Below are 70,690 nucleotides of genomic sequence, written 5' to 3'. Positions count from 1 at the left end.
CCCAAACCAAGTGAGCTGTAATTCAGCTTTGGGTAGTCATTTGGGGAGTCAGTGTTTAATACCTTGACCTGGACCTTAGCTCCTTTGTGCAGAAACACAAGCCAGCTCCAGTCCAAAAAGCTGTAGAGATAAGTTAGTGCCATGCTATGCCCAAGCCAATATATTGTAGTATTTATTTCCACTATATTTATTACCTTGGCTGTGATATTTCCCCAAAGCAGAAAGCAGCTGTGTCGAACTTCCACACCAGAATTTTCAACTAGCCAGGACTGAAGGCAGAAAGATCTTGCATCTGTTTTCATCCATCCTGATAGACACATGCAAAATAATTTTGCTTTTGAAAATGTTGTCATAAAGCTGCTAATTCATTGTAGCTGTGAGATATTCAGCCCATCCAAAAGCTGAATGTGAAGATCCTGTATCTCACCCAGCTCATCCTGAGCAGGGCCCACTCCTCCTCAAAGGACAATAGCACTGTTATAGAAACCCCAATATCTCATTGTCCTAATATTGATAGTTCTCCAATACAAAAAAAAAAAAAAATTAAAAAAAAAAATTCACTTCCTTATTCTTTCTCCACTCTCCTTATGTCTGCAATGTTACAGTGGGTATAAAACCCTATTGGAATGGATCACAGATAGAGTGCGCATTAATTTAAAACAGTGATGGAATAATGGCTATGACACAGGGGAAAAACACAAGGCTGTTATTTAAGAGCAAAATTTTATTTAACAGCAAAATTCCCATTGTTTTGTGGTTTTGGCCTGTGGAACATGTCCCAGGACTGGCACATTTTCTCCTTTGATATCCTCAGCTGCACCACGTTAGTGTCTCATGAGCCAAGCTGTTGTAGACTGTTAGTATTTCTTTATCTTTCATTTATGCCATCTTGTCTGCTCTCCTGGGCTGCTCCAAGGCAGGCTGACATTGCCAGGGAGATTTACTGCGTGTACTTTGTATACAATTTAATTAGGTCTCTATTCATGCCTCTCACCTGACACTTACATAAGAAATCACTCATAAAGTGCTCGCACAGGACGCAGATCAATACATGTCTTAACTGCACGGTGACTTTCAGGCTGAAATTAAGTGCCTGCACTTCCTCAGGCTGTGTCCACCCCTGCTTTATGGGCTTGGAGACACATGGGTTTGTTCATGGGGGTTTTTGCAGCCAGGCTCAGCATCCTTTGGTCACACAGAGGCACCAGCTGCCCCAAGCACAGGGGTCTCAGCACATCTGGGATGGGACATTCCCTGTCTCCTCTCACTTTTTGGCACACATCAGCTGCAGCCAAGCAGGTGTGCAGGAATTAAGGCTTTAAACAAGGAATTGTTTCTTTTTGTCACTTCAATTTCATTTTATTAGAGTTCCTGGCAGCTTTAAGCTTCAAACATAGCTGGTAAGAGTAGCTAAAACATAGTACTATTATAATATTGTCACTTCCATTTTTGCCTGTGTTTCTAATAGAAATGTAAATGATTAGGTGTTTAACTTTCATGTTCCACCAACGTGAGGCAGGAAAAAATACAGCTGCCTATATTAAGGTCTAGCACTGTGGAAAGGGCCCTTTTGGAGAGGGGATTGTCTCTCAGCTGTTGGGTTAAATGACTTTTCCTCACCCTGGCTGAGATGGGCCTCCAATTCCCTGGGCAGATCTCCTCCAGAGCAGGAAGGATGGATTATTATTCTGTTTCAGGGTGAATGTTCAGTTTGTGCCAGCACTGTGCCCTTGTGCAGCCCAGCCCAGCTCACTGCTGTCAGCAAGGCTGAGCTGTGAGTTTGCCTCTGAGTGAGTTTACACCCTGATTCCTGCTCTGTTTCTCTTCCTGCAGCCTTGTGAGTACAGAATCTGTGAGGAGAGGCTCTTCCTAAACTTAACCTCCCAAGTTACATGGAGGAGAGCCCAGTGCAGACTTTATTTCCAGGCAGAGGGAGGTGAGAACGTGCAGGAATAGGGTACCACCAAGTGTGCAACACATACAGGAATCTGCAGAGACAAACAGGATCTGGGGTGTAATTCCCTCCAGAAAAAAATAATGTCTTCCATATAAAGTTTACATGAAAAAAAAATTAATAAAACCTGAAAAGATACATGGCCTGTCTAAACATAGACTTGCAAAAATACAGAAATACACTTGACAGCTGCAGGGTTTCTTCATTTTTCAATTAACAAATGCACAGTAGAGCTCATTTTTCTAATTTTTGTTTGTTTGTTGAAATGCAGATATCTGGGTGCATGCATTCAAACATGCTCAGGAGACATCATCAGTCATTTCCTGAGCTTTCCTTCATACTCTTAATTGCATTTTCATGTGTCCTTTTCCTCTCAGCTGTGACATTCAACTCCAGAGCTCTTTCTCCTGCTTCCTGGCCCCTTGAGAGCCGCTTGCACTTCAAGAGTCTTCTTTTGAGAAGGGGGGAACTTCATCAAAGTAACAAATTTTGACAAATGTGGACTGCACTGAGAGAGGTGACTAAATGGAGGTGGGAAGCCTAAATTTCACTCCCATTTGAACTCCCTTTTCTTGGACTAAAAATGAAAACTCTTTTTTTGCTTCAATGAATGGTCCCCACAGGCTGTTTTCCTCTTTTCAGAGATACCTGTCGATAAATCCTTTCCACCCGGCAGCATTATTAAAATTTAATCTGAAATCATCACACTGTAGTCTACAAGATTGCTTCCATGTGATACAAACAGCAGCACTATTTTAAAGAGCAGAAATGAAAGATTACATTTCCTGCATCTGGACACTTGAAATCTACAACTGAAGTCTCAGTATCAATTTTTTAAATCTTCAAATCCAGAGAACTTTGGGAGGATTCCCATTCTTACAGCTCAGAAGAACGACATCCCTCTGCACATGAGCACATCCAGTTGATAATCTCAAGATGGAAATTAATTTGTAAGCAGTATAATAGTTCCATTAATAAGATTAATGCCGGGTACAGCTCTATAGATTATTGAAAAGACAAAGTGGCCTGATCCATGCAGTTAGAATGAGATACCTATATTAATTAGGATACTCACCTGACAGTAATGGTTACATCAAACAGATCAAGGAGCTCAATCTCCTCTCATCTCATATTTCTTTCTGGTTTCTGCTGTCAATAGCTTTATCAGTTTACTTCTGTCATATATATTCAGGAAGAATAATATTGTTGCTCTGACATGCAGCATAAAATCCCTTTTTTCTCCATCTTGGTTCTGATCTAAGTGATAATCAGCATCAGGGTTTTTTGTGTGGACTTACTTGAATTAGGGAAAAGATCCAGAGGTCTGGTGGGTGTGAAATAGGGCAGCACTGGCTCCCCTTGTTTGAGCACTGGACTCTTTCCCCCTTAAGCAGCAGAATCCACCACCTCAGTTTTCATGGTGGTGTCTGCAGATTGCCCTCCATTAACTAAGTGGAACAACAACCCAGGCAGGAGATAACATATTTCCTTAGTCCAGAATCCTCCTAAATGTCTAAAACAAACCCAAATAACACTGCTCAAGCAGAGGACCCACCTCAGCCCCGTGGCGTGCTGATGCTTTGCCCTGCAGTGGGGGACCTCTCTGGCCTCCCCACACCCACGTGTGCCTGGTTTGGGGCCAGGGCTGTGCCAGCCCCTGGGTCCTGCTGATGCAGAGCCCAACACAAAAGCATGGACAAGGACACTGGCACCTGGACAGTGCCCCCTTGTTTGTGCATCCCCAAGACAATTCCCTGGTTTTAGCCACACATGAGCCTTCCCTGGCTCTGTTCTGCAGCATTGCTGGGAGGGTTTCTCTCATGCGGTGAGTCAAGCACCAGAGTGCCACATCACCCTAACAACCATCCTTGGGGAAGGAAATCACTCTGTTCTGCTCTGTTGTACTCATTCCCAATTACAAGCCAAGTATCTCAGTCATGAATGTCAAAACAGATAATATCTGGTTAAATGATACAAGATAGGAGCAGTTAAGCCATAAGCTGTCATGCACCCAGAAGTGATTGACAGGGAAACTGCCTCCTGATGGTACCTGGGAATTAGCAGAATGCTTAAGGTGAAGTTATGTCTGCTTAGTAGAGCCCCTGTTGTTCCACATTAGATGTAATTCTGGCAGTGTTGCTGTTACAACACACAATTTTCTTTTTTTTTTTTTTTTTTAACAAAGATTACCATGCTTTTGTATCTTTCTAAAAACGTGTTGGGCCCTCTAACCTGCTGTGCTTAATTTTCAAAACGCAAAGCTACAATTTAGACTAAAGAAATGCTCCATTTTTAATCTCTGCATCCCATGAACCACGTTGTGCTCAAAACCACTGCTCCCCTTTGAGGGATGGGTACCCTGGGTTCCCTTGAATGGTGAGACCTAGAAACGGTGCAGCTCTCCTTTGATTTCTGTCTGCACAGTTTTGGTCGTTGCTAGTGATGCCCAGCTGTGAGATTAATGTGTCATTCCTGTTATGTCAGAATTACTGGCGTGCTGTTCTGTCATTTTGCTGAGCTGCAGGAGCTGCTGGGCAGCTCTGGATTCTCTCCAGCAGGGATGGAAGGAAGTATCAGGCAAGCTACAACTGGAGAATCTGTACTTGAGATTTCGCTGCTCGAGCTCTCAGAGTCCCCTGCTTTGTTTTGAGAGGTGCTAAAATAATTTCTGCCTCCTCCACTGTTGTGAAGCTATTTGCTGAGAGCTTACAGATGGGAAGGGATGGCCAGGTCAGCCAAAACCAGTTTAGCTACACGGCCACCCCAAGCCCTGACCTGTCCTAACACACTGCTGGACCCATCTTCTTCCCTCCACCCACCAAACCACTGAGCAGGAGGTGGATGAGGGCTGGCACTGCTCTGTGCTCAAAGCAAGGGGCTCCACGCACACCCTGGGTGAGTGATAGATTCACAGAATACCCTGAGCTGGAAGGGACCCAGAAGGATCAAAGTCCAACTCCTGGCCCCGTGCAGGACACCCCAACAACGCCCCTGTGCCTGGGAGCAATGTCCAAATGCTCCTGGAGCTCTGTCAGGTTTCGTGCTGTGACCACAGCCCTGGAGAGCCTGTTCCACTGCTCAGCCATCCTCTGGGTGTAAAACATTTTGATGATATCCAGCCTAAACTCCTCATGATGCCATGAGCAGATGTCTCAGAAGCAGATGGGTGCAACAGCACAGGAGCGCAAGGATGGGATAGGGGAATGTGAATTTCCACTGTTCTAGAAGAAGAGGAGAAGAAATAACCAAAAATACCCCAAACCATGGTAGCTGCATGTTTAGTCCTTCTCTCAGCTCTGGAATCTCCACAATCAGCTATGCTGAGAAGTCTCCCACTTCCAGCCCACGTGCCTGCCAATTGTATTGCCCCGCAGAAATTCAGATTTTTTTTTTTCCAAGTGGAATGGAAGTTGTAAAGATCTTTAGATGTTTTTTTCTGCCTAATTATAAAGAAAAGAAATCTTACAAAACAATCAGGAGGGCTGTCAGTACAGTTTTACAAACCTGAACTGTAATTTTTTGTGGTTTTATGCCCAATCATTTGCAGTAGGTTGGAGACACTCCTGAACTTTCATATCCAATGCACAGTTGGCCAACGAGGCTGGGATATCAGCTCTGATCCCAGACACAATTTTGTAGAAGAGTTGCTCTAACCCAGCTTTATTTGACCTAAATCCCACTCTGGATATTTCCAGAGCAGCAGCCATTTGGGGTCAATTTGCACCTTCAGACTGAAAGCAAATTTTGACCTTTTTGTGGCGAGCTCCTTCTCTCGGGCCCATGGATACCCCAGAGAGTGCCCCAGCAAAGGTGGGGAGCTGGAAGGAGGCTGAGCTCTTTATCCTGCTCTCCAACCACATTTCCATGGTACCTGGACATGCTGGGCAGTTTCAGGAGCTTCCCACCAGTTTTGGGGGCTCCAGGGATGCCCTGTACAAGCTCCGGTGTCTGCTGCTCCCTCACACTTCTCTGTTTCTCCAAGATATATTTGAACCCTGCCCATGGCAATTGTCCAACAGCGAGGTATTTGGGTAGCATTTCAGTTTGCTGTGTTTGAAATGTTCTGACTCTGCATAAATTTGTCAGGACTGAAGATTATATTAACCAGGAACTCATAGAGGGAAATCTCCCAGCCGTACACACTCCAATGGACTTGCTAAGTGCTCAGGCCAGGAACCCTTTCAGTCCAAGTTCACGATTCAGTGAACCAGCCCTGAAACACAATTTCAACCCTGAAAGTGAGATATGCTCTCGTTTCATTCCCATATCTGCAGAGCTTTCTCTTTTTTTTTAATCCTTTTTTAATATTTTCTGCCCCGGTGTTTATGCCCTGACTGGGCTTGTTGTCCATTGCAAAGAGTTCTGTACTTGACGAAAGAACATCAGGGGCAACCTGGAAGATATATTAGGAGGTCTGGAACATTACCAGAAGGCCTGAGGAGGAACAATTTAGCTGGCAGATAAATCACTGTAACAAGTGACCTGACATTTCCTTCACGTTTGACCATGTTGCTCAGTGAAAACTGACAAAATCCTGTTCCAATTGAAAAATATTTTCTCCTGGTTGTGTAGCTGGTTAATCCCTAAAAACACTCAGATTTTCCATCCCATCACAGAGGAGCTCAGCTGTGGCTGTGTGCTCATTATTCCCAGCTGGCTGAAGTTATTATTCAGCTTTTCTCATTCCCAGCTATTGTTCTAGCTCACCTTAAGCCTGTTTCACTAAAAACATCTTTGAGAATGGCAGAGGCACCATTTTCTGGGCAGTTGAGGACTTGAAAGCATGAAAACCAAACAGGCAGCTGGAGTCAATCTGCAAAAGTCAGCTCAAAATCAATAAGATGATACATTTTAGGTGAGAGGATGCTGAATAGTTATTTTAAAATGCCTTGGGATTAGACAAAATGCACTTCCCACCCCATTCATCTATAATAAGTTGTTGGCAATTTCTGCATGATTGAATTTCATTTCATATCTAGGTTGTATAGTAAAGTTCACCTGCACCTGGTTTCTTTTCTTTTTAGTCCACAGATTATTTTGAAATGTTTGGGGTTTTGCTTTTTTTTAAAAAATAAAATAGTATCACCCTGAGGGCAGCTGGAGCAGATAGCTCTCTGGGATGTGCCTTCTGTTGAAGAGTTTTTCTTGTAAATAAAATTGTCCTTTTGAGGATGACAGATGAAATGCAGTTTTGAGAGGGAAGCCAGGGGACTTTGCTGTGGGATGTGAGAGTTTGCAGTCCTGAGGGTGCCCTGAGGGTGCAGGAACAAACCCCAGTTAGTGCTAGCACTGGGTACTCCAGAAATGTGTGAGCACCTGCCCAAAACAGCACTGTCTGGGGCTGTGGGAGGAATAATGAAAGCTCACTCCCACAGCAATTTAGTTAGCTCCATGATTAATGAGGAAAATGTTAGCAAGCTCAGAAAGAGGAAATGCAGGGGGGTCTTTATTTCATTTCCCTCCAGTTCGTTTGGGCAGTGTGTGCACACTGGAGGTGAGCTGAGTCAATTTAAAGGACTTTTTTCCTGTGTCTTTGCAAAGCTTTAACTGAGCCTGGTGCGTTCAGGATCTCCTCTAAGTGCTGCAGTATGAAGGGGAAGGGCTGCCACGGTGGTCCAGGCTCAGAGGGCTCAGTGTTGGAGCATCCCAAGGATGTGACAGGTTTCATCTCCTCCAGAAAGGGCATGGACCAGGCACGGGGTCCCTGCAGCTTCCATGCCTGGTCCTGCCCACCCTGCAGGGCAGGGCAGAGCTCGGGTCACAGCTCCTGCACAACTCCACCCTGGCAATCCAAACACCGTCACATTTTCCAAACTCTCTGGGATGCAAACCTGATTTCCTTGTTTACCATCAGCTTCCAAGTTTCCCACAACAAAAGTCAGCCCATGTTGGGAAAACCCCTAACACCTGTGTGTCTGTTAGTTCCACGCTCTTCCAGGGTCACCCTCTGCTGCAAACAAATCTGTCACTCTCTGGGGTTACTGATCATTTCAGTGCATGATTAGTATAATGATGGGGGGAAAAAAGTAGCATAAAGATATACATTTTGCCTCCAGTAATTCCTCCATCTGTTGATAGGCCTAGCAGGGTGTGATGCTCAGCCTGTACAGATTTCAAATTAAAGGTTTGCCAAGACACTTAACTGAGTTAAAGGCAAATCAAATACAGCAGCTTCAGGAAATTACAACCACCCCATTGTTTGACTTCCACTGTCTCTATTTCAAGCCACCTGATTCTTAAGCAAAGAATTCAGCTAAGTATTTTAATATTTTGAGATTCAGAGCATTAATTACAGGTGGGTCAACTGGTCTTTCATGGCCAGAGGGACCAAAGTGCAACCTGTGGTTGTCCAACATCCATTCACATGAGTTTGGTGTGTCCACGTACTTTTTAACCAGCACTTGAGTCCCAGTTATGGAAATCACGTACAGGCATTTTTTAAATCTTCCAACCAATATTAATAAATAGTAATAATAATTAGTAAATAATGTAATAGTAGTAAATATTACTACTAAATAATTTGTAGTAATAATGTATTTTTTACATTAATGGTTATAGTGGGGGGTATAAGTTGTCCAAGAATGATAAAGAAATGTCTTTTCCAGCATAACTAGTGACTTTAGAAACGGCATCTGAACAAATTAGCTCTCACAAACATGCAGGTAGGTGAGCAATTTCCTAAGTGAAATATTGATTTTAAAGATTAACAACATTTTCAGAACCTGAGCACTGCCAAGTGTTTTTGCCAGATGTCCAAAAACGTAGCTGTGTAACTAGAATGACGACTTAAATAAGTATCTGAGTTGAAATAAATGTCCTATTTCCTAGTCTCTAATCTTGTTTGAAGCTCTGGGAGTCCCGCTGTTCTCAACATCAGTTGGTAGAAAACAAGCAAATAAAGCCTATGTTGGATTAGTGGATTTTTGTTCCCCCCTTAGGATCTGAACATTTTTTCTTTTCTTTAATGTTCAGACTGAAACACTTACTGCATAATAACAACAACCTGAGTCAGATGTAAGATGCATAACTGTGAAAAATATGTTCATTGCTTTCCTTGCAGCCTGCCAGTTTGGGAAAGAGAGAGTCTGGCTCACATTCAAGCTCTGGGGATTGTACCATAATTTTGAATACAACCCAGCATGCACCTGAATCAGGAAAGTCAAAGAGACAGGGGGTTTTATCATCTTAAAAGTACTACCAGAAATATATGAAATGGTCAAAGAAAAAAATCAATCAGATGACAGCTGTAATGAGTCTGTGGGAGCTCCTTGCAAGAAGGCCCATGATGGAAACCTGGTGTGCACAGTGTGAGCTGGTGCCAGACCTTATCCCTCTCCTCGTGCTGCCTCACTCTACAGCCCACCAGAGAGGATGGCAGGGGCCAGACTCCCTGTTCTAGAGCACCAGAATTGGTGAAATCAAGCCTGTACACCAACCCCCTGCTTTAACCTTCTCTCTGTTGAATGCCAGACCCCGAACTTGGATCAGCACGTCCAAAGATGTAGTGCTGGTTTTACTCAGGAGACAGCTGACAGGAGAAAACACTTCATTTCTGGGCTGTGTGGGTGGTTCCAGCCAAGCTCATCTTGATGGCAATGTGCAATTCTGAGAGAAATGTCCCTTCATTCATTTATATAGAAATAATTATAGATGTATACAACCATGTAATGGAGACATGCAGAGATCAGCACAAATTAATGCAAACTGCGTATTTATTCTGATGCAGGAGAAAAGTTCATCTAAGCTCCACTTCCCTTGTATCCTGGATTCTAACTGTGCTCAAAAGCACGTGTCCTGGACAGGGTGGTACACATGGGCAGGAACTGGTGGTGTTTTCCAGCTGTAAAATCCCAATCCCCAGCAATCTGTCCTCATGTTTGGTAATGCAGGCTCCCAACCAAAAGCCTGGTAAGGCCAGAATCTTCTCCTACAGGAGAAGTCAGTGGGTCTTGCTACATTGAACATTCTGTGGATTTTCCATGTGCTTTCTTGTTGAGAAAAGACCTTCAGTGTCTTTTCCTACTGGTTGTGAAAAGCCAAAATTCAGCTGTCGGTGTTAACACGGCATCACAACTTCTTTTGAAACTGCCATCCTAGCAAGTCTTGACACTGGCTTTGGTGGGATCAATGAAATAAAAATAGAATGAGCTCTCAGCAGGTAAGTCTCTGGGAATGCATTCCCCTCTCTGGCTGTGGCAGTGACCTTACAGCACTGCAGCCTTCCCTTCAGGCAGAAGCATCCCTTCTTTCACACCACACAGGAATCTCACCTTCTACTTGACTCTTCTGTGAGAGCTGAACCTCACTTTATTGCCAAGGAGCTGGGGTGTGACCCTGCCTCCTGCACAGACACCTCAGCAGCATCAGTGCCTGTTTCAGCATTACATACCTGGCAGGTGCCACACTCCCCCTGGGACACGTCACCCAGGGGCCACCACCAGACCTGCAGGGACAGGGATGGCACCTCTCATGGTTCTATACCACGGAGCCAAAGTCTTACTCCTAAACGAGAAAGGATTTCCTTCTGCTGTGTTTGAATAGAGGAATGAAAGCTGAGCCCTGCCTGTTCTCTGGCCAGGCTCTGGTCCCTGCCCGTGGTTCAGATCTTCAGTGTGACTGTCACCCAGTGACCCTGTTGTACCTTTCGTGCTGCTTTGCTCCTCCAGTTTGTGCATCTGCCCAGTGACTTCCCTGCTAGATTTTGAGACCATTTATGACAGAAGACAGAAAAAACTGGCACAATAATCTACCTATTTTTAATTTCTCTCAAGACAACTAACCCTATTCCATATGCACAGCCTGCTGACATCTCCTGCCTTTCCCTCTTCATTAAACCATCTTGAAGAGCAGATCTCATTCCAAAAAAGCTGTGAAGCAGCTTCTTCCCTGGGTAACACTTCTTTGTTCTGGCTCAACTTCTAGAAGTTATTTTGATATTCTGCATGCGTTAATTCTCTGCTTGGAGGAAAGGACTCTCAGAAATGAGAGGTTTAAGCTCACATATTTTACCTTATACAGGCAGTAACCAAAGAGTGTGGCTGGCTCAGCTCTTCCTACTGGTGCACTGTAATAACTTGTTGAGCTATGGTAAATAAATTGTGTTTCCAACCTCTCAATCTGATGCTTCTACTGCCTTTGAAGGTGTCACCTTCCTTCTTTACACAGCTTGCAGCTTCACTGTTTAATTAATGCAGAATTTAACTTTTCCTGAGGACTTTCAGCACTCCACATGAACACTGGGTATTTCAAAAGGTCCAGTGAAACAGCATTGCATAGAGAAGGTGTCCTATCAGTCAAGGCTGGACCCTTTCCCACATTTTAGAGACGATGAAATGCACACATCTCTCTAATCTGGTTCATAATGGAGCTTTTCTGCATCTTTTCCTCTTCTTTCACCATATAGAGGGGTTGAGCTTGGTATCACCTAGCAGTCTATTCTCTCACTCCAATGCCTACATGGAGAAAATGGTTAAAGGAGGAAAAGATAAGCTTTCCTGCTGGGCAGGAATATGGGCAGTGGAACAGCTTACAGTGACAACAGGGAACAGATTCACTCCTATTTTTTCCACTAGGACACAAAACGTTTCCCAGATCTATTCTGCAGAGCTGTTTTGAGAATCCCTGCTTCAGAGCCACCAAAAGAACAATGCCAGGAGCACAGGTGAGAGAGTTCCCAACCTTCTGATGGGGTGCATGTGTTCCACAGGGAGCCTTGTGTTTGATCCCTAGTTTAATTCTGAAAATACATCAGCTGAGGTATTGGAAACACCCTCCAGTTTTCTTCCTGTGTGCTGTCACTTGGGGATTGTCTGAATGTCATCCAAACCCCTGCAACTGCAGCTGGGTCACCTGTGCAGCGGGACTGCAATGCTCCTGGTGGCCAGGAAATGGTTGTTCATTTACCTGCCTGTTACATTCTCTACAGGACTGTTTTATTTGAGCTCAGCTCTTCCAGCTGTGCAAATTTTCCCCCATCATGTCCCTTTTCCTCCTCGCTGTTGACGGGTCCAGTAGCACTTTGCCATGGTACTGCTGGCAGGTCACTGAGTTCACAAAGTGCTTCAGTCAGCAGCTTCTGACTCCAGCAGAAACCTCTTCTGCTCCCCACCGAGCAGCACCGCCCCAAAGCTCCATCCAGCCTTTGAACACCAGGGAGATCAGGATCCTGAGGCTGGATGTTAGCCCAAGTTCCCTCAATAACAGCCCCAGCGTGAGCCCAGATGAGCTGTCAAGCCGGCTGATGAGGCTGCTTTAAATTCACGATAATATATTTTTCTAATTTAATCTCTAAAATGGAAATGCACATTTCAGCTCATGATTTCCAACTTATCTCCTATTTCCTTTCAGCTTTTCAATGTTGCTGAAATGCCTTGTGCTACAGGCAAAACACACTGATTATGATGGGGCTTTTCTTTCAGCAGCTGCCACTGAGCAATGTCACACACAGAGAAAATGGAAACTTGACTCTGCCCAGTTGTGTCAAACATTTGAAAAGAAGGGAGGAAAAAGAACTCGTGGTAATACACAGGTGGTAACTGTGGCTGTTGTATCCTGCTTTAAGGAAGAGTACAGGAAGTTTTTTTTAAGAAATTCAGACATGGTAAAGCTCCATGAGGTGAGTAATCTGATAAAAATCAGCCCATGAAAAACACATTATTTGTTAAGCAAAGTCATTAACTGAGCTCTGGCACTACAGCATCAAGACAAATGCATATGTGTATCTTTGAAAAGGAAAGGAAGATAGGAAACCATTAATTTCTACAATGTGACTAAAAAAAAGTGTGGCCAAAACCTTGTTCCTACCAATGTAGCCAAGCCTACCCCTTCTACAACAGAGACAATTTTTTCTCGTCCAAGGGATGAGTGACACACTGGAATTTCAATTCTGAAATTAAAGTGAGTACCCCTTGCACATTGTAGCCTTGGGAAAATACCAGTGATTCACATCACTCACACCCAGAGAGACAACTGCAATTAGAGTGAGAGCTGGGGGGCTTCCTAATGATCTGAGGCACATCGTGCAGCACTGTGGGATGCAAGGGCTTCTGTTCAAGGGTGTCCTCTGCCTACAGACACAGGAGAAGCCCTGCTTGGATCCAAACTGGGAAAAACACAGCCAGACACACAGTTAGTTGTTGCCTTCAAATAACAGCTGTCCTGAAGCAGCACATCTCTGCCTTTTTGCTGTCGAGAGACTTTGCACTCTGCGAGGGCAACCTCGATTAGAAGCTGCTTGTTGTGACAGCCCGGGGAGAAGTCTTTGTTGGATCAAAAACTCCCTCTTTGTCTTTGGAGAAGAAGGTCCTCCCTCTCTTTTCCAAGGTAACCTTCTCTGAAGCAGCACTCGGTGCTCTCACCTCCGTTTTGGATAAAACTGTTCCCCCTCAGTGAAAAGCTGAGCCCAGCAGGTGAACAGCCAGGTACGAGGGACTCATCAAAACCAGCAGCTGTGCATGACTTTCCTCCTGCAACAACAATTTTGCAGCTGATAAGGGACATTGATTTTCAGTAGATTTCAGTAGATTCAGGCCATTTGGGAGTGGGGAGCTAGAATTTCTTGGTCTAATTATATGGCCAGAACTTTGCCATTTCTTTGCTGTGAAAGAAGGGGCAGGGAAAATCATGTAAGAAAAACCTGCCAGAGAAAGCAAAGCTGGGAAGAAACTAAACCCAGGTCTTCCCTGGGAATAGTATTTAAACTCGGTCAACGTGCACCCCTGATGGCACCTAACCATGGGTGAGGGCTGCTGACTCTACTCGTGGCAGAGAAGGAGGGAGCCAGGCTGGCACATCTGCAAACAGAGCCTGCATAAGAGGCATCCTGGCAAGCCCTGCCCTGCTGAACTGGTGGCTTTCCAGCTCACCCCTGGCCTCCACACAGGCACCTACTGCCTGGCAAAGCCAGGACACAGCTGCTTTTTGCAGTCATGTCTCCATCTCTTGGCTGCCGCTCACCCAGAGCCAAGGCAGCCCCTGCCTCTTGTGTCCTTTGAGTCCATAAATGCTGCTGGCTCGAAGGCAGGAGCACCGAGAGCCCGTTCCCAACCCTGCACAGCTGCACGCTTTGCCTACACGACACATTTTGGAGGAGCGAGAGCCAGTGTGCGCTCCCAAACTGTCATATTGCACAATTCTTCCTTTTCCCCTGCAGCCCTTTTCCCAACAGCTTGGATGTTTCAGCTGGAGGATGGGGAGAAAGCTTTCCCCAAAGTGAAAGTGGGAGGACAGATCCCACGGGACAGATATCTGCCACCCCTGCCTGCAGCACTGAGCATATCAGGGCCGAGCTGTGCTCGTCGCGCCGGGGCTCGGTGGGAATTAAACCCAGGGGACCCCATCTCCTCTCCTTTGCTTTAAGCGCTGTGGGAGCTGAAGATCAGATCTGTGCCACACACTTTGAAAATGTGAGGGATTAATTTAGTCCCTCAAAATATTCCTGCCTCCCAAAGTACACAGAGGGAGCACGGCTCTCATTTAGCGCTCGCGCTCGGGGGAGAGGCTGTCATCCTCCCCGCGGGGAGGTAGGGTTTGTTTTCAGTCAGAGCAAGCAAGAAAGGTGCATCTGATGTAGAGCAGACAAAAGATGCGATGAAGATGTAGTGCTGGGGAGGGAGGGGGATGGAGAAGCACTCGTGGCATGGCTTTCAATTAGGTGCCTTATTTTGTTGGCAGGGGTGGGGAGGCGTTTTCATCTGTTCCGTAGGCAGACAGTGATTGCTCAGGACCAGTGCCCTCTGCGAGGATGCTCATATCTCCACCTGAAAGCGAATGAGAGAGGGACTATCAAACAAATGTTAAATCATGAAAGCAGCCACACAAGCAGCCTATTAAAGTCTGAGGGAGCGCTGTCACGTCCGCTTTCCCGACCGACAGCTGCACTTTCAACTTCATTTCACAATTCAGGAGCTGTTCATCACTCAGCACTCCCCCAGACTCCTCTTGCATTAGCAACACCCAGATCCAAGGTTTGTTTGCAATTAGCACGTAGATACCACAGATTTAGAGTTGATTTGGTCTAGAAGGTGGGATTTAAGGCTTGGCTGTAACAAACTTGGTGGAAATTCTAGCAGCACATTCTCTCATAGACTTCATGTGTTTTATGAGTTGTTCAACACAGTTGAGATCCGCAAATAAATTCCTTACCTGCTTCCATTCTATTCTTTAATGTAGTATTTCTTTGGATTAAATTGGACAGCATGGTTGAACGTGGCTTTGTCACCCACATGGCTTGGCAGTGCAGCCCCTTCTGATTGCAGAAGTCTAGCAAGGCAATTTGCTCCCACCAGATGCCACGGGAAAGCTGGGGGATGAGAGGCTGTTAAAAGCAGCTATTTGAGTGTGGTTCTGGGCTCCAGCCCAGCAGGAGAGCAGGTCAGGCAGCTGCTGGACAGAGCTGGGCAAGCTGCTGGGGTGAGAGGCTTTGGAAAGTGGCCATTCAGCAAAACCAAGCACCCTGCTGGGGTCAGGACAGTGCTGTCTACCTGTTGCTGAGATTCTTTTCTTTTTCTGGAGAAAAAGGAGTGTTCTGGAGTCACTTCAGCTCTGCCTTTAGGCCTTCTTTGGTTGTGAGAATCGTCCAATGATGCTGTGCATGAAAACAGAAATTCCAAGAGGTTCATAACCTCAAAAGGATGAAAAGCAACTGAAAATGTACAAAAGTTCCAGGATTTGCAAGTGTTTGTCCGAAGTGATGGTGCAGGTATCCTGGTATGTTACACAGTTTTTGTGCTTTCTCATAAAATAATTGTAGCACTAATTCACCCTGTGAATTTAACTTGTCTGAAGTTTCTCTTTGCTTGAGGTTCCTGGCTGTGAAAGGTTATACATTAGGAAATGTAATCATAAGGATAATTCATTAAATTCATGATTGAGGAGAGGTGGGGAACCTTCACTTCTGAGAGGGTCAGGAGCAAATGGTCTAATGAGGAGGGTTTCTGGCATTGCTGATCCTGCCTTGGAGTGGAGGATCACCTTCCTAAATTCTCTTTCTCCCTTATTTTCTCTCAATGGCCAAGCATACACCAGCCTAAGAGGGGACTTCCCAGGAATAAGTAATATGTATTTAAAGAGCACCAGGAGATCCTCAGTATTCAAAGAGAATGTGTCCCAGGAACTGTTAATTTTGCTCTCACCCAGTTCTTGGATTTGGGAGACTGCACATCGCTGGAGCATTTCCTCTCCCTGTGAGCAGCAGAGGAAGAGGGAGAGGAAGCAGGAGCAGGCAGGGATCCACTGAAGGCCACACTCCTCTGGCAGAGCCCACAGCTTCTCATTCCTGACATTTATATTGGCTCCACTGCAACACCACACTGAGCATGGGATTCACCCTTACTTAAATGTCTACAATGATTTTTCTCTTCCCAAACTTGTGCAGATGAATCACACCCTGGAAGAAAACCCTTCTCCCTGTTTGCTGTGGAGGGAATAGAGCCAAGGGCTGCACAGCACAGCACTGGAAGACACACTAAGGCAGGCAGGATGTGTCCCTGCTGCCCAGTTCTGCCTGGGAACACTTTACCTGTACAGTAATCCACGGAGTAAAATCAGATTTCCATAAGGCATAGCCTCATGGCAAAAGCATCTAACTTAAAGGATGCACAAATCACTTTGGAGCAGCAGAATCCATAAAAACTCGTTACCAGCGTCCTGTTGTCTGGAAATTGAGCTCTGGCATGAGTTTTCTGATGCCTAATGAGAGCTAAACGAATGCTTCAAAGGCTTTGACAGCAAGCTGGTATAAAAACTGCAGAAACAAAATATATCTAAGAGTGTCCCCCTCAGCCAAATCTGACCAAAGTCAGCCCCTGGGTTCAAAATGCTCACAAGCACACAAAGCACTGCGGTGTTGGTTTGATTTCTGCTAAAACCAAATGGAAATGAGATTTTGACTCTGCTGAAGTCAATCACATCTCTGTGCCCAGGAGTTTCCTCAGAGCAAACCTGAAATGATTTCTTCCCACAACAAGAGGATGTTGCCAACTGAGCTCTTTGGAATTGTAAACGCTTCCCCATCATGCGTTATCTTCCCATTACCTTGAGTGCTCATAAACCTATTGTCTTAATTTTAATAAGATTACATACAGTTTGGTATAAATGCCTTCTATCCATCACTATATTAAAGAAAGGAGAAACAATAATAACTTAATGATCTCTTATGCAGAAACTAATTATAATTCTCTGGATTCATAATCAATACTTTAAAGCTGTTCTATCTCAGACAACAGTTTGTCAATATTTTATATACTGTTAATAATTCATGGGTTTATTACACAATCAAACAGGAATGCAACTGCAGAAGGTCTCAGCACAAGAGGAAACAGCAGAAGGAATGATGAAATGGAATGAACTTCGGGGTACGAGGTGAGGGAGAGGTGGACAGCTGCCCTCACACACACCACACCACCAGCTTGCTCCACCTCTGATCTGCAAGGGTGAGGATGTGTTTGGACAACAGAAGAGTGGGTTAGAGGAAAGAAATACACCAAAAAAAAAACCCTGAAAGAACCAGTTAAAAGGGAAAATAGCATTCTTACAGTGTGATGTCAAAAATTATTATTTTCAGTGGGAGTTGTGCATTTGGGAGTGTAGGAGAGAAGGGATGAGGAGTGCCCTATTTGAGAAACAACCAGCGTTGTCCTGGCTCAGCTGTATCATCAGCTCTGCCCTAAAAAATGCAGATACATAAATTACAGTCTCCTTTCTTAATATCCTCCTGTCTTGAGCCAAACACTTGTCCAACACTTCTCCTTTGTTGCTGCAGGGCTGGAAATGTTGTCTCTACTGTTCAAATGCCTGAGCCCAAATCACCCAGGATGACACAGTCTCTCAGAAACCCCTGCAGGGATCACCTCAGGAAGTACAAAACTGCCTAAAACCAGTGACATGTGCAAGCACAATCTCTGTGATGTGAGAAAAACAAAGTGAAATATTAATTATGATGATCTAATTGGCATTTGAAAGAGCTTATCATCACCTTTTGAAGACGAGAGAACCCCAAAAATGTAGGAAAAAAGAGCTCCTCAGGTCAGCCTGAACATTTGTTGTCCCATGCGTGGGAAAATACTCTCGCTGAAAATAAGATGTTACAGTCATGAGGACTTGGAACCAAAATGGGGAAAGTGTTGGCTGTGATCCGGAGCAATTAGGGACAGCTGCCTGTGCTAGTGGGCTAATGTGTGGTGTAGGAGAATGCAGAGCCTGCTGCAGAGAGGCAGTTCTGGAACCTGCACAGAGAGATGATCAAAGAGGACTGCTGCCTCCAAAAGTCCAGGCTGGTGCAGCAGTGGAATCAAGACTTCCTCACCAAAGGGAAGCCCAGCAGTGAAGCAGCAAATGCCCTTGCTGGTCTGAGAGTGTGACTGTCACCCTCAAAGTGCTGCTGCAGCATCCAGCACACAAAACCATCCTCTCCATCACTTTGTTCTATTTAATGAGTGCAGTACTGGGTTTGCATGGTGAGATTCTGGTAGCAGGGGGTGCTGCACTTTCCTAGAAGTGCAAGGTGGCTCTTCTAGGAAAAGCTGCCAGCAGCTCCTCGTGTCCCACAGAGCCAGTGGTGGCCAAGGCGGACCTGCTGCTGGCCAAGGCCAAGGAATAGTTGGTAGCAACTCTGGGATAACACATTTAAGCTGGGGAAAAAGCTGTTGTATAACAGCAGCTGAAGAAAGGAATAAGAATTTATTAGAGAAACAGCTCTGCAGGCACTGAGGTCAGTGAAGAAGGAGGAGGAAAAGTTGCTCCAGCCATCAGAGCAGAGATCCCTGTGAGCCGGTGGTGCAGCCCATGGTAAGCAGCTGTGCCCCTGCAGCCCGTGGAGGAGCAGAATCCACCTGCAGAGCCTGGAGAACCCCAGATCAGAGCAGCTGGATGCCCGAAGGAGGCTGTGTCCCACCACAGTGGGAGTGCTCTCTGTTTTTTCTCTCTCTTAGCATTTGTACTGTGTCGCCGCAGGCCCCCAGCCAGGTAATAATTAGCACTAACTCCATGATTGCAGAAGGTTAATTAATTGTTTTATTATATCGTCTTACACTATATTATACTATACTTATTAAGAAACTCAGTAACCCTTCCAGCCAGTCCCATGCAGCTTTGACCTAATTGGTCAATCCATCCAAACACCATCCAGTGTCCAGGTAAGAAATCACCCTTTGGTAAACAAATCTCCATGACACATTCCACACGTGCACAACAGCAGGTGCAACAAGTGGAGATAAGAATTGTTTCTCATTATTTCTCTGATCTTCCCACAGAAAATGCCTGGGAAAGTCTGTGCCTGCTCTCTGTGGCCAGAGAGCTGCTGCCACAGTACTGCTCTTCATGAGGAGCAGTTTTGGTAGGTCTGTAGAACAGGCTGGGACAGAGTAGTTCTCACTGCATACTGACATTTTTGTTTTGATTACATTTTTCTTTTCGCATCATTATTAACTTTTATAAGTGTCTATAAAATAGGTGCAGGATAGTAAAAGTCTTTGGAGTAAGTAAATGGACATTGTGCTAAATGAGTTCTGTCTTTGATGCTATTATCTCTAAATCAGCATAGATTATTCAGGCTAGGGGCTTTTAGAATCATAAGTGGCTGGGATCATTTCTCAGTTCATCATCCTATTACCCATAATGAGAAAATACATCTAAATATGAAGATTACTCTTCCAAAAGATCCCTTGTGAACAATTCCCCCAGTGCAGACAATATTTATTAACTCTTTTCTTTCTGCATGGAAGGGACTGAGAGAAACTCAAACCCTTCAAGGATTACCCTGAAGCATTCAGCAGCTCTGAATTTGCTGTCACTCTCCTGGGACCCCTTTGGCTCTGCACTCCCATCTCTATCAGAACTTGTTTAGCTTCCATCTCTGCAGCTTCTTCCCTGCAGTTATGTAAATCCAGCTCCTGGGGCTGAACCTGGAGTACCATAAAGCCTTTTAAAACTTCATTTCATTATTTTTGAGTGCGTCTGTTTATGCTGCTACTAAGTTTCCATTTCATCAAGCGTAAGTTTTGCTGTCTCTCCAGCCAATGATTTCAACTTGCAAGCTTGAAAAAATAACAGCTCCCTTCCCTGCCCAAATTGGGAACACCCTCAGCATAACCGTGATGAAGCTTCTCTGTCTTTCCTTCATTTTTCCACACCTTTATTGACTCATTTCTTAATTGTATGGGTAGAATTACTGAGTTTATTTACTGGTCTGCATCTTTCTAAGAACCTATTTAATGCACAGTTTCATGAAACAGTTTTCATGGAATATAAACTTCATATTCCAGCTCTCCAGTAAGATTCCTTTTACCTTGCACACAGGTCTCTAAAACAATATCTTCTTTTTCTGCTGGGCAAGGTGAGATTTCAGCACACCACACCTAGGGGATAATCCCACCTGGGAAGGCTGCTGCTCTTGCTGAGTTTGATCCAGTTGTATTTCCAAGGAAGAAGCTCTGGTCTGTGATTAAGGAGCTGGTTAGGTGTCAAAAGCCTCCATACAGTCCTGGATGTCCCTTGCAACCATTTCAACACCATTTGACATTGGTTTTTGCTACCTGCATTATAGAATTCCCCTCTAATGTCCATTTCCTCAGATAGTAAAAATCAAACCAGCCACAAAAAGTCACTCACAGTCTGGCTACGAGCTTTGAGTGACTGGGCATCTCAGAGGTTTCACAAAATCTTCCTCATTTCACTGCAAAAATTACCATGCTCAGGTTGGCCAAATCAGGGCCATACTTTCATTTATGTAAACCATACTTCTGTAAATCACAGAGATAATGTCTTTTCCTTTTACAACAGAGCAGGAAGCAAATGCAAATGAGGTTTTCTTCTCCAGGTAAACTGGGATATTTTGCATGGTATATAAAGAGCAATGCTACCTCCAGCTTCTGCCCTGCTTTGCTACTGTTTTCTTAACCTGCTTTCACTGAAAATTACCCGTGCTGACCTAATTATTTATTGTAATTTGTGTGGCAGTGAGGTATTGTCAGAGATCTGCATCTGCAAACAGCACATGACGTTTGCAAATGTTTTATTTCAGAATTGTTTGAACAATTTTCTGGGCAGGCACCAGCCTGGGTGTTAACAAGCAGCTCTTTGATGGCAGTTTATGACAGACTTTTCTTGTATCATCACAAAAGTTGAAAGAGTCCCCTGTTAGCACCATGTCATATCAGGAGCCCGAGGTTTACTTGCTTAAATCATTTAGTGATATTAAACATGAGTAGCAAGAATTTACAAAAAAAAAAAAAGAAAGACTGAAAGAGAGTGTGAAGGGTGAATTATTTCACAAATGTTTCCTGCGTGATCTTTGCTCTTTCGTGCACAGCAATTCCTGCCAGCTGCTGGCAGAGGCAGCACGCTGGGTTAGGAGGACCCTCATCCAAGCCAGTTTGACAGCCACACTCATCAAAAATCGATCCTGGTTATTTGTCTGGTCTTTCAACAGGAGATAATTCTCCGTGCAGCTCCATAACTACAGGTAAAATACACTGCAAAATGTCAACATTTAGAAAAACATCCTTGGAACTATCAGTGTCTTGTGGATCGGTTCCCCCCAAGTTTTGCACACATATGTACATGTGATGATGAGAGGTTTATGCATTATGAAATTCAGAAATTAGATGTGGGGGTTTTAACATAGCTGTTTTACTTCATGCTATCTTGTCATACAAAGTCTTTGAAATTCTGTGTCATTCTGGGAATTTTTTTTTTTGGTGAAATTTATTTTCTTTGCTTAGGCAGGGATGGATAAATCAACAGGGCCACACATCTTGGCTTCTTTGACAGAGAGTCACATTTTCTCTGTAAGTGCTGGACATTGCTTTGGATGCCAGAGCTTGGGTTTTGTTTTCTTCTTGTGCTAAAAAGCACTCTCCTAAATAGTAAAAGTCTATTTATTTACACCTAACTGGCATTTAAGATGACAATTGTCCCAGAGATCCCAGAATGGGACTGGACAGAATAGTCCTGTTACATCCCTGCAAAGAATCCTCACATTAACCTGAGATCACTTTTTTCCTGAGCCATGTTACTGTTGCTTTCTGAATTTAGGGTTATATATAAATCAGCCAATTTCAGCTGCGTTTAAGAGCCAGTGATATTTCACTTTTCTTGTGCCTTGAAACCCTCCATAAAGCACATTAATTATTCCTAAAATAACAACAATAATAAAATAAATAGCCTATGTATTTTCTCAAACAGCTTTTTTATAATTTCAGAATGTCTTGTTTAATGACCATTATCCAGCCATTTAAAATAAAGTCTTTCAGGAAAGATGTCTTCCTCCTAAAGAATATTTTTAATTGATTTTTCTATTTTTCATTAAGATTCACCACAAAAAAAAAAGCAAAGACTGCTTTTCAGTATAGACAGGCTCCCAACATGTGCTGCCAAAATCTGTGCTTGTCACTTTTTTGGTGGAAATAGCTATTTTAGAACTGTTTATATATTATCAAAATTAGGTTCCAAAATGAGCTGCACTATCTATTAAAAAAGGGGATAATATTATTTTAGAGAAACTAATTGGAAACTTGTTTTTAGCTAAAGTAGTTATTATTTCCATTATGACAAGCTGGAAGCAGATGAAATTCACCTTTATCTTCCACAGCCTGGTGTCTCACACTATTTATTCAAACTGAAATTAAAACCTGAGAAAACCCCAGCGAGACATTTTGCACCAGTTAAAGATTATTCTTCTGGAAAAGAACTTTTGCTCAATAATTTCATTATGTTGTTACAAACGTATTTATTACAAAAGGGGGATACATCAATTAAAATATACCTGGCCTTGCATATCCCCCCCTACCCTTAATAAAAAAATAGCTTAAAATTGTACTTTTCTAAGGAAACTATACTTAAGGAAATGAGTACCTGAAGGAGGGGTGGTGCAGCACCAGGAAATCCCAGGGGAAAACAGATGTTCTGCCAGCTTTGGGAACCAACTGGGCCCTCCCAGTGCTGTGTAAAGGCAGAGCCCAGGGAGCCCATGCAAGAGAAGGGCAGAAAATAAGGCAGAAATCTCTGTCAGCACCAGGCTGCCTTTACCCTGTCCTGCCAAACTGTAGCTCTGTAGCCCAGGGAAAAAAAAAAAAAAAATAATAATGTCCTGCTTGGACTGGTATGGGAGAAAAGGACAATGTCGATCCTGCACGTTGCACAATCAAAAATAACACCAAAAAAGCAGCTGGATGTAAACTTTGCCAAGGGTTGCACACACAGGTGTTGCCCTTGGGTGAGTTTAAAGCTCTGAGTCCTGTCCCCCTGTGAGGAGTGCCCCACACAAAGCCACTGGATCCACAGAGTGCCCAGCCTGGCAGTGGCACTGGGAAAGCATCACCCACACATGAAAGCAGTGGGGTGAAAAATTGTTTTCTACTCTACTGACTGAAGTATATTAAAAGGGATAAGGTCACAGGGGTGCAGACTACTTTTCATATTTTAAAGAATTTTTTTTCCAGAAGTGTAAAATGATAATTGCATGAGGAAAGGGTGGTTAATAATTTTCCGTATTAATTCAAACACACAAAAGTTAATTGAGGCTTGGCAGTCTGAGATATACAAATTAGGAGAGTTTAATTCTGCTAATCCTCAGTTTAAGTTGCAGGGTATTGAATATAAATATGATTGTCTCACAAAGGGATGAATCCTGCCTCCACCAAAGCCTGTAGGAGCTTTCCCCTGGCTTCAGCAGGAGCTGGTTTCAGTCCCACGTGTCTGGGCTAGCTGTGCATGGATGAGGGAACTGGCTCAGGGAAAGGAAGTCTAATATGTTTTTTCTCTCAGAATATGGGCCAAAAATTCCTTGGAGATCCTGAAAACTTTGGAAAACTTCCCCAGCTCTGCTATTCAATTCCATCAGCTATTTTTGGCTACTCCCATGCACTGTGGATGAAGTTGAGTTCTCTGTGGTTTTCCATTTCCCACTTCACTGTCTGACTGATCAAAGAGCCAATGCCAAAAATCCCTAAAATTCAAGGGCTGTAACACAGCCTGTGCCATTTCATATTCAAGAGCCTTGCAGGAGTCCATCACTTTGACCAAACTCTCCTCCTTCCCTGAATGCTGTTGCCACCACTTCTTTTATACATCTCCTTTGAGAACCTGTCAGACTTTAGCCCCTTCCTCCTGTGAGTAAACTCTAGGACATCTGAAGAAAGCCAAGCAAACTTACTGCCAAAGGCTGGATATTCTAGGTGAAAATGTTTCTGTAGGCTTCAGTGAATGCAGGATGAGGGATGGGGAAGTTCAGACTTCTGCCCCTGAGCTAGTGCATGTTTTGGGGACAATTCTTGTTTTTGAACACCTCTAAAATGGCAATAAAGCTATTTATCCATCTTTGCAAAGTATCTGCATACCTGTATAGCTGAGATGTGTAATTTAAGGTTGATAAAGTGAGAAGGATTTAATCTCTTATGGTGTGATATAGCTGGGTCAAGCACCCTGCCATCATTTGATTTGAATTCATGTGCACAAAAGACGTGATATAAATAATACAATGATCAGTCCAATCAGAAATCTATATTGCTTGAAAATACCCACTTGGCTTGAAATATTGCAAGAAAATCCAGGATCTCTATAGACTTTAATAAGAGCACAAGTTACCACACACACCTGATATGAGCCAAGCCCCCTCATTTTGAGTGCAGTTATTGCTGACCTTTGAGCCATTATTCATCAATTTAAGGGGAAAAGCTGAACCCATAGGATTTTCCAAACACTCCTCCTGCCTTCCTGGTGATGACTATTATATGCTGTTCTAATTAAACAGCTTATTTTATATCTGCCATCATGAGGGGATATGAGCACCAGAGCAGATTTATCTCTCTGGACTGCTTCCCTCAGTCACTATGAGGCTGCAGCAGTATTTTCCCCCTGGACCTTCAAAAATGCAGAAACAGACATGCTCTGTGATTCTAAATGAAATAATTTTGATGTCACAAGAAATGTCATTAAAACCACTGCAGTCTTTTAATAAGCTCCTTCTTGGGAGGATGGATGTTCAGCCTCCTCACATCAGTGCTCAGCAGAGTAACTACAGGGAAGCTTTGTGCCCATGTCCCTGGTACAAAATCTGTTTCTCGAGGGTTTATAATTACAACATGCCTATAAAAATTTACTTTAGTCTGAGGCTTAGGATATAGTTTCTCAGATGGGGAGGAAATATTGCTGGCTGAACTTGGTTTAAATCAATTTTGAGTTTCAAGAATACAAAAATAATAAGGTTTGTGGGTTTTATATGCTTTTTCCATGGTTCTATAATTCAGAAAGAAATCACTTTGTAGAATAAAGTGTCATGTTTGTTTATACAGCAGAGCAGGAGAAAAAAATAACACAGATAAAACTTTTTATAGTGGCTAGTGAAAATTCTCAGAAATTCATTTTCTTACAGAATTTCCCTATAGTGTCCTCAGACCAAAGCCTTCCCCTGAATAGATAAGATAATGCATTTTGCAGGAAATCAGTGGGTTGTGGAGAGCTCTTTAAAGCAGTGGAGCAATAAGGGATGGTGGTTCCTGCATCAGATGAAGATTAGTCTGCTTTGTTCCCAGACCCTGGACTGCAGAAGAGTCATGGATGGGCAAAGGGGCAAAAGGCATTGCTGAGACACCCTGGCACAGTGGCTGGGCACAGGACAGAGATGTGTTCAATCCAAACTGGCTCGTGCTTAGCTCATTCCAACAGGCATTGTCCTCATTTCCACATTACAGCGCTGAGGAGGAAAGCAGAATGTGCCTTTACAAAGATTGCTAATAAAAACATCAATAACTGGGCTGTACACAACTGAGAATTTCCATTTATACTGGCATTGCCAAATATCTTGAAGTATTTAGCCTTTGGCTTTTATCAATAAAGAATGGAATGGTGCTGCAAAACTGAAATATTGGCGACATGAACAAAGCCCAGCAAACACAGATAGAAAAAAAAGGACAGAAAACAAACCAAATAAATATTAGTGTAATATTTTTAATTTCTTTTGGAATTCAAAATCAACTCAAGTTTTTTCCATTTAAGTATTATTCAGTCTGTCTTTGTCAGCTCTTCCTCATTAGACAAAATGTTCCACTTCTCAATATTCTACTTCTGTGTCAAATTGACAGGGTCATTTTTCACATGGCAAGATGAGATTAAGGTGACATTAAACCACTTTGCATACAACAACCAAAAACATGCTGCAAAAAAAAAAAAAACAAAAAACAAAAAAACACCTTGCTATTTTCTTCTGCTGGTGTCATTAAGGATGCCCTTCCTAGCTAATCTGGTAGGTTCCTGAATATCTACAGCTTTCCTTGCCCCAGGGAATATTGATATGATTTTGCAGGTTTGGCAGTTCTGTTTGGGCCCCTAATCATAACACTCTCTTTGTCCCATTAGCAGCTTTCAGCATGAAGCAGCAAGATCCAGCCAGTCCTAGGTAACCTCAGGGCCCACGAACAGGCAGTGCAGGGCCACACCAAAATATTGCAAATAAGATACATTTGCCACAGGTGAGCTTTTTCCTTACATTTCAAGGGAAGGAAAGGAAGTGTTTTTAACTAGTTCAGCTAAATTATAAATTTTAAGCCTAGCACTAGTAGTTCTTTAAAGTCAATCTATATAAGGAGAATTACCTCCGTGTGTGTTATTTCCACCTTGCAATGGATCAAGTATGTCACTACTAAAAAATGATTGAATAAATGATCTTTAAAAAAAAATAAAACCCTTATCAAGAAACATGGCTATAAATGCATTTGTCCTTCCTTCAACTTCAGGCTTTTAGTATTACTGATTCAGATTCCATATGTAAAGGAATATATTGAGTGTGTGCGTGGGTATAGGAGGAAGTATGTATATCTTCCACGCCTGGCCAAAATCCAAATGAGTTCCTAAATCCCAAAGAAATTCTGCCCATCTGATATCCTGGCAGTGTAGGAGCGTGTAACTGTGGGGGAAAGGGTGGGCTCCAAGGAGCAGACAGTGCTGGGCAGAGAGATGCAGGGAAAACTTGATGAGGATGCTTTACTTCGGCAGAAAGGCTGGCCAGGAGTTTAAAAGCTCCATCTCTGTAGCAGCTCTGGAAATCCTACAGCAGATGTTGGACCTAATTCAGATCCTTGGGTATTTGAGTCTCAGCTTTCTGCTGTTGCACCGTGTTTGGTTTTCTATCAGTTCAGGCATGGCTCTAGGAAGATGTGCTCTCTGGTGCTAAAAGGCATTAGAAATCAGATTTTTCTGTAAATTTGGGCTGAAATCATCAAGACTGAACTATGCAACCACAGTTCCTGCAACACAGGAAAAAAAGATACAGGAGCACCATCACAAAACTAGTCACTTGGCATTAAACAATCAATATACCACAAAACTTCATTGTTTGTCTACCATGTCTTCTCAATATTTTCCTTTTAAATGTCCTGGAAAGCTAAGCAGTCTGATTTTTCTGAGTAAGCCTTCAAAAATGCATTTTTCTTCCTTAATAGGAAATTTCTCATGATCACTCCTGTGCTTCCTTTGGCAAAACGAAAGTGATATTCACCCATATTAAAGCAGTGCTATGCAATGGTCCATTGCACCAGAATTCAGGAAGAAAAATAAGAAAACAAACTGTAAGAAGGGTAGCCAGACAACAGATACACTTCCCAAATGAGGACCCAGGGCAGGCCTAAGCCAATAGCTTTTCCCATTCTTTTACAATATTACTTCACTGCTTTTATTCACCTTTTAGACCCTGCAGTTTCTTAGCCAGTATTGCATAAAGTCAGGGGAGGTTCATCTCTTCAGCTCTTTTCTGTTGTACAAAACTTTCAGACAGTAATTTTTTTTTCCTCTCTTATACTCAGGTAAGTTCATAATGAAATGCTAACTTGGAACCCATAAATCCAGTTACTTTCAAATAAGTTTCAGATGGGCATCAGGACTTTAAAGGACATATTAAAAAGAAATGGATTTTTTCTGAGTTTGTCCAGTAGCATCCCGGACTCATAAAACTACATTAAATATCAGCGTCACTTTTCACAATATTGCAGTGGTGAAGAACTAGCTCAAAATTGACTTATTGATCTCTAAAAAGACAGATATATAAGGTTATTAAGTTAATATGTCAATATGCGAAAAATCTATTACTTGGGCTTGCTAACATTCCTGTGTTGGTTAACAGTGGATATAAAAAGGACAAGGCAGACCCCTCCCCTCTGAATCAACTGCTCACAGGCAAGGATTCAGCACAATGCCTTTTCTGGCATCCTACTTCTAGGATGGAGTCAGTGAGAAGCATCAGTTGATGTTCATTTGCTTCCAAAATTAAGTTTTGTATTTAGTCCACGTTCCAAAATTTGTACACCATTTTTCCAACCTCAGGGTCTGTAGTTGTACCAGGACCTGACATACACTTACACACATGTCTGAATTATTTGGCTAATTCTTTTTCCAATGAAGTTACATGCAAGGAGAAAAAGTGAATGTTCAGTGTTTGAAAATCAGCCATGACCCAAGGTATGGATTTAAGAATATATATATATATATACATATATAGATATATTCAGAGAAAAGTGAAATTATTTCACTTCACAGACGTAAACAAAATCCTTTTTCAGTCAGAGAAAGCAAGGTTCTTGTGGTCCTTCATTTTGAATCCATTAGAGTTTTCAGTGATTTATGCATATGCAGAGTTTCTGTGCACTGGGTTTGCTTTTGTCACATCACCTCAATTATTCTAAAGAATCGCTAATGAGAGGTCAATTACTTACGGAAATTAGAAAAACATTCATTGAGGAACTGGTCCAAGGCTAAGTGTGCTACCCCATAATGTTTTGATATGAATCATTACAGCATTAATGAATATTTTACTCTTTTTCATGTTACAGCTTATTTCCCCAACCTATAAAATAGCCTTAATGTGACTTTGAAACAAACATGAGTAACTGTCCAAAAAACATAATCATATTGTATTTATGATAACTCTGCAGAGTATCTTTTTTGCTTTTGCTATAAATGGTTTCCAGAGGCAGCAACATCTTGCTGTGAAACCTTCAGCTGATCAGAACAGCGGTGTCAGGAACACCAGGTTTGCTGTGCTGAATCAGAGCCCTGATCTGACACCTGCCCTGGCTCCATTTCCAGACTCTACACGGTGGGAAAAGGACATCCTGTACAGCACCCAGCTGGCTGGATCGAAACCAAACTGGTGCTTGCAAATTGTCCTCCTGACACCAGGTACCCAGCACTGCAGGAAAACATCCAGAGCCTGCAGCACCTCATCCTGACCCCACTGCAGGTGAACCCTACCTCCCTTTTTAGTTAAAGACTGTCAAGAATTGGTGGCAGGTACAAAGTTAAAACATTTCCTTCACAATTCGTTTTCTTTCTGGGCACCTATTTTGTGTTTTCTAACAGTCTCGAATGAATCGTATAGAAGCAGAAGAAAAGAAGCAGAAAGAATTCCAGGGACCAAGATGGATAGTGGGTTAGTTGTAGTACCATGCAATTAAATTTAGAGGCCAGGGATATAATTCACTGCTGAAATTCAGCTTTGCACCGCTGTAAGTTATTATTTCAGAGCAGAAGCTGAAATGGCCAGAAAGGGGAAAGTGTACAAGCAGAAGTATAATTGGACTTCAGTATTTCATATTGATACCCTGAGATTTCCACTGCTAAGCACTGCTTCAGAGTTCTGACCAGGGTAACACTGCAGTGTAAGATCTCCCATATTCAGGCCACTAGATTATCCCGTTTCCCCTGCAGGCACTGTAAATCAAAAGCAAATGATATCCTGTTATGTTCTAGAGGACAGTTTTGTTGGCCTTTCTTTTCAAACACAATCTGAACACACATGTTTTTTATGTGAGTCTCATTTGCTTCAGCTTTACTGTCTTGAATACAGATTTAAACTGGGGGGAGTGAAGGAAAGTAAAAAAAAAAAAGCAGACCTTGAAACCCAGCGGTTATCCACAGAGAAGAAAGGTGGCAGCTGGTTAAATAAAAAAATGAATGCATCATCACGTGGATGTGATTTCTCAGTTTATAAAGAATTACAAGGTCTTTGTCCCTTTGAACCAGGCTCAGCCTGGATTTAGGTGAAACTCTTGCAGGTTTGTGACTCAGAACCCATCATTTTGGTGCAAAGAAATCCGTTGTACATATTAAGGGGTTGGTCCAAAGTACAGCGCTACCCCTTACTCTTAATATCACATTGGGTGGCACTCATTGTATGTTTCTAATTCTCCCTCCCTCCCTTCCTTCCTCCTCAGAAAGATAAATGTGTGAACAACAATGAGGTATCTGACTCCTAATCGAAAGCAATATAGCTCTGCACAGATCAGCTCCATGATGGAATAAAGAAGTGAGCACGGATCTAAGCACCTTCTCTTCATATCATAGCCTTCATGTTGTTTTCAGGAGCATTTTTGTCAGGCAGTGATGAAAGGCTGAGAACAAAGTGAACAAAATTTCCTTTTACTGCTTAAAAATTCTCAAGCTGCTTTGCTATATCAAAACGCTGTCTCTTTAAACAAATCGCATGGTTAAAAATGCCAAGTTATAATTCAGCAACTAACTCTGAAAATGACAATTTAATCAATCAGAACCAACCCTCCTGAAAAAGAGGGGTGGAAAAAAAAAATCTTAAAGCTTTCATGCAATGCGAGTGGTTGAAACTATAAAAATGTTCAATCACTGTAGAACAAGCCTGCAGCATCAATGTTTATTAAAGTCAGGGGAGCCATTTATTGACCTGGGAAGCAGCAAAGCACCAGCAGCACTGCTGGATTGCATTTTTATGGTTAACAAACAGAGGGTGATATTTTCTTTTTCTCTTTTAATTGTGATTCCTTCAAATCCAAAAAGTTAAAAGCCTCCTGATTTTTAAAGGAAAGCAAAGAGAAGGATGCTGCACACTGTTCTGCAGTCATTCTCTTTGCTCTGGCTCCTAACATGGACGTATATCAAATAATTTCAAATATTTAGGCTTCTCCACATGCCAGCAGAATGACAGACCAGCATGAGTTCTCTCCATCACTTCAGCTGATGGCAGAATATAGGGAGCTGCCATTATGAGGCTGGTTCTTTCTGTAATCAAAAAGGAATTACTCTATTTATTCATACAAAGGTCACCCTGCCACTGGACCAGCCAAAAGCACTCAGAACGAACTGTCCTCTCCCAGACTGACACCAGGCATTTTCTCCAAAGGCACATCTTAGTTGTTCTGGAGATTTTGTAACTGTTTTGCCACAAGCACATTTTTAAAACACACCTTTCCATGCTGCACAAATTGGAAATACTGAAGGCTATTAAAAGGAAAGAGTCAGCAATGTGAACTGCCCTCACAGATCCGTGTTACCCAAATTACAGGAGTCTGGCTCCTGCTGCATTCTTTCCACATCATTCCCATCCACGGGAAAACCCACAGTCAGCTGAGGAACGCCGGGCAGGGATTTAAAACACCCTCTGTGTGTCAGCTGCTGCAGGAAACAGGACTCCTGTACAACTAACCAATATCATTAAGCAGAAGCCATTTATTTTTACATTTTGCACTTATTTAAACATTCTAGCTCTACTGCACACACTGATCACACTTTTCTTCATTGGTGCCTCTATCTTGTCCACAAGTTCTGCACACACTTCTCAGAGTATGTGATCTGTTACAGTCCAGGTGGTTCACAGCCCTCTGTTATCTAGTCCTTGTGGTCTCGGTATTCTGTTTCTCAGCCTCTTCTTTCTTAATTTAGCACAGTTTATGTCTTAGTAACCTTGATGCATTCCAAAGGGCTCTGCGAGAACTCTGACAAGAATAGCTACAAGCGGTATGGCTGGTGCACAATGGGGCCCAAGTTGTTCAGATACATCGCTCTAAACGGTGTCAAAGCCAGAAAAGGGGATTTCAAAAGCGAAGAGAGTCAGTGCGGTGTGAAGGAGAGCCAGAGCTACCCTGCATCCTCCGTGGATGAGGTGAGGATGAGCAGCACAGGTTGTCCATGAGCGCATCGAAGGTGATGACTACTGTAACAAATCCCCCGGCACCCAGCACCCCAGCAGCTGTCAATGCACCGCATGCATTAGCGGCTCAGAGCGGGGTGGGAGCAGGAGAGATGAAAAACGAGTCCTCCACATGAGAACGGCACCTCTGCCACTCTCTCCGTGGGGAGCACAGGGGACAAAACTGCTTTCCTGATCACACCCAGCCGCACGCAGCACTTCACACTTTCCTTTCAGGTTTGCAAACAGACCTCCGGCAGCTCCACTTCTCATTTTCTTTTCCTCATTCATAGAGAAAAACACATAATGTCCTTACCTAAAACACAGTGGAGGAGTTTGACACAAATTAATGACTCATCTGTCATACTTCAAGAATTTTGATATTTGCAAGGAGGGGAAGAAGGCTTCAGGTATTCTGAGAGCTGTAAAAAAGCTGCCTTGGAATTCAAAGACAGCTCATAAGAAATCAAATCAACTGATAGGTTGCTGTAAGGTTTGAGATACCCATTTTACACTAAAATCACACTACTACAATAATATGAATAAATAAAAGGATATGGAAAAAGTAAGCCACGAGTTCCCTCAAATTAGATCCCATTGGCGTGAAATTACTTCACAGCTGCCACATGTGTTGCTCCAAGAGAGATTACTCCTTAAATAATGTTAATGACAACTTTGATTTGACTTCTTTAATTACTAGAGGGAGAAGGGACCACATTTCCTAGGAAGAAAAATCTTTTATCTCCTTGTTTAATGTACAATCTTTGATGAGCTGGAACTCCTTTCCCCCAAGTTATTTCCGAGTATTTTTGTTTTGAAAAAGAAATTGATTTCCAGGTTGAAAATGGAGTTGCTGTGCAGCACTCAGCTGTGGGAGAGCATCTAATTGTCATTTACAATGACCCTCGATTCTTCCCTAAACATAGAGAGATTCTTTTTCTCTCCCAGCTCTCCTCACCCTCACTCCACAAGCAGGCGTATTTACAGGGCTGGATTCTTCTCTGAGTTACCTCCACCACTACCAGTAAATCATAAAAATTTCTCCTGCAATCAATGGAGTGTCTTCACATTTACCAGACAGTATAATCTGGTCCAAAAGGCAGCTGATTGTTATCTATAACCTCCCCATCCAATTCAAGTGATGGGAGATGCAACCCAAAAATTTCCTTTGGGCTTTTTTACTGCCAAAATAGATCACATTCTTTGGCAGCCTTTTTACAATCTCCACTTTTCTAAATAAACATCACAGAACCTATACTGCTTTTACTGCAAAATGCTTCTGCCTGCCTGTATCGAGGCAGGTTTTTAGCTGATGTGCCAACAGACACTGACAGAAACTCCGTGCAAGCCTGGGGTGCAGCACCAAGACACGGGGTGCAGTGGGGACCAGGGAGCACCAGGAATAATCTTCATGGTTAGATAAGGTGAAAACCCCTTGCACTCCCCCCATCCCAGTTAAGACACTGCATGGGGATGTAAATTATTAGAATGCAGCTCCCAGAGAATTTGGGGGCAGGATGCTCCTTCTCAGCAAAGGTAGAGAGGAGCTGTTACGTGCAGTGCCCAAACCCCTAAGAGGCTGTGAGCAGAGTCTGCTGAGGAATTGTTGAGCTGGGATGTTCTGCAGGATGGAGGGACAGAAACAGCTCTTGAAAAGGCCACCAAGCAAAGTCGTGCACTACCACAGCTCAGTGGCTGCAGAAGTGCTGAGGAGAGCACAGTATTTAGAAGAAATCACTCAAAGTACATTCCTGGACTGTAAATGAACCCAAACCGCTCAGAAAAGCCCTGACGTTGAAGGTCATGCAATTAAAACACAGGGCTCCGATTTGCAATGATCAAAAAAAAGTAAATGCATTATTAAAATGCATGGCAAATAGAACATAACACCAAAAATGGCAGATTCTGGCTGTACTGTGCCATTACATTAATTAACAGCTTTCCCCTATTGGTTTGCTCACTAAGATTCAAACATATTCATTCTTTGATGAACATTTGTATTCAGAAAATGGCAAATTTCTTCCCAGCCTTCTTTTGTTGGGAAGGGACGATAGCTGTTAATGAGAAAGGGAACAGAGAAGGAGCAAAACAGCACAGCTGCCACACTCACAATGTGACTTTCTCACCGGGGCCTTGAACTTCAGAGCAGCTTCAACTCATTTACAGAGCCTGGGAATGAAGGTGCCTTCCCTATATGAAAATTAAATATTTTCACGCAGTGTTATGACTTTGCCTTGAAGCATTTGTGGCTCCATGTTTCATTGGCATTTGTGGTCATTTTAGTCCACTGAGCTTAAATGTGTAATAAGGATGCCTGGATGTGGATAATTCTCCCTCCTTTCCCACTGCAATCAGGTTTTGTCCTTCATTATACCTTTCTGTGGAGTCTATTAGAGCATAAATCTTTACAGAGTTCTTCAAGCTTTGACCTACATCTTGCATATGCGGGAACTTTTCTCCCTAAATTGTTTTTGGGAGCATACCAGTTCATTAAAGTTTTGAACACTGAACCCTCACTCTTATTGCTTTATCACCCAGTTTATGTGCCAAATGTCAAAACAGGCATCAGAAATCTGATTTATGAGGATATATAGAAAAATTGTGGTACATGCTTCTGACTGGGAGTCAGCTGGCAATTCCCTATCAGGATTTCCTCCTCAGCTCCCAGTGCCCAGCAGGGCAGCCCAACACCAGCACTGCCAACACTCGATTCACAAATCGCGATTCAGGACTAACAAAGCTTTGAGGCTTTTTGTAGTATCTTTGAATATGTGTGCTTTCCAGTTTTAATCACATCTGACCATTTTGTGATTTTTTTTTTTTTTAATAAAAGTCAGTGCTGATCGTAAAAAAAACAAACGCCTACCAAGTCAAGCAGTCTCCAAATATTCAGTGTGGGAAGTATTTTATACTCTTTTTGAAATATCAGAAAATTTTGGATGAAGCTCTAAGCCAGCAGTACTACACAACACACAAGCATGGATAAGCCATGCCAGGTTCACATACTGATTTAGCATTTCATACCGAAGCGGATTTATGCCCTGCTCACACCCCCGATCTCCCTCACCCCGCACAGCCGTAAAGTTTATTTCTATCGCTGGTTTTGCACCGCCAGCGCAGCCCCCGGCCCCGGCGGCTCCCGGGGCGTGGGCAGGGTGCCGTGCCCGCGGCCGCCCCCGGCCGGAGGGTGGAGCCGCGCCGCCGCCTCGCCCCGCTCCTCCCGCGGCGTGCGCGGCCTCGGCGCTACGCGAGCGCGGGGATTCGCCGCGGCCTGCGGGCCGCCATGGCCGGGGAGGTGAAAACCAAGCTGTCCAAGAACCTGCTGCGCATGAAGGTGACGGGGGAAGGGGGGCAGGGCGAGCCTGAGGCCTGCGGGAGGGCTGGAAGCGGCGGCCCGGGGGCAGCAGGGCCAGGCCGTGCCGTGCCGGCACCGATGGCGAGCGGGGCCCGGCGCCGTGAGCCGCGGCCGGGGTGCGCGTCCCCGGCCACACGCGGCCGTCCGGAGCCCTGCTGTGGGGCATTCCCGTGCCCATCGCCGGCCACGCGGCGCCAGCCCTGGCTCTCCCCACCCAGGCTCTGAATACAGATGTGGTTATCCACGGGCCGCTCCCCGGCCCTCTCGGGCTTGCTGGGCTGCTCCCCCGGCGAGACGTCGCTGCTGCCGGCACCGAGCTGCTCGAACGCGGGGGTTACAAACTGCAGGGTTCGGTGGAGGAGGGCAGCCTCATGATGCCAGCAAAAGTCTGGCCTCAAGGGCCAGCTCCAGCCCACCTTTTGGAAGTTCTTCGTTCCACCTCGCTCCTCTGCTGCTGGGCTGTTTGTTGTGAATTTAAATAAAAGGATTTCAGCAGCACATTGGAATGAAGATATCAGTGCTGCTTGCTTTGCTTGGGGGTGGGGCTTTTAGTCTTGAGGGGAAAAAAAAGTTTAGGTTTTGGTGTGAGCTTTTTTACCCCTGTTTACATTGCTGGCTAAGGAAATTCTAGCCTGAATGGGGATTGATACCCAGTATTAACCAGCTTTCCCAACTCATAAATGCCAGGGATCTTAGTAACATCCCGATGTGCTTATTACCCTTGGAATTGTGAATTTCATGTCACCAGTGTGAAATTAGTCTCTGCTCACTGACTAATGCATTCTGCTTCACACCATGTACTACAACTCCTAATTCAGTAGAGTACATTCTCTGATTGATGGTCCTTTACTGCTGGAAAACAACCAGGAAAAGTTGAGTACTTTTTTTTTATTTTTATGTGAATATTCAATTTTTTAACTGGACATGATGGGGCCTTTGTGGCTTCTTGGTTGTGGTGTTTTATTTAGCCATTTTTCCCCCCACGTATTTATATGGGCCTATATTTCACATTCTGGCTGAAAAGAGTTAGCTGACTTCAGTTCAATTTTTCACATAAAGTGCACTCTGCTACAGTTGGATGATGGAATATTTACCCTAATTAACAGATGCTTCTAAATCTAAAACTTGTACACAGAAGGAACAAAATACATCTTGCCTCGCTCTCAGAAGGGAGTAGATGTTGAACTGAGTCAGCCAGCAATGTGTGACATGGTCAGACTCGCATAACCTGGATGGCAACATCATTATTTTTCCTTATTTTTATATAATATTCTTTTAAAATGAAGTTTTTCTTTCTATTGGTTGCCAGTTATTTTGATTGTTTTTCTCTGGAAGGCCATGGAGAACCAGCCATGTGAATATGCTGCCATGACATTTGCAGGTTCACAGTCCAGGCAGTAATAACCAGCTTTGAAGAGATCAGTAGGTTTTGAAAAGGTCATACACAGATCTTGTATTTAGCACTTTGTTTCTGCAGATCTTCCTGTTTACAAATGTTTTAATTCAGCCTTTAGCAGCTGCCTCTGCAGGTAGTGATCCAATGTATTACCGGAATTCAGCAGGTGGGTGAAGTGGCACCCAGGGGTGACATGTGGTTGGTGGTGTTGGAAGAACCATTTGCAGTAAATACTGGAGACAGACTTTTAGATCTTGCACCGTTTGATCCAGGTCTCACAGCTTGGGGAAACACACCCAAAAAACTCCTCAGTTACTGACTTACATATTCTGTGCCTACCACAGCGGGTATATTTTCAGTTCATCAGTGCGTGTTTACATTAGAGAGAAACCTGATCACATAATTTTTATCTAGGTTTTTCCTGTAGTAATCTTCGGGAACATAATCCTTAAAATGGAGTGTGAAATGATTATTTAATTGGGTTCTTGTAGCAGAATTTCTTGTGTTGAGGTTTCTGACTGGCTAACTAATTTCCTTGAGCAGTATGTTTTTTCCACATGATAGATTCACTTATTTTCCTCAAGAAGATACTGTAATTTTAATTGGAAAGCTTTGACATATTCAGAATCTACTCAGAAAACAGAAGTCAATTTTTCTTTCATTAAAGATCTTGTACAGTGGATGCAAATAGAAATAGAAATGGAAAATAAAACACTGGCTCTGTTGGCTTGTACTTCTGAGTTTGGTTTGGTTGAGCATTTTGTAAAGACTGAAAAGATGTGTGGGTTTTTTATAATACATTGCACACCTCTATCACCTATGTATTTTTAAAGGACTGTGTGTGAACTGTACTGTCAGACTTGCCTCTGGCTGGGAGTTAGGTTGGTATAAATGTAGACCTCTGCCAGGTACAGTTATCCAAACACTTTCTGTAGATCCTCAGGGAGGTCTCAACTTTTAGGAGAGTGAGACTATATGGATTATCACCATGGAATTTTGAAGAGTTCTGGTTTTTCCCAGCTTATTTCATTGACATTGTTTAGACTTAATTGTCACTCAGTTCAGGCACCTGACTTGAGACAAATGGAAATTAAAATGCTGCTTCACAGGCCTCAGGTCTGTAGTTCTGTGCTCTCAGCAGTTTTTTATAGGCTGTGACAGATGTCTTCTACTCCCAGCTGTTGAGAGGTTACTGCTCCTACCTGCCTGTTCCCATCCTCTGACAGAGGTTATCACCAAGGAAGCAAGTGACAGGAGTGTCCTTGTATTAGGAAAAAAAAGCAGTCTTGCCCTAAACTTCAGTCTTGGTCTCAGCTATTTTTGCAGACTGTTCCTGCAGTGAGTTAACAGGTCCTTAAATACAGTGCTGGACCTGTACTTTGGTGGGTCAGTGAGAATTGAGCTGGGAACATCTTCCTTTAGCACAGCTGGATACAGTGGACTTTTCTTCATAGTCTGGTTTCAAAGTCTTACATTTTTCCACTTCCAAAGACAGGTTTGTGCCTTCAGAGCTACAAACACAATCCAGTTCATTAAATCTGAGAAAAGAAGAGGATGGTTGAAAGTACAGGTGTTTCAAAAAATAACCAGCCTGGTATGACCCACCTCTAGCTCTGAGCTCCAGTGCTGTTTGTATGGGTGGGGTTTGTTCCTGATGTGCAGCAATGACTTCAGCACCGTTATCTTCTTTCTGGCCTTTACTGAAACATTAGAAAAACCTTAGTAAAATTAGGGAATTGTGACAACCCCAATCCATCAAAACTAGCCAGGACAGGTCTGTTTCTTTATATGTAAGTACAGATGTGACTGACTGTTGACTTTCAGTAAATAGCTGTGATCAGCAGCTGTTTTAATTTTCCATTGTCTGTTTGCCCAAACTTTGACCAAACTCAGAGGGGGAAAAAAAAAATCACAAAAAAAATTTACTTTGTATTAACTGCTAAACATTATGTAATGGATAATTGCTATCATGTAATTACTGCATGTTCAGAAGATTCTCATGATGCAGAAAACTGAAGCTGTGTGTTTGTGTCTTTCTTTGTAGTTCATGCAAAGGGGTTTGGATTCACAAACCAAAAAACAACTAGAAGAAGAAGAAAAGAAGATAATTAGTGAAGAACACTGGTATCTTGATGTACCGGATCTAAAGGAAAAAGAGTAAGCTTGTAATCTTTTGTACTTCTTATCATCATTGGATTGTTTTGAAATGGAAATAGCATATTCGTATTTTTTCCTGTAAGATAAGTATTATAAATAACCAGTTAACAGAAGCAAAAATAGTGACAGACTGGCATTACAACTTTTTTTATTACATATTTTTAGGGCTGTTCTTGAGGTTGCCTAGTGTAGTTTGACCTACTTTCAATTCTTGTGTGTGTTGTTTTCTTTCACTCACACATTCTTCTAGATGCATGTAATTACTTTCTTTCAGTCAGTGTCTAATTCATTCATTGCTGCTTTTCCCCTTCATTAGAAACAAAGTTGGAAACCTTGTGTTAGTAAATTCAGCTCCAGTCACATGGTTAAGTCGATTCAGGACAGTTCTGTCCTCTTGTGTCCAGCTCGCTTCAAATCCTGGTTTTGAAATAGAAGAGATAATGGCAAAAATAAAGGAAGGCTTAGCCAATAAGGAAAAAAGTGTCCTGCTCTTTAGAAAGGTGCCTTAAATAGCAGGAGAACTACTTTTGAAATTGCTTGGGTTTCATCCTTTCAGAAGTGGAAAAAAATTCCACTGAGGGAGAACATAATTTTGAAAAAGCCGGGACCCAAGGAATTAACTATAGCTGAATAAGGCCATTGATAAACTCTTTTCCATTACTCTTGGTGGATATGACAAAAAGGTATTTGAGCTTCAGTTGCAGCAAGGAGTGTTCAGGCTGGACGTTGGGAGAACTTTTGTAACAATAAGACTATTGAAGTTCTGGAGTAGATTGCCTGAGGAGACACTGGATTCTTCATCATGGGAAGTCTTTTGAGGACAGGTTAGCTGGACCTCTGCTGTTCATGGCACGTGTGTAACTGATACTGCCTTGAGGCAGGACAATGAGCTCAATCTCTCCAGCCTAAGTTCTGTGATCATGAGAGTTCGATTTACATGGGAGATGAAGAGGATGAGGGAGCAGGTACATATGTGTGAGGAAAAGGATGGAACAATCCACCAAAGTACTTTTATCTGACACGTGTATTATGAATGCCTCAGGGTCATGTTTCTTTTCTCACTCCATGCTCATTAAAAGAGGAAAAAAAAAGGAGGGAGAAGGGGGAAATCTGCTGAACAGAGAGTGACACAGTGTTTTATACCCTGACAGACTCAACTAATGCCAGGTCTAACAGCACAATGAAAAATTAATTAGAAGCTTTTGCTAGTATAGTAGTGCCACCTGGGGAGTGATATTTATGTGGTATTTTTATTCTGGCAAAAGTATTAATGTAGGCAGAACTATACCAGCAAAGAGTGCTTTTTGTCAGAAGAGTTAATTTTGCTTGTGGAACTGGCACAGCTTTACGGGCAAAAAGGATTCCTTTGCACTCCAAGCTCCTTGTACTGAAAGATTTATCAGAGCAATTAAGCAGAAAGTAGCTGATGGTTTAAAATACACTGTGGCTTTGTTTATTTGGGGTGGGAGGGGGGAAAGACAGCACATCCTTTTTGCATTTGTTTAACTTGGTTATTTTACAGTGCATGGTTTGACAAAATGCTGGGTTTGGGGTTTCATGCAGGAGCTGTATAATAGAAGGGAGAAGCTTTCTGCAATGTGAGGATCTCGTTTATGGCAGAATGTCCTTCAAAGGATTCAATCCAGAAATTGAGGTACCATTTCAGTGTCCTGGTTTGAGGTTGTTTCACATTAGAATTGAAGCCCTTGAGTTTGGGGATTTGAGTGTTCACGCTGCAGTCTTATTGGCCTTTGCAGTACCTTCCATAAATCCTTCCATGTCCAGAAACTCCATCATCCAACCTTAAATGTTGATCAATGCAGCACCTGGTAAATAGAATCTTTTTACCTCCCTGTGTTGTTGGTCAGTAATTGCATGACTCCTGCAGATTTTCCCTCCCTGAAGTGAGGAAACCATCCCACATGCTGCTCACCAAAACAAAAACTCATTTTCCCTCCTGACATAGAATGGCAGAGTCCAATCTACAAACATTCAACCCTATTTATTCAACACATAGAGTTCCAAAGTAAAAATGCTGGGCAAGAGTCTTTAATTTCTTTCTGCCATGATTCATGCTGATAGAAGTACACAGGGACAGTAATAAAAAGGTTACTACTGAACCCGAAGCAGGAGGATGAAGGTGTAAAGACTAAGAGATTGGCAGAAGGCTATGTAAGGTAATTTACTAGAGGATTCTTTTAGTTACTTTGAACTTGCTGTCCCTGTCACTCAGCATATGATTGCTTCATGGCTTTTACTGTAAATCCTTGAAGATAGTCTTTGTTTTTAACAAAACCATTTCAAGGTCTGTGTGCTAACATCACGATGAAAAATTAATTATGATCTAACTCTCCGATCTCCTGGAGATGTTTGGAGTGCCCTTTAGGATGTTTGAGTAGTACAAAACACTGAAAACACTGTCTCTGTTGCCTTTTCTTAATGAGCTTTTATAATGATGGCTCTAGCCTAACCAGGAACAGAAAATAATTACTGAATTCGATTCCTACCTCTTATACTCTTCTACCACTGAATTTCAGCACCGTTGCCCTTGTGTCATGGTTACATGCTTAAGCTGTTTCTCATTTCATTTTCAGAAGTTAATGATCAAAATGAACTCTAAGTGCAAGGAGGAAGAAATTGAAGAGGATGATAAAATGGAGGCTGATGTGTCAGATGAAGAAATGGCCAGAAGGTAAGTTACGTTTTATGACATAATCAGTACTAGCTAGGAATATGATATGTTACTGTATTATGTGTGGGGCAATAAAACCCAAAAAGGAAACAAACAAAATTTAAAAAGCCTACAATAGCTATGGAACTGTACCAAATTGATTTTCCAGGAATGCTGGTATATATTCACTTGAATCTCCATCGTATTTGGGGGTAAATTCTCCATCACCTGTAGGGGTTTTCTCCCTTTGATATCCAGGTATTCCATGCTAATTCCCTTCTTGTTACCAGTTGCTAACAAATTGAAACTATCAGAGTGAATAATAATGTAATAAGTCATGCAGTACTTGTGCTTCTCCAAGCTTTTATTGACCAGGTTTTTACACCACTTGAATTGTTGATTATGTTTAGGATCTGTTCCACGATTTTTCCTCTGATTTTAGTAAAAGGTGTATTTTTTTTTATTCTCTCTACAGATATGAAACATTGGTGGGAACAATAGGGAAGAAATTTTTGAGGAAAAGGGACCAACGTGTACTCAAGGATGATGATGAAGATGATGAAGTTGAAGAGGGGAATAGTAACACAAGACCTAGTAAAAGAGCTAAGAAAATGTTCTTAAAACCTCAGGATTAATGTCAACTGCACAAGTGGAGCTTGTTACCTAATGTCCACCAGAGTACCAAGAACTGGAGATTGTTTGGATTTTTTTCCTATTTAATGTAAAGGGTGGATTTGTAAATCTGTTCTATTCTCATTGAAATTTCTACCATCCACAGGACAGACACTTTCCAAAGTGGGTGTTTATATAATGGATGTTGTACATCCTTTCCTCTCTCAGCAGCTTTTCATGAGTGGGGCACTCATCCCATCAGTCTCTTTAAATGTTCTACATAGTTAAATTGAGTGGTGCATGCAATCAAAAGCAACATTATTTACAATTTAGAATAACATCTGAAAGAAGTATTTGGAGTAAAGATGAGCTGTGTCCAATTCAGTAAGGCAGTTCAGCTTTCACTGCTTGCTTTATTATGAAAATGAAACCTGCGCTCTCTTCAAATTGAAAAAAGTCAGCAGAAACATACTTGCTTTGTGAGCTTTTTTACTGTGATAAAAATAAGATGAGATGAGAGAAGAACAGAGAGATAAAATCCACTTTATTGAATTTTATTTTTTATAAAGTTTATTTAAAAATAGAGGATTTTGTAGTGAAACTTTTTTTTATACAGCAAGCCAAATATTGGGCAATGCTTACAGTTTGACATCTGAGCAGATTGTGAGTCTTAGTTTCTGCCTTCCAGAAGAAATTTGCTAATTTTGCCTCTTTTTCAGCAAAAAAATCCAATCTTATAATTATGTAAGTCTTGTCATAAAAGCATAATAACAGTTTCAGAAACATACTTGAAAGCAGAATAAAAACTGTGGGGTTTTGTGTTAATGATTGTGGATTAGCTTATCTAGTTTAAAAAAATTATGCTTAATACAGTCTGATACAAGGAGAGATCCTGTTTTGTGCTGGCCACAGATGTCCCCCAACATTTAGCTGAGTGCACTAATTTATGTAACATGTGATGAAGACATCTGAAGTAGTGTTAGGATAGAAACACCATTCTCTTTGGTCACTTGGTGCTCTGGATCCTTTGAAAAACATCAGTGTGTTCTTGTCTAAAATCATAGCAGTTCTCTGTGCATGGCCTTTCAACAAGAAATACTGCTATTGCTACATTTCCTCAGGAGGTCCAAGCTACTCATCCTTAATGCTGGCTCTCTGCAGAAAGGAATTTGTTAATTGAAGCGAGGAGTGGCCATTTTGCCATGGGCACAAGGCTTTTTTTTGGTCTTTTTTTAACAGGTCAGTGAAGCAAGAGGTAAAACTCAATTATTTAAAGAAGGACACACCGTGTCTGCTGTATTTTGCATGTGATACATGAAGTATGATCCATATATCAGGAGCACCTAATTAGATATTCAAGATGGATCACACATGGAAAGAGAAATATTCTTTTAACCTAGTAAGGGAACTTTGTGCAGGTGGAAAGGCTGTGATTCATGATCTGAGATAGTTTTTTGGAGCTAATTAAATGCTACTGGTTCAATTACTTAAAACCTGATCATATATTACTGCTAGCTGAAAAGGAGTTAATGATGGCAAGACATTTTTCTTCCCATGGAAGATGTGACCTGAGCTATGAAATGATTTATTGTTGGTCATCACAAGAAAAACTTGGAATACATCCCATATTTCTTCTTGCTTATTAGTAGGAAAATGATTCCTCTGAATGCATTTCTTGAATGGAGAGTGAGTTTCTGCATAGCTGTGCTGAATAAGTGAGGGGTAAGTTGTGTTCTGGTGAGCTGCCAGCATCCAGGAGATGTCCCTGCAATTGCGTGTCCTGAGAGACTGTGGGTTGGGGAAGTGTCCAGTGGTGCCAGGTGAAGAAGTTTTTGGGTTATTTTAATAACAGCAGTGGCTGAGATTAATTCTATGTGGAGTCTTCCTTTGTCAGTGTTCTGCAGAGAGCTCTCCTGCATTGCAGGGTTCCGTTCAGTCCAGTGGGGAGTAATTCTCATCCAAGGGCACTCTGCCTCCTTAATTTCATGTCATTTCCTGAGGGATAGCTGGACGTGAGAGTGGCACGGTGCATGGATAAGCACATGAGATGCTAAAGAGCTTCCTAGAAAATCCGTGATTTTGGAATTGGGACAGAGGAAGGTTGGTTCTGTTTCCTAAATAGACCCAATACCAACTGTGAAGAAAAGGTAGATTTTAGTTTATTGTCTTTAAATCTGGGAGCTTTGCTGTTCGCATTCATCTGGTGGCTCAGTGCCTACAGTAAGACCAGCTATTTATTTTTAGCACAATCTTTTATTCATGAGGCATTTGCAAAATGTGCCTTTAAAAGCACCATCCAGAGTGTGTTATTGTGAGCAAGACAAACCCAAACTCAGCCCTGTGTGACTTTTTAAATGTACTTTTAAGTACAGAGTTACAAGCAGACATGGTGGGGTGTTCTGAAATACCTGTCTGCATTTCCAGTGGTATAAATACATTTATGGATGGATTTAAGTCCAACTCAAGCTTCCTACCTGAGGTAGAAACATTCTGCTGTATAAAATCTGTGCTTGAACTACTCTTGACAGAGGTGTAAGCATAGCAGTGAAATATTCATAAAGCAAACCTGCATTGATTCAGGCTTTCTTGGCTCTGACGCAGACTCCAGTACATTTTTATGTGCAAGCTCCTAAGATGTACAACTTTCCCACGTGGTCATGTTCCTAAATGAAAAGTGTTTCTTCTTTGAAAACAGAAGCATGTTGGGGAAGTAGTGTTTTTATTACAGAAAATGGCTACCTGCAAACTGGTGAAGTGTTACCAGACACCAGAAGTGTTCGTGCCTGTGACCCTGAAGTGTGGTTTTAGGTGGTGCTCACTGACAGCTCATGTATGTCTGTCCCTTGTCATGTGAAGGTTGGTCCCTCCCTTTGGCAGGCTGATGGTGTTTATTTTGTAATAACTACTGGGCCTTAAAATATGGAAGTATTGAACAACTTTTTCTTGCTGATGTTTCTCTTTTACTTCTATTTTGCTTAGTACTGGATCTCAAAAAGTCCAGGCCCAGAGTCCAACAGAAGTGAGCCATCCAGTGTGAGCTTAGTAATGCTTGAGCTGATTAAACTTTGGTTCTTGGGGAGGGGCAGGATGTTCAGTGGTTCTGTGGAGTTTGAACCATATTTCTTGTGCTCTGTGACTTGTTCTCTAATGAGACTCTCCATTATGCAATGCTACAACCACGGGTAGCTGTCATTGCCATTGGGCATTGCCTGTGTGTAACAGGCAGCTGGGCTGAGATTCTGGGACTTCTTCCAGCATTCAGACTTTAAAAGAAATTGTTTGTCTTTCTCTTGATTGGAATACCATACTTTTAAATTGTATTTGGAATTAGATGAGTCTGGGGGTGGAGGGGGCAGTTTCTCAGCATTTGTTTGGCTTCATTTGAACAACAGTCCACAGCTAAAACTGCAAAATCACTTAGGCTCTCATTAAACCCTTCTCTGAGAATGCTAATAAAGCATCGTGGATGGCAGCCATCCCACAGTTCCCTACCACATGTGAATTCAAGTTTCTCTGAGAGCTGATGCTTTAAGGACTTGGTGGTTTGTTTTCTTTTCAGGCTGGGAGAACATCAGCTTCCACAATACTGCCTTGCTAATGGAACCCCAGCATGAGGCCTCAGGGTTTGTTTGGTTTTGTTTGGTTTTACATCATTCTCATCTCAAACCTCTGAGGGATTTCAGGCCTGGCATTCACACCTCAATAACCTGCTTTCATCAGCTTTTGGGGAGCTTTAGTTAAACTGTGAAACTGTTCCTTAGCTGTATGTGTTGACATTTCTTTGTATGATTTCATGTTTCTCAGTGAGGACCTGCTTATAATTGTCACATCAGGATGAAAAATTAACAGATAGGAGTCAGGGAGATGGTTGGAGCCTCAATCACCAGCAGCTCTGTAGATATTTGGTGAGAACCAAACAATAGAAAGGGTAGCTGGGTGAGTCCCATCACTGCAGGCCCGGTTAAATGCAGACAGGAGTCCATTGATCCCCAAGGAACCCTTGCATACCAAAATCCAAGCAATTACCTGGGAGCAACAGCAGGAAGACCTCTAGGGAAATTGGGAGGCAAAATAACTACCCTGTTAATGGCTGTCCTCAAGACAAGAAAGCAGCTGTGGTTGATGGCACAGAGAAATGTGGTTTGGTGAGCTGGGTAGATGAGAATCCCATTAGATAGAATGGAGGTGGTCAGTGTTTTGAAGCTTGTAATGTTCCCTGAGGTCTCGGGGAGCACCTTGTTGTGATCAACTATTTAGAAAGGGGTAAAAACCGTTAATGGGACATTAATATGAGGGAATAACTGAACACAAATTACTGAACAAATTCCATAATTCCATTATTAACAAAAAAGTTGTGTTCTGGCCTCAGTAAGATCTTTCAATGTCCCCTGTCACCTCTTGCTTGGCTCTCAATTCCTCATCCCTGTGCAACTGTCTGTGTACCCAGGCCATGAGCTGCCACCACGGCTGGTCACACGAAGAGCTGGCACACACCACAATCAGCCCAGAGCTGCTGGCTGCCAAGCCCAGCAGAGATGACTCCTGAGCTTCCTCTTCAGTGATCATCTACCTCAGCCTATGACCTCTTTATCCTACAAACCTGTAGGAACTCTCCATCTCCAACACCACTGCTGCATTTGTTCAATATTGGCCTGTTTAGTTCAAGTAACAGGTTCCAAGGAACAGGTAACAAGTGACTGGATGTCAGGAAATGGCCTCCAATTATGCCAGGGAAGGTTTTGATTAGATACTAGGAAATTTGTTTCACAGGGTTGGAACGGACTGGAAGACTGTCAAGGGCAGTGGTGGAGTCACCATCCCTGGAAGTGGCACCTGAGGACAGAGTTTAATGGTGAACATGGTTGTGATTTTGGGCTGATTGTTGAACTCGATCTTAAAGGGCTTTTCCAACCTCACTGATCCTGTGATCCTAAGAAGTTTGAGGTGGGAAGGGTTGGCCAGCAGATCAGCATGAGTGAACAGCCCTCACCTGGCAGATGGGGTGTGCAGGAGTCGGTGCTGCTGGGGGCAGCTGTACCTAAAGCGTCTTTATTTTCCTTTTATTTATTTTCAGGTATACACTTACAGCATTTGTGAGATTAATGATCAGATGATGTCTTTGAGCAAAAAGACTGTTCAGTGGGAGGAATCAACATTTGACTGATACTCAGGCTTATTACAGACTGGGGAGAAAGCGTGTTTTTCAGTGTTTCTGCTATTTTTTGATGAATTTAAGAATGTTTCCCCTTTCTTAGTGTTTTCCTTGGCTGGGCTTTTTCAGAGAAGCATGGTAGGAGGAACATTTTCTGGAAAATGGGGAAACACGATTGTGAAAAAAGAAAGGGTTTCCTTTAGATTTGGCTGGCTCCTTGGGTTGTTTTTTCACTTTGATACAGATGAACAGACACTAATGGCACTAAAGCTCCTGTGCTAAGTGGTACCCATTCAGGACAGCCATATGGACACTCATGTTTGCAGGACAAAATTAAGGATATAGTGGGCTTAGCTTCATACACAAATATAATGCAGTCCTAAAAGTACAGAATTTCCACCCCTTTTGGGACAAAAGTAAATCTAAGCCAGCTGTGACATTTAAGTACCAGTCACAGTTTATAGGATGATTATATCTCAGGAACAAAGCTTAGTAGTTATGTCCTTAGAGCCCATCAGCCACAATAACACTGCAATATACAGAATTTTCATCACCAGAAGAATAGCTACATACCAAAAATTACTTGGGGCAGTTTACTGCAGTAATGGCTGGAGGGATGCACATGGTGATGATTTTCATTTTGTACTATGGTTTGTCTAAGGATGATGGTGAAAGAATTATGCCTCCTAATGCTCCTTTCCAAGATGACAATGTTTTACTCATATTAAAGGAAGAGGAATGAGATGAGCTGTGAATGGTTGGATCTTGTGAAAAATGAAGTTTTAAATGTGTACTTCATTGTCTTAATGCTCACAGATTACTTGTCTCCCTATAATAACCTTAGAAAATGTGTTGGCAGCATATCACAATTAATAATCCATACTCATGTGCTACAGGCAGTCCAAAATTCCCCAGACATATTTCTTACCCAAGCTTATAACCAGATTCAAATCAAATCCTACATTTGTGCCAAAAATTGAACAGCAGTCATCTCCCAGCAAATAATTTTACCTAACTAACTCAAGAGTCTTAAATTCCTGATTTTTCCCATAGTGAAATTCACAATTACCTCATACTAATGTATATATCCTTCAGTCACCTGCAAAAGAATTCCATAACCTTTCAGTAGGGATTGCATAGACAGTGGTAGCTGCTGTACACACATAGCATTACTGTAGGTTTTCCTGGCCATCTAGATTGTGTAAGATCCTTTAATATTAATCGGGACAAGTTTTCTCTCTAGGGTGATGTTAAATTTCTCTTTGAGGGTTTTTTCTACCTCTTCGTCTTCAAGAGTTACAAATTCCACCTGATCCATGTTTTCCTTGTAGTTGTACATGGTCTCAGTGAATGTCCACCCAATTAGCGCTCGGAATCCGTTGGTGGTCTGGAGGGTGCAGATGGACTTCTTTGTGAAGAGGGAATCTGGAGAGGTCTGGAGGTATGTGCACTGGAAGCGGAAATCTTCCACTGTCCGTGGCTCAAGGCTGAACATATAAACTTTGCGACACTCTTTTTTCTCCAGCAGATCAGAGTTGGAGAAGCTTTGATTGGGGATGTATTGTTTCCGTCTCATTTTCTCCAGGTACCAGATGCCGTTTTTCTCCGTGAAGCGGAAGACGCCGGGAGCCTGGGGCTGGTCTTTCCCTGACACAAGCTCCATGGGCTGCCACATCTGGTAGGACACCCCAAAGCCTCCATCAACGATGTAGGCTTTGCCATCGATGATGACCTTTACCATGAGGTGGGTCATGAGGGTGGCGTAGGCGTTCTGGTGGGGGTTGAACACGTACGCTCCCAGGAAGCTGGTCTCATACCCCAGGCCCCTCAGCACCCAGCCCAGCAGCTGGTTGTTTTCCATGCACCAGCCACCCCGCTTCCTCCGCACAATCTTGTTGTAAACGTGCTCCAACTCCAAAGTAATTTTCTCCCCGCAGTGAATGCTGAGGTTTTCGAAGGGAACAGCACGGATGTGATGCTGAAATATATCGGTTAAGGTTTCCAAATCTTGTTTTTCAGTGGAGCCTTTATAGCCAGTTCTTGCAAAATACTCTTCAAGGTTCATCTCACCTGTAAAGGAAGGAATTGTGTTTTGGTTTCTTTACATCAGTGATTTATGACGCTGTGAAAAGCTGCCCTGGCTCTGCCAGCAAAGATTCTTTAATCTACTGAACCTCATCAGAACAGCTTTTAAAGGAAATAAGCATTCCTATCAATGGTTCCCTGAGCAAAGAGCAGTGCACATGAGGGTTTGCTTTTGTCTCGGAGTCATCCCTCTGGCAAACAGCTGATGCCATTTCAGTTACACACGAGGCGGCTGCGAGATGAGGATTTGCTGTATTTGCATTGTAACAGCGGGGTTAAGAAGGAATATAAGATCTTGCTGGGGAGTGTGTACAAGGGTTCATGAGAAATGGTCTAAAACCACTGCTCAGTGACAGGACTGTCACTGGGGGAGGCAGTGTCATCTGCCAGTGGGAGGGAGGACATTCTGAGCCAGGATTGACATGTTCTTTTCATGAGTCTGCCACTGATGGACATGACAGTAAATGAATCACTCGTTCAGTACACATTGCTTTTCCACTGCTTAGTAAAAGTTAACATGAAAAGTAAAGTGGCAAGCTTTATTCTGATAATTATAACTGAAAAAACTCTTGACTTTTGAAAGAGTCACAGACCACTGAGTCTTGTGTCTGCTCAGAGTGTTGTAGAAACTCATTTTGGTGTTGGAATAATGGATCTGAATGGAGGGAAGTGACAAGGAGCACATCTCCATTCCCTCCTGTGCCCTGTGTCTCACAGGCCACCCTGAAAATGAACAGGGGCTGCTTTACTCTCTCTTGTCCCCAACTTTCTCAAAACTCACCAATCCTTTAACTCAGCAGTGAACTATTGAATGTTTACTGCAAACTAGGATTTCTCAAGATGATTCTCGGTGGCAGATTCATACTGTGCATATTCATGGTGTGGAAGCAGCTCTACACCATTCACTGTCCCAAGTGAATGGAGAGCACCAGCAAAAACTACATATTACCTGCTACAGGGAGGAATTTAGCTTCCAGTGATATGCTTATTGTTGGAGGATATGTTCAATGTAGTATTTGTTAAGTGTAACATAAAAGTTATGGCACTTTTGATTTGCAGAATCTGAGTACATCTGATCCTATCACTCTGACTGTGAATGCTAAATAGATCACACCAGTATAAAGCGGGTTCTCAAGTTTGTGTTATTTGTAATTTCTTTCTGCAGCTCCATAATATGCTTGATCAGCACTAGATCTGGACTGCAGGAGATGAAAGCCACCGTTCTTTTGAAATGTGAGCAGACCAGATGAAAAGGCAGGTACTGAAAAGGTCGTCCCACAAATGTGGTTGTGATTTATGTAGAAAAAAACATCAGCAGAAGAATATTAAAGGTGCAAATGAAAGTGTTCATACAAAACTATTCCTTACCAGGACTATACACAATATCACCAATTCCACTGTTGAAAATGTGTTATATTCTTTATCCTAATACATCAGCACATGGACTTCCTTGGTTACACAACCCAGGGTCTGTAATTTTTTTAAGTTGTTTTTAAAGACCTGTAATCTTATTCCCTTAAAGCAGAATCTATTGATTATTAGACTGAACTGCTTCCTTTGCACTTGCAATACTTTTAAATAAATTTAAGTATCTAAAAGCATGACTTCCAACGAGAAGTGGCAGTTCTAAATTTATATCTACTATTGTACCTAAACAAAAGAATCTATTTTATAGTGAAGTGAAGCTTCTCCTGAAGAGTGAAAGGTAGAAGAATTGAAATTGCACATCACTGTTTTGCCCTTTAACAGCCCCTGTTTAGCAGGTGATATTTTAGCTCTATATCCACACATTTTTAGAACATTTTTTCCTAGAGAATGTTGCTTACGTTATTGTCCATGACCTTTACCATCATAAAGAAACCAGGGTTTTGGTATCTTTCTTTGGAGGGTTTTTTTAAGAAAATAAACTTACCTCTTATGAGATCTCTTTTTATTTATTGAGGTATTCAGTTTCTGGGTGGTTTATTACAGGGGCAGCAGTCCGTGAAGCCAGGAGTGGATACAGATTGTGAGGGTTGTCTTTCTAAGCTCTGCTGGCCCTCTCTCCTGAATCTTAAATTCCAAGAAAGGGCAGAGTCCACCCAGAAAGAATTCACATTTTTGGACTTCGCTGATCCGAGAGCAAATTAAACTTTGTTTCTTCCTATTAGTAGATGTTTATGCCTTCCCCTGGTTAAGACCAGAATGAACTCGTTTTCTATGTAAAATAATTACACTAGGCAGTTGCAAATGGCGTTGTAACTTTTTAAAATTAAATATTGGTTTTTTTGCAAACCAGCACTTTGCAGTGGAGGATGTTCATCTGTGCCCTGATGGGTACACTGAGGTGCCAAGGTGTCGCAGGCTGTGTGTCCCTGAGCTCCATGGATGCACAAATGACCCTTCTTCCACACAAGAACTTTTTCAAACTGTTAACTCCTCATCTGTGGCAGGGAGTTACTGTGGAGCTGCCACACCTAACGAATGCCATGGCAAATATTTATTTGCATGAAGTAATGCATTTCTGCTCTAGAACCTGGCCTCCTGCATCCTCACAGCGCTGCAGTGCTCTTTATTTAATTCTCCCCAGGTCAAGCCTGTCTCCCCTTCAGTGGATGGAGGTGGAATATCAGAGGAGGCCTCTGGGAAAGGCAAAGAGCACATCAGACTGCACCTGGGGAAGCACCTGAGTTTTAGGCACATCAGGTGCCCCGTAAGTCTGCATGGTTGACTAAAACAAGAATCAAAGTATTTTCCTTGGCTGATGTTCTTCTGTCACCCTCTTTCATGGCAATCCTGTACAGCACCACAGGTATCATCAGGGAAAAGGCTTCTGTGTTATAGATATCTTGTGTGAAACCACACTGGTGGCATGTCCTCACTTCCCAGGGCTTTCTTTTGCATCCACACATTTTAAGGTAGCTTTTGTGCAGAATACTGTTTGTAACAAATACAAAGACTTTTATCTATAATACTGTCGTCTCCTCTTGACATCACATGAAGGCGTGGTCCCAAAAGTTTAGATTATAGTTTGCAAAGATTGATCTAACTTTTTTTCTAGTTTTGATACCAAAAGCCTGATTTTCAAGAACTGTTGAATCATCTCATCTTCTACAGATTTGATTTTGAATTTAGAGACACAGAAAAATCACTCAGGAAAAGTGGGTACTCAAAATTAGAGAGATTCTTTGGGGGGTTAAGGTACCCTTGGATAATTATCTTACTTTAAGTCAATTTCTGAAAAGGGAACAGGACTTAAGTTTTTCAACTTTTCATAAGCTAATCAGCACCAAATGGTGACTTGTTTTGAGAAAGTCTTAACCTTTCTTTTTTTCTACAGTATTTAAAAGCCAAATTCAGCTCAACTTTAAGACTGTTTAGGGAAGTGAATAATTTGTAAAAGTCACTGAGAAGCTTGGAAATAATGCCAAAAAAGGTTAGAGGTCTTTTGTGCAAAATGGTAACACAACCTCTCCTTCTGCATAATTTTGGTCTCATTTGCCACAAAATATATCTGCAATAAAATGAGTTCTTGCGAAGGTGAACAAAAAGTTAAGGAGTCAAAAACCGATTTCCATATGAGCAGAAAAGAGCTAGTAAGATGTCTTGGTTTCTAAAGTAGAGGTTTAATAAGAAATATGCAATCAGTATTTGCACTTAATTAGCAATGTGCTAGAATTTACCAAGCTTTGTGACTAGCTCGAGTTAAAAATGCGATTATTGTAATTAATGTTAATTTTAGAATTTTCCTCTTGTCTATTTAAAGATCCACCTAGCACATTGTTACAATTAGATCTTATCCACTAAATTAGGTGGCAAGCCACGAACATTTACTGGTACAAGTTTGTTCTCCAGGACTATATTGAATTTGTCTTTCAGTGTCTTCTCAACCTCTTCATCTGTAAGGGTTGTGATGTTCACCAGGTCCATGTCCTCTGTGTAGTTGTACTTCATCTCAGTGAGGGTCCATCCAACTAAGGCAAGGACCCCATAGGTGGTTTGGAGACTGCAGATTGACTTCTTCCGAAGGATGTTATCTGGCGACACTTGGAGGTATGCATTTAGCTCCTGGAAGTCATCTATATGCCGTGGCTCGAGAGTAAATCTATATAGTTTTCGAATATTCCCTGGAGTATGAGGGAAGTCATTCTTGCTGTGCTCAGGAATATAATGCTTCCTTTTGACTTTCTCGAAGTACCAGGTGCCGTCATCTTCCATGAAGTGGAAAATGCCAGGAACCTGGGGTTGGTCCTTCCCAGAAATCAGCATCAGTGGCTGCCACATCTGGTAGGCACCACCAAACCCAGCATCTACTATGTAGGACTCTCCCTTGATCACCACCTTCAGCAGGATATGGTTTATCTCAGCAGTGTATCCCTTCTCTGCTGGTTTATAGCTGTTTGCACCAAGAATACAGACGTCATACCCTAATTCTTGCAAGGCCCAGAAGAGGAGATGGGTGGTTTCCAGGCACCATCCACCACGTTTCTTTCTCACAATCTTATTGTAAGTAGCCTGCAAATCCAGTTCGATGGCCTCCCCGCAGTGCATGCTGAGGTTCTCAAAAGGAATGGTCTGGATGTGATGCTGGAAGATGGCTGTCAGGGTTTGCAAGTCTGCATCCTTATGGAGCTTGTTGTAAGATATTCTTCCAAAATACTCCTGAATGTTCATTTTGCCTGTGTGAGCAGAAAAGTAGCCAGTTACTGCTGTGCAGCTGTCTAGGGGTTCACTCCTGTTTCTGTAGCACAGGTTAACCAGCCTGCAAATGTAGTTTGGGCCATTTTATTGAGGATCTAAAAGAATTTTAAGTATTTCTTTAAAAAGAGACAGGGACAGGAGCAGGTGGCAATAATGCTTTCCTTCTCTCAGGGGCTGCCTTCAAACCAGGAGGATGTTTTTCCCATGGGAAGACACAGCACGTGCCATAACAGAATCTATGGCCACAGAGGAGGATCCCACATGACAAATTTTTTTTGAAAATCAAGAAAAAACAGGTTTGCAGAAAAGCTGCCACGCCATACCAGCATAAAAGTCACAGCAAGATCTTACTGTTTCTTTTACTACACCAGATAAGCAATTCTTTCTTTATCCCACAGGTAATTTAACTGGAAGGTTTTGCATTCATGGATTCAGTTAACTGGGATTAACATCTCAGTGTGTCACCATTTCAGACAGGTTTCCGTGTGAAGTAGATCATTGTTTTCTTAATCTCTTAAAATTCCCTGAGGAGTTTAGACAGGGCTTTGACTGTGAAAGGAAGGGACTTCAATTTTTCTAACCTAAGGATCAAAGGAATTGATGTAAAAGTACATACAAGGCAAGTCATAATCTTTTCATTTCTTTGACCATCTTCTACAAACTAAAGGCTTTAGTTTCAGATCAAACTATTGGAAATATTTTCTGGTTTTCTGTCTGTGTCTCTGATCCCCTTTCATTAGCAGAAAGACACTATCATTGGCACTGATTGTGTGGCCAAGATACAAAAGGTTCCCTGTAAGACTTTTAATTCAGTGACTCATCTTCTCTCTGCAAGGATTTCTTTTGCCCTTAGTTTAGATTCAATTTGGCTTTTTTTCCATGCAAGGATATTTATTGTTCAGAACAATTCACAATCTGTTAAGGGCTATGTTAATTTCCAGGAAGTCTGAGGATTTCTTGCTTCCTTCAACTGGTTGAATGTTCCCTGGGAGGATTTTCCAAAAATCCTTTGATGTGGATGAGATGGGACAAACTCCCTTCCACTGAATATTCTCAGCTTTGGTCCAACTGTTTCCCCCCAGCAGTTTGACCCCATGTCCATGCCAAAAGCTTGTGAAAATCTCACCTCACATCCATGGGTGGAAGTGCCCCCACCCGAGCAGATGAGCACATCTAATGGCGTAATCTCTAGACTTTAACCCCAATCTTGATGCCAGCAGCACAACTCACATGACTTGGTTGTACTGTTCCTGATCTGCACTAGTACCAACATTCAGACTGAATAATGCAAACCCACAGGAAAATGTGATAGAGGATCATCCCAATAAGGAAATAAGAAATAAACATTATCACTTCAAAAGGACCCAAAGAGTCTACATGAAAAAAACAGTACTGTCTCTTTGATACTGCATTTTATTATTTTTTGCATCCCCTTTTTAGGACAAGGGCACTCATCTCTGGCAGGATCTCCTTGGAAACACTTGTAGAAAGCCATTTCCTTCCCAACATACAGCACACGTGTTCACTGGCAGGCTCACCCTGTGGTCTTCTGCTTCACTTTTCTTTCTATTCCCACTTTCAGCAATTTTACATAGGAAGGTAGAAACATCTTTACCCCAAGAGAGTGTGGAGCTGAATGTCTGTGACCAGCAGGAGTCCAGAGGAGTGCATCAGCCTGGTGGGTCTGACATGCTTGGAATTTGCCTTCAAGCAAAACAGATCAGCCCCTGCCCTGGGTCAGCAGCAGAAGGCCTGATGCCCCCCTATAACCCATCTCCTGGGTCTGGGCGTCCCCATTACATGGGGAAAGCACAGGATAAAACCAGCTCCCCTCATCCAGCCATGGGGAGCCCCCATAGGGCGCTGCCAATGAGCCTTTGGGAAAATACATTGGGAAATTCCCTGCCCGTGCCTCAGTTTCCCCAGCTGCCCCTTCTCTGACCTCATCAATTTAAAATCTGCTTCAGAGACAGCCTTCTGGTGGCTGACAAAATGTGCTCTGATCTCAATGAATACTTAAAGAGGTTTAAATATAATAAAGCTGCACTACAACATCACTGACATTAGGGAGCACCCATATAAATCAGCGTTTACTCCCTCGCCTCCCTGGAGGCAGATTTTTCCTTGGCACAGCCATTCCTGCTGTGCGAGCCCTGCGGCTGCAGCAGGGAGCAAGCCCTCTCCCGGGGGACACTCTGCATTCCAAAACTGCATTGCCAAATTATCCCGAGCCTCAGTCCGGATCTCAGCCTTGTTTGCTCCTGCCCCTGCAGCAGCTGAGCTTTGCTCAGCGTTCCTGCAGGTTCGAGGGCTGTGGGATTCAGATGTTAGTTCTGCCGGGCTGTTCACATGTCCCTCGGGATCGCTGGGTCCTTGGGTAATTAGGCTGAATATAAGGATCAGTTCTTCTCTGCTAAAAATCAGGAGGGACTTCCAAGGCTGGATCCTCTTGCACATGCCTACGCGGTCTGTTTGAGTCCAAGTTACACTGTGAGTCAATAGCGGCATTTTTCATACATTTTGGCTCAAAATAGAGGGTTAGTTTAACTCTCCAACACTGGATGTTGCACTTGGAAAACACGCTTGCAAAGCTCACTCACCATCAGCCATGGGGTTCCTGTAGTTTGTGCTTTGCTAATACTCCTGCAGTGCTGTGCACAGGGTGTGCAGACTCACAGGGGTGGGCTTTCCCAGAGGGGCTGACCCAAAGCTGCAGCCTGAAGTTAAAGATCAGGCATGCAGAGCTTACCTCGCAGGCAGTCAGCTCTGGCTTTGCACGCTGGGCTGTTCCAAAGTTCCCAGGAAGAGCTGCACTGGCAACTGCTGCTCTTAAAGGTCCAGGCTGCCTTTAGTGCCTGTCAGGGACAGCCTTATCCTCCAGCAGAGCAGACAAAGAGGGGAGAGAGTTTCTTCTTTAATAGTACTTTCTATTCTGATGGTTTTACTGCTTTTTTGTACTGGCATATGTGTGGAAATCCCTGTCATGCAATTTGTTGTGTTAGGTGCTGCACGGAGAGCCTGGAAATGATCCAGTCCCCAAACTGCTTATAATACAGAGGAGATTTTAACCTTCCACATCACTGAATGACAGCTGAAGCCCTCCAGGAGTGCAAAGCATGGGTACCATCACCACCAGCAACTTCTGTAAGTGGTTATAACCTATAAACCCATCCTCAGCCCTGCAGGTCACCCAGGGGCATCAGTGTCTGGGGCACCTTGCTGGGTGCTGCCATGCTAAAGCAGCAAAGCACTCGTGCAAAAACAATGCAGGTTTTACATTGTTGACACTGATGTGCTCTGGATCCCTGTGGGAAGTGACTTATGGTAGAAAGAGAATAACCCAGGACAGGAAGTTGCTGATTTATTGGTGGGGATGGCAGCTGTTGAACTAATCACACCACACCGAGCTATTCCTCGTGGTTGACACCAGCCCTGCCAAGCAACAAGGTCAGATTTGCCAAGTCAAGTAGTTTCCTAAATTCCCCTGGGTTCAAAGAGAAGCCCTGTCCTTCAAAAGGGAAGATGCTGCTCCCAGAGAACTCTGAGCTCCCTGAACCTGCTGTGCCTTTAAGTACTTGCCTCCAAAGTTAGTGATAAGGAAAAAGCAAACAAGTGCAATCTGAAATGAAAGCCTCTTTTATTTTTTTTTTTTCTTTTTTGTCCTTCCAACAGCAAGTTTCACTGCATTGCTCAGCAGTGCACTGTGCCTCTGTGGTGAGCAGGAGGCAGGAGCACTGAGCTGTGCCCTGCAGGGGCAGCACCCGGGCAGGGCAGGGCTGGGCACATGCTCCAGATGAGTCAGCAGAAGGAAAAGTGCCTTTCCCTGTTCCTGCCCTCCACACGCCGCATCTCGGGGCCAATGGACATAACGCCCTATTCTGATCCCAAAGGTCTGGGATTTCATAGCTCTGGACTCATTCCCCAAGCCTATGGACCAGCACAAAGTGCAGGAAACACCCTGACACAGGGAGAGAGGAGTGGGCACAGCCCTTTTCAGGTGTTTCCTGTGTTTGTTCCCACAAAGGATGGACATTCTTGGCTCTGTCTGGATCTTCTCCTGCTCCACAGCTTTGCAAGACCTGCCTGGACTTTTACCTGCATCCCAATGCTTTGTCCCTGCTGTCCTGCTCAGTTGACCTTCTTTAGCTCTCCCACTAATTTGGGGACCACAGAAAAACACAGATTAAAAACAAGCCAGAGCCTGGGACAATTTCTTCTGATCATTTCTGTTGCAGGCTGCTGGTCCACACCCATAAGAAGCCTCTCCTTCTTTTACAGCCACATTTCATTTTCTCACAGGACAGGAGGGCCTCATGTGCTATAAAGAACTATTGCACCCCTGCAGCCAAGCAGATGTGAGTGAATTTGGCTCTGGGAAGACAGGGGTTTCAGGAGCTTCCCGTGTCTCTGAGAAATATGTTCTGAACATGCAGAATAGCAGCTTTTATCAAATCTAAAACTGCTAGTTCTAGAAAGCTGTACATGCTGCATGATGAGGGAAAAAGGTTCAGTGAGTTATTGTCTTTTTAAAAGCCTTAGCTGGAAAATATTAGCATGTACAAATAATCAAGACAACTTCAGTGATTAATGACATTTATTTTTTTACTGTGGGAATACATGCTGTAATTTAAGGGGGGAAAAATATTTGAATAATTCTAGTTCACAGTGCTTGATTTTTTTATTTAATTGTAATTCACTAATATAATTTGCTTAATTTTAAGTACATAGTTGTAATGCTTCCAAGATTTGTACATAAAGGAACACCACGCATCTTCTCAAAGGGCAAAGGGGTCACATTTGAGTAGTTTCTCCTACTAGAAATCTTAGTTGTTGGGTATGTGATTAGGATTCATTATTTCTCCTTATATCAATATAATTAGTATCACTGCAAACACTTCCTCAGTAGAACAGATACGTTTCACAAAAACAATTCTGTGCATGTGTTTGGGTTCAGCTGTAATAATTAATGTGCAATAGCACCCAGAGTAGAGTCTGAGGAGAGGAACGTGTATTCCCAGCAGTCTGCTGCCGAGTGTGAGCAAACAAAATGCTCAGGAGATGCTTTCAGTTCAAAGAAATGCTGCTCTTTGGTTATGTCACTGAGAGAACAGGAGCTGGGCAAAGTCTCAAACAACACAGACTTGTCACTAACATTTCTTATCATCAGTTCTAAGTCATAAAGAACCTTTCCTCAAGTACTCACATGGGGAGGTTGCACAGGTGTGGGATGGCCTGAGTGCCATGGGAGAGGGTGTTGTGGATGTGAGAGCAAAAAGAACAGGCTTATGGCTTTACTGAAGAAACTCAGCACAGGATATCTTTGTGGGTTTTGGCTATTACACTCCCAAAATAATATAGTATTCATTTAAGAGGCAGGAATGATTTTCCCAAGGTGGCAGCATAAGGTAATAAAGACAAAGACATCCAGCTCCATCATTCTGCCCAGCTACACTGGGTGTGTTTAGAAAAGCTTTTAAGAGATGAAAGGAGTAGGGAGTGGGCCGAGTCTGCTTCCCACTAAGCACAAACAGAAGGGTAATGATTTGATTGAGCTAGGCAGAAAGTAGTGGTACCCAACCTAAAAAGAAATGCAGGAATAGTTGTGTAAACCCCTTTGTTTGCCAGATTCAGGATAGTTTGTTGTGCCTTACACTGGCGTAGTTGGAAGGAGAAAGATTAACCTTTGGATGCTAGTCAGAAAGAGAGGGAAGAATTGCCTGTAATGCCACTGAACTGAATTGTAATTCAGGCAGTGAGTTAGAAAAACCTGGGGGTATCGACAGGTACAAATTTCTTGTCAAGTGTTATACTGAATTTCTCCTTCAGTGTTTTCTCTATTTCTTCATCTGCAAGGATTCTGATTTCCACAAGATCCATATTGTCCCTATAATTGTACTTTATCTCAGTGAGTTTCCACCCCACCAGTGCCCGGACCCCATCGACAGTCTGCAGGCTGCAGATGGACTTGGTCACAAAGAGCGAGTCAGGTGCTGTCTGCAGGTGGGCATTGCAGCCCATGAACTCCTCAATGTCTCGTGGCTGGAGGGTAAAGAGATAAATCTGATGGCAAACTTCATTTTCCACATTTGGGGAAATCGAGGTGCTTGGGTTCAGAACCCACTGCTTCCTTTTCACTTTCTCCAAGTACCAGGTCCCATTTTCCTCCTGGAAACGAAAGATCCCAGGAGTCTGAGGCTGATCTGTCCCTGAAATCAGCTCCATTGGCTGCCACAGCTGGTAGGCCCCCCCAAATCCCCCATCCACAATGTAGGATTTGCCATCAAGCTTCACTTGTAGCAGTAGATGATCAATTTCATCTGGATAGGCATCGCGCTCTGGGACATAAACTTTTGCTCCCAGAAGGGTGATGTTGTAGCCAAGAGTTTTCAGGACCCAAGACAGGAGGTAGTTGTTTTCCATGCACCAGCCTCCACGCTTGTTCCTCACCATCTTGTTGTAGATCACTTCCAGGTCCAACTCAATTCTTTCTCCACAGTGGATGCTGAGGTTTTCATAAGGGACAGCTTGGATGTGGTGCTGGAATATATCTGACAAGGTAGCCAGGTCTGGCTTATTGTGGGAGCCCTGGTAAGAAATTCTGGCAAAATAGTCTTTGATGTCCATGCTGCCTCTGAGAGAAGGGTGGGAGAAAATAATAGGCTGTGTCAGAAGAGGTGGAAGGCTCTTCCCCATCCCTTATAATGGGGTGCTCAGAAGAGGAGCAGGATTTGACTAATATCTGTATCAAAGGCAGCTGAGTAATAGTGCTGAGAGAAGCCAATGGGATGCTGCTGATGAGCACAAATGTTATTTTTATTTGCCTCTTTTACAGCTGTGACGAGAGGCTCCAGCTGTGCTTAGCACATTTCAGCAGAGTTCCTGCCCAGCAAAGCTACAAATCTCTGTAGGAAGGAACAAAAGCAGCAGCAGCAGCGATCTTTACCTGCTAGAAGTTATAGGAACTGAGACTCTCCAGATCTGAACTGCTTTGCTCGTGGTTTGACTCAGCACAGCAGGAGGAGAAAGCAAACCCTCCCACTCTTGCAGTGTGATCCAGAGCCTCTTCTGCAACCAGATCCGTCCTGCCATGGTGTTTCATTCATTATTTAGGCAGCCAGGCACAAGCTGGTCTCACCTGCTCCTGCTCTCTGTGCCAGCGGTAGCAGATGTGACCTGGAGTGCAGAAGGGTTTTTTAGGGCAGAAAAGGCTCTGGGAGGGTTTTTGCTGCATCTGCTGTGAGCTGCCTCCCCACAGCACAGCTCAGCTCCCCAGTCCTGCTAATCACAGCCCTTCTCCAGCAACAGGAGGAAATCAAGCTTTGGGCCTAAACCACAAGGTTCAGAGGCCTCACATTTTCTGAGGTCATCTTTTGGGATGCAGTTGCTCCTTCTGTTCATGGTCTTCCCACTGGGGAGTGGCTGCCCATGGGTGAAGGAGCAGACATTGCCCTCCTCTGGGATGGCAGAGGGCTCAGTGCAAGGCTATTTCACAAACACAGGGGTGGAAAGCAGCTTGAGGCTCCCCAGCCCTTGATGGAAGGAATGGGAATTTTGATGGAGCCAAGTACTTTTGTTGTTTCTCCCCAGGCACTGCTAAATTTCAGACATCTGTAAATATGGAGCAATGTTCTTCCCATTATTGACCCAAGGGGTCCAAAAATGCTCTCAAGTTCCTGTATGCAACTCCCAAAGTAAAATCAAAAGAAAAATATCCAACTCTTCAACAGGATTATATTCCCAATCTGATGAAAAATGGCAAACCCAAAATTGTATGGGGATTTTGGGAAGGTACATTTAGTACATAAACAAAACAGAGAAAATGAAAAATGCCCATTTGGTGTAATATCCTGGCAGAAGCAGAGGATGCCATGATCTGAGTCCCCACATAACTTTTAGGATAGAGGCTTTGCAGAACTCTGACTATTGATCATGGGCACCGCTTGTCTCAACATCCGAGCAGGCCTGAGTGATCCACGATGGGGTTAAGAGCATCAGAGTCAGGAGCTGCTCTTTGTTCAGCTTTTGGCTATTCCCAGGATTTCCACAGAACTACAGTTCTATTCATTTCTGAAAACTTGGCACAAGCTTTGTTCTTGTTGTGTGAATTTTAAACCAGCATCTCAGTTAATCCAGTTTTTCCTTTTTTCCCTTCCTTTCCCTCTGCCACAGCAAGCAGAACATGTGCAGTAACTTTTTACTTACGGGGAAAATGTTGGTGTGGGTTTGTCTGTCTGTCAATCTCTTGAGGGTGCTTACAGGGCTGTTTTTATGGGGGTTGCTGAAATGAGGCAGATGGCACAAATGCCCAACTTGCTTGAGGCTCACAACTGAGTAAATAAAGCAGCTGAGTAAATCCACAACACCGAGCAGCTGAGCTCCCTGCTCTGCCCTTACACCAGTTCTGCTGTGTTTTGTCCCCAGACAGATTTAACTTCCCGCTTAGAGAGCACTCAGCTACGAAGATCCAGGGGTTAAGAAAAAGGCTTACCTGGAAAACCAGTTCCAGTGCCAGAGTGCCTTCGGGGCTCGGGAGTGTTCTAGGCTAAAGCAAGTAAGCTAGTGCCATAGCTGGCTGTCCTATACTTAGCACAGACAGGGCTGGAGGACTGCTCTCCAGCTGCTCTTCCGGGGAATGTCCTTTCCCCTGAACTTGCTTTCACCCGCCTCTGTCACACTGCAAATGCAAAAAAAAAAAAAAAAAAAAAAACCAGAAAAGATAACCCGGAAGGGTGGTGCATGAGAGCTGGAGTGCGCCAGCAAAGCCAGCCACAGGGTGTTACAGATACATGTTACAATATTGGCATTTTGCAAATATTAAATGGATTTTATATGTGTGGTGTTAAAGTAACTTTGCTACAAAGATACAGTTTTTATTTCTGATGTTAATTAAGTTTAGAATGTAGTAGTGAAATAGCTGATGTAAGTATGCTTTTGTTAAAATGCCTGCTTGGATGGGATAGCATCCAATGAACATATGATGAGGGCACCTGCTTCAGATATGCTAACTATCAGCACTCACCATCTGAAGACAGTGTGGCCCAAAGCCCAAAAAGTGGAGGTGATAATAGGAACAGACTAAAACCACAGCCATGGAATACGCATGCTCTAAAAGGAGAGCTCAAAGAGGAGCCATGATAAACAGTTCTTGGAACACAAACTAGTTTGGGGGAAAAGCTTACTATGCATAATTTTTAATGAATATGTAGCAGGCCAATGCAATAGAGTGGTATATAAAGGGTGTTTCCAAACTAGCCGGTGTGCTCTTGGCCATAATAACCTTTGCTCTGTGGTCTTTGTCTCCTATTCTCCTTTATTGAAATTTTAAATTTTTACAGGAGAGCGAAACATGTTTTTCACAAGTGTAAACCTGGCTGCTGTTAGAGCAGAGGCTGCTCCACATTTTCACTTGTTTGATGCTGTCTGCAGGGGCCTGCTCAGGCTGTCACCAAAACGTTTTTGTTTCAGTTGCTTGCTGCATGTGCTGCATGTGCTCAGGTGATGTCATTTTTTACTCCCACTCATTAGATTATTGTTTGCTTGGAAACGTGGGGCAGGAAAGCTTGCATGCACTCAGTCCTAGAAGGTTTTTGCACTGTTTCTGAAGAACAGCAAGATTTCAGCACAGCAACCTGCACCTGCAGCCTGCTTAGCCCAGTCTGCAGCACAGGAACTTCAGTGCTGCCTTTGCTTCCTTTGCTCTGTGTGATTTCCATGTGGTTTTCATTACAGCAAATGTCATAGAATGTAAGAAAGCACTGGGCCAGCAGTGTGTCTCCTTTGGTCTTTGCCCACAGGAATCACCTGCAGATGTTGTTGATGGTGAAGATGCTCTTGGCACAGTCATGGCTACAAAGTATTAACACATAGGGAGCTTCATCCTCTCAGAGTATTTCATATTGCTTTTGTGTCTCCCAATTTTCTTGCATTTTGTCAAGTCTCATTCGTTCCCTGACATCTGTAGCTGCATCTTCCCTGTTAGCTCCCCAACTGCAGTTCCAGTCCTTTCACATTCAGTGTCAATGCCAAGTTCCATTCAAACACTGATTTATTGGGATAATTAGCAGAGCTAATAAATCAGATGAAACTAAGATGTCTGTGATAACCCATTACACAGCTCCACTCCCATATCCAAATTTGGCTCTTTATCATCCCATCAGTGGCCCGTGTGTGACCCCACAAGAGAGAACCCATGCCCAAGCCACAAGATGCTGAAGGGAAAGGAGAACCTGCCCTCATCAGGCTCACCTGGGCAGATCCAAATCAGTACAAAGAGAAAGTTCATACTCCTCTCTGGATCTTGCTGATCTTCTCTTCCCACAGACCCTCATTTTGACAGGGAGAAGCCAGAAGTCAAGCAGGCAGGTCCCAGTCCTGATGGAAACCATCCTGAAATTCTGTGAATCCGTCTCTGTATAACAGATGAGGAGAGCCATCCATGCTCCTTGTCCAGAGTTATTGGGACAAATAACAATATTTATTGTTATATAGGGTGCCAAAAATGAACCCTTGCCATGTTCCTTTATATGAACTGGCTCAGGGTCAGTTCCAGGGAACTTTGGGGTCCTTTCCAAATACAGTTGTTTTCTGTATTGAAAAGGATCAAAACCCATTCTCCCTGGTACTTTGATACTCAGCTTTTCTCAATTCCTCTCCCTAAAACCTATCTGCTATTGAGCTTTTTCTTCCAGGTCTTTCAAATTCTTATCCCAGCTCACTACCCTGCATCACTCTCCTTTTTCTTCAGGTACATTTTACAGCCAAGCCATTGAAACCACGAGGTCCCACCCTCCCCAGGTGTGCCCAAGGCCAGCACAGGGCAAAGCTCAGTCAGGGAGTGCTAAAGGAAAGGAAAGGCTGATCCTGATCCCCAAGCCCTGCTGGAGTCTGTTCAGTGCCATGCCACATCAGCAGGGCTAATTCCAGGTGGGGCAATAAAGTGCAATCACAGCTGTGGGTCATGGCCACAACATGCCCTCACCTGAGCCCAAGAGCCACAAAGGGCAGAGTCCAGCTTGGGCCAGCTGGGATGGGGAACATGACCACAGGAATGTCCTTGTTAAGGACACTGCTGTCCACCTGGACAGTGAAATGCCATTTCCCAACTTTGGCAGGAGCTGGAGCGGCCTGAGACTTTTCCAGAAGTTCCTCAATGTAATTGCACTCACTTTTATATAAATTTAAACTGCTGACAGCATTAGATTTAATACTGAAATCCTTCTCTCATCCTAACTCTCCTGAGAGACCTCATCAAATATCCCTCCCTCCCTGCTTTAATGGAGCATTAGATGCTACAATATTTGCTTGGGGAAATAAAAGCATTGGGTGCCCTATTTGAGGTAAAAGTCAACTGTCTGTTGCCTTCTATATTCAGCTCTCTGGCACACTGTATTAGAAATGAAGGTATTATATATTAATTATATTATATTATATTATATTGTATTATATTAATTATATTATATTATATTGTATTATATATATTATATTATATTATATTATATTATATTATATTATATTATATTATATTATATTTATTATATTATATTAATAATTATATTATATTATATTAATAATTATGTTATATTATATATATACAAACTATAAATATATAAAGACAGACTCTTGAAATAATAAAACAATTGAGATGTTTTAAATGGAATTAGTCTAACATCTTAAACTACACAAGGTCAGATTCTACTGAGCTCTGAGTTCCTGGGTAAGGAAACATTGCACATCCTGAGCCAAGTGTCTGGCTCTTTTCTTTCATTTCCAGTGGTAATTTAATAGATGCAGGCTGCCCTAATCCCAGACTGGTAATAATATTCACCCCTATAAACATATTCATAGTGGCAGAACTCCCTCATGCTGGACATTCTCTGTGTTCCTGATGTAATTCCAGCTCTCAAAGCTGTGGCTATGTGTTTTTCTGGATTTGTACCCTCACCATCCACCATGTGCAGCTGGGTGTTCTCCATCCCACCAGCCACAGGATGAGCCTGCAGCTCCAGCAGAAACTTTTCCCTATGGGACTGCAGAAGGAACCAGCTGTGCTCCCATTTCTTGGCTTTTTCTCAGTGAAGAAGAGACCAGATCTTGCTTTTAATGTTTCCTCTACCTGATGCATCTTTCTGAGGGCTGGTGGGTGTCAGAAGTTATCTCCTCTGCTTATTTTACCCTGCCAAGATGAGGTTTTTTCACACAAACCAAGTCTGAGGGTGTTAATGCAGACTGAGGAGACCACATTGGTCTGCAAATCCTTCCAGCTCTGAGGGTTTCAGCATGAATCTCTTGCATGTAAATGCTCATAATTCAGTTAAATTCCGTCACAAGGGGAACAACTGGCTTTTCTACACGAATAGCTTTATCTCACAGAGGTTTTGAATGAAAAATAAAACATTTTAGTAACTGCTTTGATGAAAAATGTGTCCATACATCTGCCTGTTAGGAAGATGGAGAATTTGCTTCTGTTTCACAAGCAATAATCACACCCCTAACATGCTGCTTCTATCTCCATCTCATGGGCCACCTCTCCCAGAGATGCCATCGGTGTTGTCAAATTCTGAACATGCTGAGGACAAAGTCCTGGAGATTGGAAAGGAGAGTTCACCATTATTGTTCATCACTCATCATTGGTGATTGCAGGGCCACGCATTCTCCTGTGCAGGGACAGAAATGCCTTATATGAAAATATAAATGTTGTGTTTTGGTCTAGTCCAAAAGTCAACATAAGACATCCTGTTACAATGAATTAGCTGATCATCTGCAAAAATTCCTGCTAAGCAAACACATAAAATACCCTGGGCACACATAATTATAACCATTTTGGTACAACTGCCTAACAAAGAGAGTTTGCAAGTCAATAGTCTCTGTCACTGCCAGGCCCAGGAATGGCTGGGTATTCCAACCTGTGCACCACATGCAAAAAAATACTCTTTCAATATTTCTGAAGAGGAAAATATTCTCAAATAATGAAAAGGTAAAATGACCAAAGGAGAGTTACATGTGTATGAATACAAGGGGGCAATAATAAGAGTTTGCTCAGCCTCTGAAATTCCTTTGGTGAGATATCTATAGATAGATAGATAGTATATATATTTTTTTTTTTCTAACCTCTAAAGAAAAAGTCTTTGTAAATATGCCCAAATGCAGCAGTCACCATTTAGGAGCCATGAAACTACCAAACCTCATCCTCAGCAGGGTTAAATTGTCCTCATTCCACCACAGCCATGTGGCAACGCTGCTTTCACTCACCTGGCTTCGGGTCTGCTCCTCACAAGTTCCTTTAAAACCAAACTGCTGTTTCAGTGCAAAAACCCTCACAGAATTCAGTGGGAATCTGGATCAGTCATAGTTCAGGCAATCAGCTTGGAAGCATGCAAAGCAGGAACAATTACACGAGTTCTGTCATTCCCATTACTCAGGCTTTTTCTTTTTTTCTTTTTTTTTTTTTTTTTTTTGAGGAAGGTGGGAAGGAAACCTTTTATCTTGGTGAAGAGTGTTATAGTGACAGCAAAGGGGGAAAAAAGCAACTGTGCTTTTGGAAAACACATTTTCATTACAATGTACTAACACACATCACAGAAATAATATATGTTTGTGATGACAAAGTATTCCCATCACTCCACTGCTGAATTTGGTGTACAAGTGGGGAAAAGCAAGGACACATACTCTGGATTAAAAATGCTCTCCCTTTAGACTTACCTTTAGTGGGATTTTATTGCCTTTCTGCCCTGCAGTGTGCTCGGGGGGACACACTGGTGTGACTCCCAGGTGGCACTGCAGGGACTCGTGCACACCTAAATTCCCTTTTCACAGGTTTTTTCTGCCTGCCCTGTACGTTTACAGCTGGTGTGGACAGCACAAAGCAACGTGCACCACACAGAGGTGCATGGGAAAGAAGAGAGGTGACGTTTTCACACCTGGAGCAGGAGGGGAGCAAATTCCTCCTGATGCTTGAAGAGGCTGACCTGGAACAGAGGCTAGACAGAGTTAAAGGGATAAAGTAGGGATTTATTAAAAGGCCTCAATGGATACACCTTGGGCAGTACAAGAGCCTGGCCATGGCTCTGCCCAAGATGGACCCAAGATGGAGAACAGGTCATGAGTTTTTACACTTTTATAAGTTTTGGTCCATTTCCATAGTGGGCTCAATTGTCCAAATACAGTTTCAGGTTAAGAAGTCCCATCCTCCCAGTTTGGTCTCCTCAGTTCTCTGATGTTTAATACTTTTTGGTTCTGAAGCTGCAACGGTGTCCTTGGTTCTCAGGCTGGAAAAGGATTGTTGTGTCTGACTAAGCTGTGAAGAGAACTTTCTAACACTATATATGAAATTCAGAGTCACAGGCTAAGGCAGTACAGAATCAAAAAACTATAAAAGTTAAAACTTAAGGCATCACTCCCAGCTCGGGATGAACTCCCCAAGGATTTGCTGACTGTCACACTGCACTGTGGTACCTGAGCAGGAACGGGAGGAGGAGCAAGTCCTCCAGGAGTTTGGGAGGGGCTGAAAGGTGGGAAGCAGATTTTAGATGTGGTCAGTGCAGGCAGTCATATTCTGGAGGACAGAGTGGGGAAAGAAATTCCATGTAAATTTTGGTAGCTGCTGGGATCTAAAATCACATCCACTCCTGCTCTGGGAGCTGAGTGAATCTTACAAAAAACAAAAAATCAGGTTGCTGAATCTAGTCAGAAATCCAGCATCCAGGAATCCAGCTATGCCAAGAATCATACCTTTCCCAAAAAAAAGCCCCACGCCTGCTGTGATGACCCACACATTATCCATAATTATATTACCTTTTCTTTCTAGCAAGGAGCAATTTGATCCTTGATCATACAAACTACTGAATGGCCTTTGCTGTGAGATGATGAACCTGATTAATTTGACATCATCCCTGGGTAAAAGGCAACCAATTTCCTTGCACTGGTCATGGTATTTCCTTTTCCTCATCACACCATTGCAAATTGATGCTACACCCAGGGCAGTGTTTCCTCACAGGCAGATGCTGAGGATTTTGTCATGATGGAAGATTGTCACCAGCCTTCCAAACCCTTATTTAAAAGGAGCTGTGGTGTGAAATTCTGGTCAAACAGTCCTTGAAAAGTAACCACCTGCTTTTTAAGCATCTGGAGGCACATCTCTTCTGCTCCTCTATTTAAAACAAATAGAGCTGTCATGGAGAAAAGCCTGTGGTTCAGCCACGTCCCTCTGAGACCAAACCAAGCACTAGATTTGTCAATTCACAGGAATGCTATTTTTAATTGCTTTCTCAGCAGTTGTGCTGGGACCTGCCCAGCGCCAGGCGCTGCACCTTGTGTTGCAGTGCAGCCCCTGCCATCCCCTGGGCCACACAAACAGACTCAAACATGATGGTGACAAGTCCACTGTTGTCTCTGGGGCTGGAGGCTGAGACCCTGAACCTGGGGTGGTGATGGAATAAAGTGCCTTCAACCCAGGATAGCTTTCTGCTAAAATATCTGAGCTGTGCAAACCCTTTGGGAAATTTCCAAGATGCAACAGGACTCAGCAGCCAGCCAGGCCAGCAAAGCAGCTGCAATGTCCTTTTTCCTTGTTTTCCAGCTTCCATCAGTGGCACCAGGTGCTCCCCAGCTCTGCAGGGAAGGTGGGGTGAGCAGGTCTGTAAATCCTTCAGCAAGTGAAACCCTTCCCCTTCAACCCCATGAAAGCACTAAGCAACCTCACCAAATCATCTGTCTTTTGCCAGGTCCTTATCCAATTTGCAATTATTCCTCCAGTTGCTGTCTATGTCAGCATAGCTGATGACTTTCCAGACAGAATTGTATCAAAATCTTTACTGAAATTCAGCACCTGAAGTCCCACTACACATTTCTTCCTCCTAGAAAATCTCATACCTAATCATAGAAACCCAGTAGTTAATTTGTGCTACCATTTTTAATAAACTCCCATTCTGTGGCTATTGCTCACAACAGTCAGAGGCAGCCACAGCATCTGATGTGCCTGAATCTGTCTCTCCCCTTATGCATCTATCTGAGGGATATTCTCCAGCGGCATCCAGAATCAGGCAGTGAGAATGTATATTCTGCTTTCAGCTAATAATTGAGAGACTAAACCTGCCTGGCTGCTGGGGACTCAAGGGAAGGGCTTGGAAATTGGCTGAGAGCTTCCTTCTCAACTTTTGTCAAAGCAGCTCCTGAATGTTTCATCATATGAAAATTTGCCTGCATATTTATGTGGCCACAAAGATTCCTGGGTTAAAGCTGCAAAATCAATTCACCCTCTGCGTCAGTTCTCCATGCCCACTGTAACTCCAGCTAACCTATCTGACTGGGCTTTCATCACTCATTATGAAGACATAAATAGGCAGTGTCCTGCCCCATCCTCCTTGGAGAAAGAGTTTCTCTTAATCCTTTGCTCATTAATGTGCCATTAATGGGGTTCAGCCCCAGCAGGGTGCTTGGGCAGGACAGCAGAACTGAACTCCAGCCTGGCCAAGTGGGCATGACTGTGGCCAGGTTGCCTGGCTGATACAATCAAAAGAAAAACCCTTTTGTTTTTTAAACTGCCATCACTCAATCAGTAACCTGAAGTGGAAAAAACTCAATCAACATCACAAAAACAGTTAGTTCCTTCTGCTGCCAAGCACAAACCCAAATTCCTTTTTGGTTCAAGATGCAAACCTGAAATGCAGCTCTGCTGCCCAGCTGGCATTCCCTTTTATTTGCCTTTTCC

The 70,690-nt window shown here is 43.0% G+C and overlaps 4 protein-coding genes across 7 annotated transcripts; 1 reads left to right on the top strand and 3 right to left on the bottom strand.

The window, feature by feature from the left end:
- Nucleotides 1–35,055: 35,055 nt before the first annotated feature.
- MPHOSPH6 (M-phase phosphoprotein 6) lies at nt 35,056–42,893 on the top strand. The gene is made up of 5 exons (XM_068203126.1): nt 35,056–35,211; nt 38,673–38,785; nt 40,349–40,439; nt 41,380–41,477; nt 41,932–42,893. Exons 1-5 carry the CDS (start codon nt 35,161–35,163, stop codon nt 42,089–42,091), a joined length of 513 nt encoding a protein of 170 aa, XP_068059227.1. The 5' UTR covers nt 35,056–35,160; the 3' UTR covers nt 42,092–42,893.
- On the bottom strand, nt 42,685–51,651 carry LOC137481393 (arylamine N-acetyltransferase, pineal gland isozyme NAT-10). Its single transcript, XM_068203125.1, has 2 exons — nt 51,218–51,651; nt 42,685–49,290 (listed from the first exon to the last, which is right to left on the bottom strand). Exon 2 carries the CDS (start codon nt 49,283–49,285, stop codon nt 48,413–48,415), a length of 873 nt encoding a protein of 290 aa, XP_068059226.1. The 5' UTR covers nt 49,286–49,290; nt 51,218–51,651; the 3' UTR covers nt 42,685–48,412.
- Nucleotides 51,652–51,733: 82 nt separating this feature from the next.
- On the bottom strand, nt 51,734–62,619 carry LOC137481392 (arylamine N-acetyltransferase, liver isozyme-like). 3 transcript variants are annotated; one of them, XM_068203123.1, is made up of 2 exons: nt 62,474–62,619; nt 51,734–53,963 (listed from the first exon to the last, which is right to left on the bottom strand). In XM_068203123.1, exon 2 carries the CDS (start codon nt 53,956–53,958, stop codon nt 53,074–53,076), a length of 885 nt encoding a protein of 294 aa, XP_068059224.1. In that variant the 5' UTR covers nt 53,959–53,963; nt 62,474–62,619; the 3' UTR covers nt 51,734–53,073. The 3 variants fall into 3 exon arrangements, with proteins under 3 accessions (XP_068059224.1, XP_068059225.1, XP_068059223.1); XM_068203124.1 differs by lacking the exon at nt 62,474–62,619 and adding an exon at nt 56,735–57,081; XM_068203122.1 differs by lacking the exon at nt 62,474–62,619 and adding an exon at nt 56,586–56,739 and having other exon boundaries at nt 51,735–53,963.
- On the bottom strand, nt 58,655–62,623 carry LOC137481391 (arylamine N-acetyltransferase, pineal gland isozyme NAT-3-like). Of its 2 annotated transcripts, none has more exons than XM_068203119.1 (2): nt 62,474–62,623; nt 58,655–60,616 (listed from the first exon to the last, which is right to left on the bottom strand). In XM_068203119.1, exon 2 carries the CDS (start codon nt 60,607–60,609, stop codon nt 59,743–59,745), a length of 867 nt encoding a protein of 288 aa, XP_068059220.1. In that variant the 5' UTR covers nt 60,610–60,616; nt 62,474–62,623; the 3' UTR covers nt 58,655–59,742. The 2 variants fall into 2 exon arrangements, with proteins under 2 accessions (XP_068059220.1, XP_068059221.1); XM_068203120.1 differs by lacking the exon at nt 62,474–62,623 and adding an exon at nt 62,188–62,445.
- Between the last annotated feature and the right edge of the window lie 8,067 nt (nt 62,624–70,690).

The sequence above is a fragment of the Anomalospiza imberbis genome, chromosome 12, assembly GCF_031753505.1.
Source record: "Anomalospiza imberbis isolate Cuckoo-Finch-1a 21T00152 chromosome 12, ASM3175350v1, whole genome shotgun sequence".
Taxonomy (NCBI): domain Eukaryota; kingdom Metazoa; phylum Chordata; class Aves; order Passeriformes; family Viduidae; genus Anomalospiza; species Anomalospiza imberbis.
The sequence above is the reverse complement of the archived record's forward strand: the minus strand, read 5'-3'. Positions and strand labels throughout refer to the sequence as shown.

Excerpts from the sequence above, each read along its gene's own strand:
- LOC137481391 (XM_068203119.1), bottom strand. The coding sequence starts at position 60,609 with ATGGACATCAAAGACTATTTTGCCAGAATTTCTTACCAGGGCTCCCAC.
- MPHOSPH6 (XM_068203126.1), top strand. The coding sequence starts at position 35,161 with ATGGCCGGGGAGGTGAAAACCAAGCTGTCCAAGAACCTGCTGCGCATG. Across the intron at positions 35,212-38,672 it reads AGAACCTGCTGCGCATGAAG|TTCATGCAAAGGGGTTTGGA; the intron begins GTGACGGGGGAA and ends CTTTCTTTGTAG. Across the intron at positions 38,786-40,348 it reads CCGGATCTAAAGGAAAAAGA|GAGCTGTATAATAGAAGGGA; the intron begins GTAAGCTTGTAA and ends GGTTTCATGCAG.
- LOC137481393 (XM_068203125.1), bottom strand. The coding sequence starts at position 49,285 with ATGAACCTTGAAGAGTATTTTGCAAGAACTGGCTATAAAGGCTCCACT.